The sequence below is a fragment of the Pinus tabuliformis genome, chromosome 3_2 (genome assembly GCF_031772625.1).
Source record: "Pinus tabuliformis cultivar Carrire ecotype Pingquan chromosome 3_2, CPIR1, whole genome shotgun sequence".
NCBI lineage: Eukaryota > Viridiplantae > Streptophyta > Pinopsida > Pinales > Pinaceae > Pinus > Pinus tabuliformis.
The window spans coordinates 719905316-719977404 of record NC_142302.1 but is presented as its reverse complement, the minus strand read 5'-3'; the positions used below and the strand labels follow the sequence as shown (position 1 = coordinate 719977404).

Genomic DNA, 72089 nt, shown 5'->3' with positions numbered 1-72089 from the left:
GGAAGATCAAGGTTCCTAGACCAAAGATCATCTTCATTTGATTCTCTCCATCATGCCAATTCCAACAATTGGTGGCACGTCACATAACTCCTCATGATTGAGGGGATATGTCTATTCAAAGTTTGTGCCCAAACAAACTGGTCAAATTTCCCAAATCAAGATGATAAAGGAAGATTGTGATGCATTTATTAATGGAATTTTTAATTTAATTATGTTGGGGTTATCCTAGAAAAATTGGAGAATATACTAAATAATATTTGAAATTCAAGTCAACCTCAAAGGGAAACTATTTTGTCTCCAAAATATTAAAATTTGAATTTCAAACTCAAATTTTTTTAAGGTCGACTTCCCTCCATTTTTTATCATGTTGGTCCCTTCCTAGAAGCCTCCATGACCTCTATAAAAGGGAGCTCATTTTCCATCCATTTGTAATGAACCCTCACGCATTATATCAATAATATATTTTTAGTAATTTGTGGCCTTGGGTATAACTAAAGGAGAGGTTTAGTTTGGAGTAAAAGTTTTGGATCATTTTTTTTCTTTTGGATCTAGTTTTTTTGGGCATCTTAATCAATTCGGTGGCATGTCCATCCATTCAATGGCTCACATATGAGGCAAAGTAATCTGATGTATTTCAACCCTTCTTGAAGGCTCATATCTGAGACTTATCTAAGGATTACATCTACGACCCTTTTGAGGCCTAAATTTTGCATTTTGGTTAAATATCCCAGGAAATTTTTCATCATTTTTGTGCATTTTTCTAAGGCTTATCTGAAATAATTTTTAAAGCATTTTTATGGATTTTTTTGGCTTTCTCTAAGGCACAAATTGGATCTTTGAGGCTTGCACAAGATTATTGTAATTAGGGAATTCAAACACCCTGTGGTTGTGCATTGAAACATATTCAGCCTTCCTTCTAACACACCTTTCTGAGACATAGAAATCTTTGGTGGCATCTTTGCTAGTTCTTGGTCTATTCAATGGAAATATTCATTATGATTTTTTAAGCAACCTTTTGTTGATACTTCACTGTGAATATTGCATATAATATTGGGCATATCCTGAAGTGATTTCTATTGTATTCTTGTCCATCTATTGCAGAGATGTATGACCTTTATTTTAGCCCTAAAAAAGTGACTTGTCCTAATTTGACATAGTATTCGTTGGGACCTAATGCGGCGTTTTGTGGGAAAATTCATTATTAATCTAAACCCTAATTTGAGCCCTAATAATAGGGATATTTTCACAAGGTTAACGCAAGTTCATTAGTAGTTTTTGGACGCTCCTTGTTGATGATCCCGAGGAAACGCTTGCTAGTAATTTGAAGCCCTAATACAAAGCTCCTATGAGGTCTACTCTTGAATCTTTGTCTCTTTTGTGAGATTTTTTCAAAGAACTTATGAGGCTAATTGTTGCAGTAACCAAAGATCAAACTCAAATCTACTCATTAGCATCCCTAAGGCATTTCGAGGTTAGAATAAATGGATATGTGTGGATATGTTCTGAGGTTGATACATGTAACACAGACAACATCAGATTAAATTTGAGGTGAGGATTTCATCAATATATTTTAAGGTTGCGTGGAGGTAAAACTTAGAGCTATATTTGTATGTCTAATTTACACTTTTGTAGTAGACTTTCATTGTTAAATTTCTGACCATTTCAAAGTGACTTCCAAAATTTTCCTTGGTCAAATTTACTATAATATTTGGGCCATTGTAGCCTTAAGAACCATTATCAACTTCATGCCATTTTTTAGAACATATAGGCCTTATCTATTCATCATTGAAAGACAAAAGGGATTCATCTATTGTAGTGGAAACTTTATATTAAAATCATGGTAAACCATCAAAGCAACATTAGTGTGTTGGATTCAAAGGCAAAACATTGACAATAAGATTTAACAAAGGTGAGATTAGTGGCAAACATCTTCAGGCATATCCTTGACATAAACTCAAAGGGCACATTCAAGTACAACAATGGAACTCTTTTCTTCAGCATACTTGATTGGAAAGTATTATATTGATAGTATACAAGAGGCAGTTATGTAGTTGGGTAGTTGATTGTACATATGAGAAATACATTAGCAGTCTTGAGTTTGGATTAGTATGATTAAGATTTTAAGTTTGGCATATCATTGCATATTTGAACATGTATCAATAGAAAATAAGCTTCATTGAATACCTTTGTAAGTGGTTCATTGTCCCTAGTACAAGATCCCACTGTTCATTTTTCTATCTTTATATTTTTAGGGTGGTTGGGTGGTGCAAGGAAAAAGAGTCAAGTATCCTTCAGGTTGAAGCTTGAAAATACTTCAGGGTGGCAAGGTGGTGCTAGGGCAAGTTGGAGCTTATAAAGCATTGGAGCATCCTATCAGTTGTAGTTCATAAAACTAGGGTGTTGGAGTGTCCTTCCAGTTGGAGTTAGTAAAACTAGGGTGTAGGAGCATCCTTTCGGGAGTTGGAGCTTCCTGATAAATTAAATGCTTTTTCTAGAGTATTAGGAAGTTTGAGCTTCGCTTTTAGTTGGAGTTAAAAAAAATTATGTACTCATAAATTATTATAAAAGTGTTCAATGGTTTTTCTCCAGGAAGGGTTTCCACCTAAAAATCTATTATGTATTGTGATGTTTTGTTCATTATTGTTCTATTGTTCATACTCTAAAATTTTATAATTAACTAATTGTAAGTGAAAAATTGATTCAATCCCCTCTCAGTATTTCCAATACTCTATCACTAGTATACGGGAGATGTATAGGGGTTAGATGTTAAATGTTAGACATTAGATGTAAACATTTTGTAAATTCAATTTTTTTATATTGTATTTTCGTTTTCAATAATAAAATTATGAAAAAAAAAATAGATAAAATAAAATCATAACATACATAAACAATAAAAATATAATATACAAAAAAATTTAACCATGAATATACCCCCGCTTTACCATGGATATTATTATACAATGGGCCAATACCATGACTTATCAATACCACATGCCCAAAAACCATAACTCATTTCAAAATCAAAATATTTTATAAATCTTTTATTTTTTTTAATTTTATAACTTTTTTTAAAACTAAATATAAAAACAAAAAGGCATGGAGGAAATGTTCTATTAGCGTAAATATTTGTAATCATTTACATATGGGCTCAATTAAAAAATAATAGAAAGGTAAAAGTAATATATAGCCCATCGGGGAGATGTTGTAGTGTTTATAAATGAGTGTAAACATTTAAATATTGGTTCAATTAAGAATAAAAGGTTAAAAATAATAAAATTCAATTGGTTATATTGTAATTTTCTTTTGATTAATAAAATTACTAATAATTTTTAATTATAGTTATAATTAATAATAAAACCATCCTATATCCATTTTAACTCTCGATCTACCAAGAGAGATCAAATTTCTTTCGGGTACAAACTTTATTTAAAGTGAATAGAGATTTAATCCCTCTCGCTATAGATCTGGATTTAAGATGAATCTAAATTGGTTATATTACAATGTAATATTATATATATATATATATATATATATATATATATATATATATATATATGAATTAATATTATAATTCAAAATTATATATAATATATAATTAGAAATATTAAATTATTATCTTTAAGATATATTTTTAAATTTTTTATTTTTATATTAATATAATATGTAAAATAAATAAATTAGTTAAATTAATATTACTTTATTAAAAAGAATCCAATTAATTATATCATCTATTATAGTTTGTGTAGATTGGATTCATAAATCAATTCATGACTTAGCAGAGCTCTCGCGCTGTGGCGACTAGATTTTGTCCCTAGCTAGCCTTCTCCTTGATCCTTCAGTGGTGCTGGTGTTCATGGTGTTTGGTTCTTAGCTTTGTTTTCCCTTGCTCTTCCAAAATGGGAAAATCCTCTCCCTGTCGTTCGACTATTTGTTCGCCCCTCACAATTGGATTCAAATCTTTGGACTCTTCGGTTCATTCTCTCTCAGCGAAGCACCCCGAACCGTCTGTTGTTTCATCTATCGGCGAGGGTCGGAGTTCTTTTGAGCCCTTAGTGATCATTCTGCAATCTACCTCTTTTGAGTCTAGGGCTTTTGGTTTCACTACTTTGTTGGGTTTTTTGGGTGCTAGTCAATCATTTGTGAATTCTTTCAATGACACAATTAAAGCTTATGTTGGATGTCCCCCTTCTAGTATCAAGATGATTCCCATCAGTGAGGCCTCCATAGTAAATATTTCTCTAGAGGATGAATCCCTTAGTGAAGATGAGTTTTTTTCGTAATCTGATCTTATTTGTAGGTTCATTGGGCTATGGTCAAAGTTGGTTGATTTGCATTCCTAGATCAATGATTATTGGAAGCCTCTACTATTTTCCAACCTAAACATCTAACATATGTCCATAGGTTTCTTCATTAGTGTTTTCAATCAAGCAGGATATCGTGCGAGGATTCTTGATTAGGGCCCTTGGTTTTGGGGTTCTGCCAGCTTTTTTTTGCAACCATCGTTCCCATTTTTGGATCCCTCTCAAAATAAATTTTGATTGACTGCCCCCTATAGGTAAGGCTCTCAAATCTTCCTCTGCATTTGTGGAATTTAGTATCATTAATTTCAATTGGCAATGTCTTGGGAAAATTTCATTGTCGCAGTGAAGATACTAGGCTTTATCGTAATCCCTCATATGCTAGAATTTGTGTGGAAATAGACTTTAGCAAAGGCTTCCCCACATAAATAAAACTCATTGGCCCAAATTTCTATAGGGTTCAACTGTGGATTCTGAAAATGACTCCTTTAGATGTAGAGGTTATTTATGAGACTAGTCACTCTTTAAAATATTGTCCCAAAGCAGGGAAATCTAAGGTTAAATTTTCTCGTAGGCCTAAATGGTGGGTTGGAGCCTCTTTTGACCATTTCTTTGTTTCTTCCGAGGCTCCCCTCTCATCTTCATGCAAGGAAAGTGAAGAACAAAAAGGTTTAAGTCCTCCCGTGTTTCCTCGCTTATTTATGGTTTGTAACAGAGCACAGCGTGTGAACCATTAAACAAACGGAAATCAGTGATGGTCTCAACAGGGCATGCATATCCAAAAGGAAATAATAGGAAATTGACTTCAAGGGTTTATCAAGTAGAGGTGGTCTCTCCTCTGGTTCTCTTGGTGGATTCTAACAGTGTAACCATGCTTATCATAGACAGGGGAATCTCTTCAGATCCAAGAGAAGATGGGGCGTGGACCTAAGTCAAAAAAATGTGTTGCAATTTCATCTGGATAGTAGGAATTTTATGGAAAGTTTGTAGTTTCACTCTTGTCTTGTGATTTTTTTGTCATGTTAGGCTCCTGCAAATTTTTCTTTCTATCAGTAACTTTTTGTAGAATCTATGGAGATCAACTTTTTTGTTTGAAGAGTGCCATTAGTAATAGAGATAGTAAACACCATGTTTACTCTTTTTAAGATCTCCCTTTTGTGGACGATTCTAGATGTAAGGGCTCTAATGTAAGAGTACTAGCCCAAAATCAAGACTTTTATTAATATAAAATCTCCTATCAGTTTCGTTTATATATATATATATATATATATATATATATATATATATATATATATATATAGTATTGGTAAAACACTCACTTTTAAATTGAATTTGCACAAAAAAAAATTAGTGTATACATTAAATATTCATTATCATTTTCTAAAAAAAAAATAGAATACAAGGTAACTTTAACTTATTAAATATCAATAAAAAAGTAAAATTAATTAATAGAATTTTTTACAAATCATTTTTTTACTAATATAATAAAAATAAACTTTTAAAAGAAAATGAAAGTTTTGATCACATAGGATTAAAAAAACCTGTCAATTTTACATATTTAATCACTAGGAAACCTGAGAAAATTTTAGGGGTGAACTTTTAAAAGAAAATGCTAGTTTTGATCATATATAATTAAAAAAACCTGTCGATTTTACATATTTTATCACTAGAAAGCCATGGAAAATTTTAGGGGTGAAATTTTGTTGATTGGCTATTTTTTTACATTATCTGAAGAAAACAAATATTTGCCCATTTTTTACAGGTATGATTAAATGGATGATATTCGCCCAAAAAATACCAATTATAATATTAAATTACATGTTTTTTTATTGAATATTCACCTACATTCTATATGTATGACTTTTCAAACCATAATAGTCTCCTATAATACTATAAATAGTCATCATATTTGAATCCTTAAAAAATGCCCTGTAGGAAACAATAAAAATAATGACCCATGTTCATATTTTCATCTTTGTGTGCAAGTGAAAAGCTTTAGTTGTGCCATCGGTGCACATTTATGTGGAATGGAGGAACCCAAAATAGCAACTTTGAATAGGGGAAGAAGTTAATATATGCACTAGTGTTAGGGTAGTTGAATTTTGGTCTAAGTGTTTATGGTAGAATTTGATGCAAGCATAGTCATTATCAAAATGGAAATGATTCTACATGAAGATAACATTTTTTAATAAGAAGATGAATATGGTGCAAAGGAAGTACCTAACGTATGACTTGGAATCATATGCAATAGGCATGCCTTGAAGTGTTTGAAACATTATTTGTTGTTGGAGTTCATTTTGTATAATGATCATTGTGCATGTAAAGTTTTACATAGGCACATCTAAGTCAATGATATGTCAAATGGGTAAAATTTATGAAAGTTGTATCTTCATGGTAAAGATTAAGGTAAGAAAATAAAACAAGGAAAATGAATTTTTTAGCAAGAGAGCTTTATTGTTGATAACAATGAAGAACAAGACAGGTTTGAGCATATTAAGGAGTTGTATAATTCTGACAAAAATCGTGTGTAAGTTGCATAGATAAGTAGAACAATATGCCTTACTTAACCTCATCATACTGCACCTTTCCCTCTTCCTGTCCTTAATTAATAACATTGACTATTAATAACGTATTATATATATATATATATATATATATATATATATATATAATAAACAACTTCATTAACATAACTTTAGACAATTAAAATAATTAAAATATTATATTATATAACTCTATTCCTTCATTAATATCATTAACAAATAATCCTTAATAATATCATTAACATTTAATATCTTAATAATAATTTTAATATCCCAACAATCTCAATGGAGATGAGGGATAGAGGTTAGCAGTTGTTGGATTCCTCTTCTCAAACAAAACCACATTCAAGAATATTCCTTGTAGATTCAAACTACATATTATAATATGCTAAAAAAATTGACTTGAATATACTCTACTCATCAGCAAAAACAATAAACGATTAATGAAATCACATAACACAATAATTTTCTAGAGAAAGCCACAGCTAAAAGCCCTTGTTTTCTGTATATTGCATTAATCAGAAAATATGAGAAGATTACAATGCTTTGCTACCCGAGCAATCTTTACACTATCTCTATCTATCTCATTGCTTCCTAGACAAGCTTAAGCCAATACTTAGCCAATTATGTTGATTGCCAAGCTTCTATTTCCTTGCACAGTTTCCTAGGGAATTAGCCCATATTTAATTAGGAAATTCCAAAAATATGAATTATGCAACCCTCATAGGAATTCCTTTGATTGCATGCACCACCTATACAATTCATATGATTATACAAGTGATAGTACATTATCCCTGAACTCCATTCTCAACTGGGTATTTATCTGATCTGACATGTATGAGTTAATTATGAGTGAATCTTCAGTTTATTGGTTGGTCAGCTGATATGCATGAGTTAATTATGAGTGAATCTTCAGTTTGTTGGTTGTCTAGTATAGGTTACACACCACTATTGGATCTCCTACTAATTCCTCCATCAGTTGGAACTATTTTAACTAACTTTAACTCAGTGAGACTAAATTAAATAATTACAACTCAAAAAAAGCTCAACTAGGGCTCCTAAAAAATAGGAGACACTCTACATGACTCTAGTTAGACTCTCAAATCGAATTAACTGAGCCAACTAAGTCAAATTAGCTTAGTTAACTATTACAAGTTGTCATGAGATTTGGAATTACAATTTAATTCAAGGACAAAATTAAATTAGGATTTTCTTGTTTCATTTTCAACACTCCCTCTCAACAAGAAATGGATTATCTGTTATCTCGATCTTGCCTCTGTGAAACTCGAATTTCCATCTTGATAATGCCTTGGTCAAAATATCTACATCCTAATCCTCTTTTGGAATGTACTCCAACAACATGATTCACCTTTGCATACAATCTCGTAGATGGTGATACCAGATGTTGATATTCTTGGATCGATCATGAAAAACTGGATTCTCATAGAGTTTGATACAACTTTGGTTATCACAGTAAATCATTGTAGGATCCATCTTCTAAATAAATAACCCAACAAGGATCTTCCTCATCCAGATAGCCTCACAAGTTGCTTGACTAGCAACCATGTACTATGTTTATGATGAACTGAGTGCAATTGATCTCTACTTCCTGCTATATCAATAAATTGTTATTGACCCAATACTAAAGATTCCCCCTTATGTGCTATTTCTTTTGGATGGACTCCCTGCACAATCTGCGTATGTGAAGCCTTAAATATTTAGTCCCTCTATCTGTCTATAGTAAAGACCAAACAAGTGGTGTCTTTGAGGTATCTCAACACATGTTTAGTTTCCTTCCAATAAATATTGGTTGCCTTAACCATGGCTTATCTAAGTTGGTTAACTGCAAAACACATGTTCGGTCATGTGTTCACCAAATACATAAGTGAACCCACAAGTTTTCTATAAATAGTGGCCTCCACTACTTCACCTGAAGTAGCATCTTCCTTCCTCCAATTACTTGCTAGAGGAGTCTCCATGGGTCTGATGCTCTCCATGGGGAAATTCTTCAGTATCTTGTTGGAATACTTTCCCTGAAAGACAAATAGTTCCTCATCTCCTTGTCATACTTCCACACCAAGAAAGTAATGAATGAGCCCCAAGTCCTTCATCTCGAATTCTCTTGCAAGATTTTATAAACTTCTCATCACCTGTTAGAATCAAATCATTCACATATAATATTGTAATCAACAATTTACTTTCAACCACAATATGGTAACGGTTCACATCTGCTTCACTTTTGGTGAAGCCCAAACCAGTGAAATAGTTGTCAATCCTGGTGTACCAAGCACGGGGTGCTTGTTTTAGTCCATACAGTTCTCCCTTGATTCTACACACATGCAACTCTCTGTTGAAGGTCTCAAAACCTTTTGGCTGCTCAATATACACCTTTTCCTCTATCATACCATTGAGGAATGTTGTCTTCACATCCATCTGATGTATCTTCCATCCCATCTGCTCTGACAGTGCTAGAATAGATCTGATTGAAGAGTACCTTACTACTGGAGAAAAGGTCTCATCGTAATCAATTCCCTCCACTTGAGAGAACCCTTTGGCCACAAACCTGAGCTTTTGTCTCCACACTCCCATCTACTTCTTGTTTTACGTTGTAAATCCATCTCGAACTCACCACCAACTTGTCTATTGGTCTTAGGACAACTTCCAAAACATTGTTTCTGATAATGGAGCCATACTTCTCAACCATGGAATTAACCTATAACGGTTGTTGCATTGTTTCCTCGAATGAGGATGACTCAACCTCTAAACTCTCACTCATCAGAGCCATGTACCCAATGCACCGATCTGGTGACCTCCTCTTCCTGCATTGTGATGTGGGTTCTCCCACATTCTCTCTAGCATCATGCATCAATCTGTCATCCTCTCTGATGCTCTTCCTTCCATATTTGGAAGTCTCTACATGAGTGGGTGATTCCACACTCTACTCCTCTACATGTGGTTGCTCCACATCATCCTAAGGTTCCTCCTTTGAAGCTAAAAGCTCCTCATTTGCATGTAACTGAAGCTCCCTCTCAAGGGAACATCTCATGGCCTTCTCTTCATCAAACTTCACATCTCTATGAACCATTGTCATCCTGTTGGATGACAGGTACAACCAATAGTTGTGAGGTGTATCAATGTACCCCACAAATATGCCCAACTTAGTTTTTGGCTCAATATTTTTCCGTGCATCCTTGATAACATGACAGTAGACTGATGAACCAAAGATCCTAAAGTGTGCCACATATGGTTTCTTACCTGAAAAGGATTCTTCTAGTGTACTCATCTTGAGAATTCGATGAGGGATTCTATTTTATAAATAAACAGATATGTTGCATGCTTCAGCCCACAAGTGCAAACGTAGGCTCTAATCATGTAACATCGCATGTGCCGCTCCCACAATACTTTTGTTCATCCTTTCAGCCACCCCATTCTGTTGTAGGTTATGAGGTGTTATTAACTCCTGTCGAATGTCTTTTGATGCACATAAGTTCTTGAATTGATTTGACACATATTCTCCACTGGTATCGCTTCTAAGAGCTTTAAATTCCCTTCCAGTATCTTTCTCGACAAGTGCTTTAAATTCACAAAATTTAGTGAAAGTTTGATCTTTCTTCTGCATGAAGAAAATTCAGTACTTACGAGAAAAATCATCAACAAATATTACATAATACTTGTGTTTGGCCATGGATGTTGTTGAGAACGGTCCACACACATCTTGCATTCGATCAAGGATGGCTTGCACTTGATTGTCTTTATCATGAAAGGAAGCTTTCATGTACTTCCTTAATGTACACCCTTTGCATGTGTCTCTTTGCTCTAGTGTACCCTTGGAAATTCCTATACAAATTTGATGCATGATCTTCAAAGCTTTGTGGTGCAAGTGACCCAATATTCTATGCCACAACTCACCGATGTCTCGGCTCTACACCTTATCTTCTTTAGTGCTCAAAGCAGCGCAGTATTCTACATCCAATTTGTAGAGGTTATTCACCCAAACCCCGATCCGCTTCACCTGTCCTGAGGCTATGTGATGAAGGAAATCCTTTCCTTGCTAAATATCACATCGTAGCCATGGTCCTCCAACATGGCAACTGAAACCAAATTCTTCTTCAAACCTAGAACATACATGACATCTTTTAATGTGAGAGGAGAACTAGACTCCCTCTGAAAGGTAACAGTATTGATGTCGATCGTGTTATACCTCCCATCATCTCCCATCTCAATGTGCATCTGGAGGTCCTTCTCCTCCAATTCACTAAAGAACTCTTTGTTTCTGGTCATATGGAATGAGGCTCCACTACCACACACTACCCATCACCGATGTCACCATGCAAGCAGTGAAGGTGAAATCCAATTCGCATTGTGAAGCAAGAGCTTCACCTGCCACTCCTCTTGAGGGCTTCTTGCTGGCCTTCTTGTGTGGACACTTTGTGGCATAGTGTCCCAGCTTGTGACAGTGAAAACATTTAATCTTCGACATGTCCTTATTATTTCCACCCTAATTGGAATCTGATTTGGAATGGGATAAATTTCCCTTCCCTTTCTTCATATTTCCAGCTAAGGCACATTTCTCCTCATCATCATGCTTGAATGAGGATCCATCTCTGGTGTTCCGTTGAATCTCTTCTTGTACCAAGTTGGACCACAATCGCTCCCACTATGGTAGCTTCTCCCTCTCATTAACTGAGTCATGGTAGTTGTGCCAACTCTTGGGAAGGCCTAGAATTTATAGTCTCACCAGATCATCTTCAACAACTATAAAACCAACACTTCCAAGCTCATCCTGACATTGGGTGAACTTGGTCAAGTACTTTGGTATTGTGTCTCCCTTCTCCATCTTGATTTTTTTGAGCTTGTCCTTCAGTACCAATTTCCTGTGGTCACTGTTGTTTTGAAACAGGTATGCCAAGGCCTTCCACATTGAAAATGGATTTTCCCTACCATGGAGGTTCGAGACTATTATCCCGAACTCCTTCTAGGATAATCCTTCTCGCCTTTTCCACATATTTTCTCCACTCTGCCTTCCTCTGATTGCATGCCATATCTTGAGCATTCGTTGGCTTAGGAATATCTTTGTCTATGAATTCCTTAAGCTTGTTGTCTTCCAACATTACCTCCATCATGTCCTTCCAAGCAATATAGTTCGAACTACCCGTAAGGGCATATTCGAGTCTCAATCTGTAGAACTACATCTTGTTGGCTCTGAAGTATCTTACTGCAAATTTGATTTCTCCTGCAAAAGATAAACTCGTATTCTCCTCTTCTACAGTGATTTTGAATCTTATATAATGTATAAATTCCTTATAGATTCAAACAAACGATTGTAATAGGTTAAAACAATTGACTTGAATCTACTCTACTCATCAGTGGAAACAATAAACAATCGATGAAATAACGATGCATAAAAGAGAAAGAATTCAATCACACAACCAAATAATTTTCTAGGGAAAGTCGCAGCTAAAAACCCCTGCTATTTGTATATTTCATTAATAAAAAAATATGAGAATATTAAAATGCTTTGCTCAGCCCGAGCAATCTGTGCACTATCTCTATGTATCTCATTGCTTCCTATACAAGCTCAATGTTGGAAATAATACTGAGAGGGGGGGTGAATCAGTATTATCAGATCAATCAATCTTTTCAACTTCATACTCAGAAACATATACGCTACTTCAATTAAGTGAACCCGCGTGTACACGCCACTGTGTCTAATGAAACTCGCGTATATCCAGAGATCTTATAATTCAGTTAGCTTAATCTTCAGTAAATGCATCAGATCATTATTAAGCATATTAACAGTAAACAGGTGCAGAATAACAGAACAGAACCTCACACAAGAGCCACACACATGAACACAAAGATATAAGGTGGAAACCCAATGTGGGTGAAAACCACCTGCTGCAAGTCATCTCAATCTTCTTCTTAATAAGAAAATCCTTTTACAATATTTGTACTGGTGCAGTCTTATACCAGTACGGGAGCTACAACCCCCTTTGCTCTTGTACTAGCCGATCCATTTACTAGTACGCAGGCTGCTACCTGCTACAATGCTCCAAAGATCTCCTTTAGCTTTTGTACTAGCTTAGATACTAGTACGTAGGTGCTTGCCTACAATCTTCTCACCTCCAGGTACCACGTTTCATCAATTTTCAGACTGGATACACTGAAGCACAACACATAATCTGAAAGGCCACTTTTCATCCAATTTTCATACTGGACCCATAACTATCATTGAAGCTCAAAACTATCATCAAACTCTGAATCACTGAAACCCTGTTAACAATAGTCACCAGAACACAGAGCAGACACAGAACTCTGTAATAACCATCAGATCCATCTGCAACTTCAAATATCAAGCTTTACAATGTATACGCTACTTCGATGAATCAAACCCGCGTGTATACGCGCTTTTGCCAAAGACAACCCGCGTACAGATCTAAAAATAATTTCTCATAACTTGCAGCTGTACCATACATCAGTCATACTCATAACATTTATAGAACAATACATGCGTCAGTATGTAGATCTAGAATAAGCATCATAAAGATAGTTCATTTCAAACCATTTGATCCCGATCTCTCCTTAGATCTAGTTCTCCATCAACCGATGAGATCTCTCCTTAGCTCAGATCAAGCAATGCATCATCAGACCATAACCCTGCATACTGGATCTGATGCTTCATCAGATATTCAAGACATTTCAGATACACTTGCCTAATGATTTCCTTCCCTTTATATAGCCTTAGGCCTTGTTCAATACCAAGAGCCAAAACCATAGAAATCCAATACCATCAACTTCAAAACTAGGGATCGACACGCCCGTCGAGACACAATGGTCCGAAACCATAGGCACAACTTCCAAGGACTAACCGCCATGGACCAAAGGTACTTTTCCACATACACGCGCTTTTGCTGAAACCAACCTGCGTGTACACGCGACTTGGGCTTAACGAACCTGCGTGTATGAACTTTCTCTTCTTCTTATAGTCTGATCATCAATTCCTTGCTGCTGACCTTCTGTACTATGATTTGTCATCAGTGAGGTTTGCCATCAAGGACAACACTTATCTCATAATGCCAACAATCTCCCCCTTTGGACTTGATGGCAAAGCTAACTTGTCATACTTAGAACTATCATCTGATTCCTTTGCGTTGTCCTCCATCAGTCACATCTGACATCTCTTCTGAAGATTCATCCAGTTATACATAAGTGAGATATTCTTCTATGAGAGGGTTGCCATCAAGTACAACACATGCATCATAATGCCAACAATCTCCCCCTTTGGACTTGATGGCAACAACACCAAATCACTCTCCCCCTTTGACATCAAGGGCAAAGGGTGGACCAAGATATTCTCTTCCTTTGCTGAATCATTCCACTGTCCATACTCCCCCTGAGTACCTGCTGAAATCTCTGAATAATCTCCCCCTTTGTATATGCCAAGGTGTAACAATCTGTCAATGCTCCCCCTGAGTACATGCCAAGTCTTTGTACTGCTGAAGTGTGTTGTTCATGCTCTTCCTGACTGTAGGCAAGATCTGCATAAGATGTTCTTCAAGAAGAACATGACTCTATACATCATAAAAGACCTTCCTATCACCAAAGACTCATACATACATCCATCTCTCAACTAAGTGAGGATATACAAAAATTGACTCATCCACCCAACCAAGTGGGGATACATCAAAAGTTTACATATGACAACCAATCATATTGCATCAATCATCCCAGGCATAGTGGGGAAACCAAAATAGGCCGTTACATGACCTTGACACCATAAATGAGATACATGACATAGCGACAATAGATCTAGACCAAGACTTATGAAAGTCACAAATAACTGATATCGCCAGCATCTTGTCAATCAGCATTCAGATCAGCAACCAAGAGATCCTTTTGTTCTTCCTCTGACTTTGATTCACCTGAAATCAACAACAACTTGTGAACTAGAACCAAAGGCTTCTAAGATAATGCCAACAATGCATCATTGGAAGATTATCTGCTCCCCCTGAACCTGTGCCAGATGATCTCTGTCAGACCTATATCAGACTTTCTGCAACCAACATCTGTCCCTGCTGATTTCCTTCAAATCTCCATATACGCGTTTGTATACACATAAACAAGCGTATATACGCAGATATACCTTACGCAACACGCGTACACCATATACGCGACTATCCCCTTGTAAAACGGCGTATGCACGCGGATATCCTTTAAACAATACGCGTACACAAATTTCCATATTATCAACCTGTAAATGTCCTGTAGAAAATAGGTCATCAACCTATAACAAGGTATGTCTGCATCAATTCATCCCTTTGAACAGAAATCAGAATCATTCACATTGTATCATGTGTGAAACCACCATAGCCATTTCATCAAGCTCTACATGATCCAAGTATCATTACTTGGGAACATCTGCATCAATTAACATATGTAAGGATCAACCTATCATCATATAGATAAGAACTCATCACCATGTCTTCAATAAAGCAACTTTGAGTAGTCATCCATGTATCAGTACTATGTATCTTGAGCTCAAATTCTTTTGACAAAGATTCTTGATATCATCATCAGCAACAATCCTTATCCGCATGAGTGCCTGCATCATAACTGTATGATATTTATGCATATGACAACAGCAGTATATAAGTGACTCATCATCAAGTGAGGAAGATGTGTATTCAAGCTTTGTACTTCTCCTTGTTCTTATGAAGATCACCATGTAAGCACCATATATGCATCATCAAAGAATCAACCATAAATCTGATCTGAACATCTTCTATGTAACTCCAAGAATCATATGAGAGTTTATCATAGACAACTCACAATAGCAAGATATATCATTTAGCCATATAAGAATCATCACCAAGGATTATTAACCATAATGCCAACATTGAATTGCTAAAGGCATATGCTCCCCCTCAACCTGTGCCATCTGTTAGATCTGATTATGTATATATCAGCAATAAGCATCAAAACATCATCATCCTCAAGTTAGGATCAAAAACACTTCTAGACATCATACAAGTAACAAAGCATTTCCACACATCCTCAGCAGACTGTAACCAATAGAGCAAATAATAGACTGAATCATATCAGATCCTTTTTCTGATCCTGTCCCCACTGCTTTTCCTCAGACTGACATATACGCGACTTTGCAGTGTCTAACTCGCGTATACACGCGACTTCCATTTAAGGAACTTGCGTATGAGATTCAGAACACTGAAGTTTTACACCTTCAGCTCCCCTTGAGTCTGATATGTCTGTGCTGTGCTGTGTCTCAGTACATTATGCTGACTGTACTTCCTTCTTCCTCCATATCTTCAAGTGTGATGAGGTTTTCTTCTTTTGGTGTGATGTCCATCCTTTGTTCCTGCATTCCTTTGCTATATGTCCAGGCTTGTTACATGTATAGCATCTTACATGTTTCATATTCCTCCTGTAGCAATCAGCAGCTTTGTGACCATACATATTGCACGCAAAACAATATCCATTAAAGTACCTTGATTGAGATGACCTGTCCGCATAATGGTCTTGAACTCTTCTTCTTCTACATCTAGCTGCAACATGTCCAAGATTATGACATACATAACATTCAACATTATTCATAGGAGGAGTAAAAGATTTTCTTTGAGGAGTCTCTTTCCTTGATTGTTGATGGGGTTGACCTTTCATCTCCTTGTTGATCATCTTAGATTTCTCTTTAGAGTTCCTTGCCTCACCTTGTGAACTAGATTCACCTTCAACAGATTCTTGAAAACCAAGACCAGTCTTGATAGCAGGAGACCTTTGACTACTAAGAATATCATCCAAGACTTTAGAACTATCTTGAAATCGTAAAAGCTTATCCTTTTCTTCTATTTTATCTTTCAAGATATTTACCTCAACTTGAAGTTGTTCCTCTTTTTCTAGACATTGCTTCTTCATGTCTTCTCCATCTTTCCTTCCTTCTTCCAACTGATGCCTTAATTTGAGAATCTCCTTTTCTTGTTCTTCATTCAGATCCTGCTGCATTTGACGAACTCGGAAGGCACATTCTAGTTGAGATTTTAAGCTGGTGACTTCGTTTTCTTGTTTTGCAATAGCTTGGAGTAGATCTGTATTCTGCTTCTTAGATTCTTCAAGATCTCCTTTTAGTGAGGGGATTGTAGCTTCAAGATTTTCATAGTAGCTGGATCTATCTTTGAGTTTCTTGATGGTTGTGCTTCTTTTGTTGACTTCTTTTCTTAATGATGTCACTTCATGCTGCAATTTTTGACATTGGTCTTCCTTGTCCTTGAGTAGCTTTCTTTCCTTGTTTCCTTCTTCTAGTTGGGCTTTTAGTTTGGTAACTTCTTCTTTGAAAGCACATTCCCTTTTGTTCAATAGATCTTGTTGATCTTTAACTTTGTCTGCAAGCCTTCTAAATACTGCCTCTATTTGACATTTTTCTTGCTCACCCATAAAAGCATGTTCAGTAGTTTCACTATCACTTCCATCACTTTCACAAGGAAATATAGCAGGAACATCAGAGGATAATACATTCATACCTGATAATGATTCTGAATCTAATTCTGAATCTGATTCTGAATCTGAAGAACTTCTTATACCTAATCCCCAATCGACTCTCCCACTGTCATAGATCTCTTGAGATGTCTTCTTCTTCTTATGAGCTTTCTTCTTAAGTTTCTTTCCCATTGATCCACGGATCTCCTTCAAGCGATCAAGCTTCTATCAAAGGACCTGCTCTGATACCAATTGTTGGAAATAATACTGAGAGGGGGGGTGAATCAGTATTATCAGATCAATCAATCTTTTCAATTTCATACTCAGAAACATATACGCTACTTCAATTAAGTGAACCCGCGTGTACACGCCACTGTGTCTAATGAAACTCGCGTATATCCAGAGATCTTATAATTCAGTTAGCTTAATCTTCAGTAAATGCATCAGATCATTATTAAGCATATTAACAGTAAACAGGTGCAGAATAACAGAACAGAACATCACACAAGAGCCACACACATGAACACAAAGATATAAGGTGGAAACCCAATGTGGGTGAAAACCACCTGCTGCAAGTCATCTCAATCTTCTTCTTAATAAGAAAATCCTTTTACAATATTTGTACTGGTGCAGTCTTATACCAGTACGGGAGCTACAACCCCCTTTGCTCTTGTACTAGCCGATCCATTTACTAGTACGCAGGCTGCTACCTGCTACAATGCTCCAAAGATCTCCTTTAGCTTTTGTACTAGCTTAGATACTAGTACGTAGGTGCTTGCCTACAATCTTCTCACCTCCAGGTACCACGTTTCATCAATTTTCAGACTGGATACACTGAAGCACAACACATAATCTGAAAGGCCACTTTTCATCCAATTTTCATACTGGACCCATAACTATCATTGAAGCTCAAAACTATCATCAAACTCTGAATCACTGAAAGCCTGTTAACAATAGTCACCAGAACACAGAGCAGACACAGAACTCTGTAATAACCATCAGATCCATCTGCAACTTCAAATATCAAGCTTTACAATGTATACACTACTTCGATGAATCAAACCCGCGTGTATACGCGCTTTTGCCAAAGACAACCCGCGTACAGATCTAAAAATAATTTCTCATAACTTGCAGCTGTACCATACATCAGTCATACTCATAACATTTATAGAACAATACATGCGTCAGTATGTAGATCTAGAATAAGCATCATAAAGATAGTTCATTTCAAACCATTTGATCCCGATCTCTCCTTAGATCTAGTTCTCCATCAACCGATGAGATCTCTCCTTAGCTCAGATCAAGCAATGCATCATCAGACCATAACCCTGCATACTGGATCTGATGCTTCATCAGATATTCAAGACATTTCAGATACACTTGCCTAATGATTTCCTTCCCTTTATATAGCCTTAGGCCTTGTTCAATACCAAGAGCCAAAACCATAGAAATCCAATACCATCAACTTCAAAACTAGGGATCGACACGCCCGTCGAGACACAATGGTCCGAAACCATAGGCACAACTTCCAAGGACTAACCGCCATGGACCAAAGGTACTTTTCCACATACACGCGCTTTTGCTGAAACCAACCTGCGTGTACACGCGACTTGGGCTTAACGAACCTGCGTGTATGAACTTTCTCTTCTTCTTATAGTCTGATCATCAATTCCTTGCTGCTGACCTTCTGTACTATGATTTGTCATCAGTGAGGTTTGCCATCAAGGACAACACTTATCTCATAATGCCAACAATCTCCCCCTTTGGACTTGATGGCAAAGCTAACTTGTCATACTTAGAACTATCATCTGATTCCTTTGCGCTGTCCTCCATCAGTCACATCTGACATCTCTTCTGAAGATTCATCCAGTTATACATAAGTGAGATATTCTTCTATGAGAGGGTTGCCATCAAGTACAACACATGCATCATAATGCCAACACTCAAGCCAATATTTAGACAATTATGTTGCCTTCCAAGGTCTTATTTCCTTGTGTAGTTTCCTAGGGAATTAGCCCATATTTAATTGGGAAATTCCACAAATATGAATTGCACAATCCTCATAGGCCTTCCTATGATTGCATGCACCACCTGTACAATTCAAATGATTATACAATTGATAGCACACTGTCCATGAACTCCAATATTGTTGAGAATTGGAAATAAGAAATTCCAGTTTAATTTGTCCTTGAATTAAACTGAGAATTAAAATCAAATTGTATTCTCATAGCAACTTGTAAATAGTTAATTAAGTTTAATTAACTTAATCAGCTTAGGAATTTCAAGTTGGAAGTCATTTTGTAGTCATGTATATGTTCTCCCTGAGTTTTAGGGGTCCAATATGAGTTTAAATTGAGTTGGAAATTAGATCACTCAGTGTACTGAGTTAAGTAAATTAGTTAAAATAGTTCCAAATTGTTTTTGAAACTAATAGAGAGTTAACAGTCAGTTGGTGCACTAGTGCATCCACAAGTGTCACTCTAGTTAACTGAAAATTCCCTCATCAGTTGGTGCACTAGTGCATCCACAAGTATCACTCTAGTTAACTGAAAAATCCATCATTAGAAACTCATGCATGTCGATTATGAGAAAGACCCAGTTGAGACTAGAGTACAAAGACAGTGTACTATCATTTGTGTGATTTACTAAGCCGTAAATATCATGCATGCAATCATAGAAATACCTATGTTTGGATTGCACAGTTTTGGAAGCATGAATTCCCTTTAAATATGGGTTATTCATCAAATTACGCAAGATATTAGGGTCTTGGAGAGTTGCAGGATTGGCTAAGTGTCGGCCAAGAGCTAGCTTGTGAGCTAAGAGAGTTGAGCATACTTGTGCGGAATTGTTCCAGCAAGAAAAAGCTTTGTATCTTCACTCATATTTCTTATATATGCAACACATATAGTGGAGTTTTGAGCTGTGGCTTTCCCCAGATACATCTTGTGTTATGTGCCATTGACTTATCATCTTCTTGTTCATATTGTTTTCATCGATCTATTGTCTTCCATTGGTTGAAAGTAGAAGTAGATTCTTGTCCTTTACTTTAGTAAATTGCATGAGATTTTGAATCTACAAGAAATCATACATGGTGTCGGAGCTGAGAAAAGTCTACTATAGGATATTTGTAAGTTTTGATTTTTGGTTTATAGGTGAAATTCGAATTTGCAATACACACTTCAGGATCGGTCGATGGCATTCTATGGTTTGCGGCTCAAGTACGCTTTGGAAAGCAGCTCGAATTTTATGGCCTAGAGGGACAGAATGGAGGTTGTGCTAGAGGATAATGGCTTGAAGGAATTCATTGATAAATAAATTCCTAAGCCAGTAGTATCAGATCCACAGAATTTAGCTGAATGTAATAAGTGTGTGGTGAAGGCGAGGTGGATAATCCTTGAGGGAGTTAGAGACCACATTGTCTCAAGTCTCCATGGCAAGGAAACTCCATATGTTATGTGGAAAACATTAACGAACTTGTATCAGAATAGTAGCGACAAAAAAAATGGCACTGAAGGACAAACTTCGAAAAATAAAAATGGAGAAATGCAAGACAATTCCAAAATACTTGACCAAGTTCACTGAGTGTCGTGATGAACTTGGAAGTGTTGGAATCACGATTTCCGAGGATGATATGGTGAGTCTTACTCTTCTAGGACTCCCAAATAGTTGGCATAGTTATCAGGACTCTGTAAATGGTCAGGAGAAGTTTTTAGATTGGAAAAGACTGTGGTCGCATTTGATGCAGGAGGAATCAGGAGGAACACCAAGGATAGCTCTTCATCAAAGATTAACGATGAAGAGAACTATGACTTAGCTGATTAAGGAGAAAAAGGGGAAAGGGAAAGCTTCACATTCCAAGCAGATTATTATCATGGAGGTAAGAAGAAAGACATGACGAAAGTTAAGTTCTTTCTTTGTCATGAGCTGGGCCATTTTGCTACAAATTTTCCACTTAAAAAGTCCAAGAATAATTCTTCAAAAGGAGCGGTGGGTGAGGCTTTGGCCTCTCAATTCGAATTGGAATTTTCCATCATTTCATACATGGTGTCATCAATGATGGGAAGTGTATGGTACTTAGACAGTGGAGATTCATTCCACGTGACTGGCGACAAAGATTTATTCAGTGACCGGGATGAGAAAGATCTTCATATGCATATCGAGATGGCTAACAACGGGAAGTATAGTGTTACTAGATTGGGCACGATTACTTTTCAGAGGGATCATGGGGCTCCACTCACCTTGAAGAATTTTATGTATGTTCCCATGCTGAAGAAGAACTTGGTATCCATTGCCATGCTTGAGGATAGAGGCTATGATGTGATCTTCTTGAAAGGAAAGGTGTTCCTCGACACACAACCACAGGTCAAGTAAATAAGATAGGGATTCGAGTGAAGAATCTTTATAAGCTGGAGGTAGAGGAGTGCGTTTCTTTGAGCACAAAATAAGAAAGGGTGCAAAGCCGATACGTTGGTGAGTTATGGCATTGATGATTGGGTCATTTACATCATGGGGCTTTGAAGATATTGTAGCAAATCTCTAGCGGTCTTCCCAAAGGTACGCTTGAGCAAGTTGATAGATGCAAGGGATGTACTTTGGGAAAATACACCAAGTATTCCTTTCATACAAAGATAGTCGAGCAGAGACTATTATTGTTATGCTCTTAACCTGCAAAAATGATACCCAATACAAAATATGCGAAGAAAAGATACCCAGAACACAGAATAGCAATGATTTTATTATTCAGAGAGTAATGTTCACTTGCTTCTTCGAGGGGGCAACCTCCAATAGAGCAGAGCTCGATTACAAAATAAGACACGATACTCCTCGCAGGGAGTCTCTATCCTTTATATATGACTCATACATGCAATACCATGGGCCAATATCGTGGGTTTTATTAATACCATCTATCTAATACTACGGCCCATTTGCAACTAACTGTGGTCCCGTCATTAATTGCGGGTTCACCACTTACAAATATTAATATGGGCTTTATTGACTCTTGACTATGACGTGATCCCATGACATAAATAAGGGGGTTAGGGTGGGACCCTAAAAATTATAGAGCGAGTCCATTCAGATTTGTGTGGACCATTCTCGACAGCATCCACGGCCAAACATAGGTATTATGTTATATTTTTTGATAACTTTTCTCGAAAATGTTGGATTTTTTCATCCAAAAAAAGGATCAAACCTTTACAAATTTTTGTGAGTTTAAATCATTGGTGGAGAAAGAGTCGAGCAAGAAGGTTAAATCTTTACAGAGTGATAACAGTGGTGAGTATGTCTCAAATGAGTTTAAGAACTTTTGTGCAACTGAAGGGATTAAACGGGAGTTGACAGCACCCCATAACCCTCAATAGAATGGTGTGGCCAAGAGGAAGAACAAAAGCATAGTAGGGCCAACAAGGGTGATGTTACATGATCAGGGCCTACCACTACACTTGTGGGTTGAGGCATGCAACATAGCGGTTTATGTTCAATACCGTAGCCCACATCATATACTTGAGACGAAGACACCGGAGAAGGCTTATTCCGGCAAGAGGCCAGTTGTTGGTCACTTCAGGATTTTTGGGTCATCGATATATTTCCATGTGACCAAAGATGCATGGAAGAAGCTTGAACCTACAACAGAGTTGGGGATATTTGTGGGGTACACTGATACACCTCACAACTATCGGGTGTACTTGTTGGCTAGCACGATGACAGCCGTTCCCAGGGATGTTAGATTCGATGGGGAGAAGGTCATGCGAGTTTCCATTGAGAGGGAGCTTGAGATACATGTGAATGAGGAGATTTTAGCTCCTAAGGTTGAAGAGCCTCAGATTTATGTGGAGTAGCCACATGCAGAGGATTCGGGAGTGGATACATCCACTCAGGCAGAGTCTTCCAGAGAGGGAAGAAAGTGCACCAGAGAGGCTAACAGTTTGTTGGATGATGCAAGTGAGAATGTGGGAGCACCCACTTCTCAGCATAGGCAGAGGAGCTCACCTGAGAGGTACACTGGATACATGGATCTTATGGGAAAATGTGTTGTGATAGAGCCATATTTCTTTAAGGAAGTAGAGCAACAGCCGATTTGGGTTGATGCCATGGTGGAGGAGTATGACTGCAAAGTTCTTAATAGTGTTTGGGATGTGGTCTTGAGACTGGAGGGAAATTCAGTGGTGATCTCCCATTAGCTTTACAAGGTAAATCGAGTTGGAGATGGTAATGTGGAGAATCATAAGCTATATTTGTGGCCCATGGCTTTTCACAGGTAGATGGGATTGACTATGATGAGCCCTTTGCTCTTGTTGCAAGGTACTCGTCAATCAGATCTATATTGGCACTATCATCATAGATGGGTTGTAAGATACATCAGATGGATGTGAATATAGCCTTCCTTAATGGCATTATTGAGGAAGAGGTGTACATAGAGAATCGTGAAGGTTTTGAGACCTTTGACCGTGAGTCGCATGTGTTCAGGCTCAAGAGAGCATTGTATGGTTTGAAGAAAACACCCCGTGCTTGGTACACCAGGATAGATAGCTACTTCATTGGGTTGGGCTTCACAAAGAGTGAATTGGATGTGAACTTGTACCACATAGTGGTGGAAGGTAAATTGTTGGTCATTGTACTTTATGTTGATGATCTCATACTGACCGGTGATGATCAACTGATCAAGCCTTGCAAGGAGGACCTTGCAAGAGAGTTTGAGATGAAGTACATGGGGCTCATGCATTATTTTCTTGGCATGGAGGTATGGTAGGGAGATGGGGAGTTGTTTGTGTCTCGGGTCAAATATGCCAATGAGATACTCAAGAGATTCTACATGGAGAGCAGTAAACCCATGGAAACTCCTCTAACAGGTAATTGGAGGAAGGAGGATGCTACTTCAGGGGAATTAGTGGAAGATATTGTTTATAGACAGCTTCTGGGTTCACTCATTTACTTTGTGAACACACAACCGGATATTTGTTATGCATTTAACCAGCTTAGTTAAGCGATGGTTAGGTTTACCAAGCCGTATTGGAAGGTAGCAAAGCATGTGTTGAGATACCTCAGGGGCACTTCTCAGTATGGATTATGGTACAAATGAATAGAGGGAGTGAAACTTCAAGGCTTCACCGATGCATATTGGGTAGGGAATCCATCTGACAAGAAGAGAACATTAGGAGGGATCTTCAATATTGGGTCAGTGGCAGTTTCTTGGTATAGTAGGAAACATATATTGGTTTCACTCAATTCGGCAGAGGCAGAGTACATGGTTGTGAGTTAGGAAGCATGTGAGGTGTTGGCTTGGGGGGGCCTAACCCAGGTTTAGAGTTAGTTAGCCAAATAAATCCTTGCACTATTGGCCCTTTCAGCATCAGCCCGCAAAGCGCGGATTGAATTCTCACTCAAAGTAGTATAGGGGGATGCTGGAACCAAGTTTTTGCACCCTTGAGATGTTTGTGATGTTGGTTTATTCCAACTATACCTGCCTTCATGCAAGTTTCTTATCCCTCTGCTCTACCCTTCAGTACCTTCACGAAATGGCACAATGGGCTTTCGCGCTGCCCTACCTAGAGGCTGGTATATTTTCTCGCTGCTAGGGCAGGGAACTGTGATATTTCCCTAACTACGCTAAGTTTCTTACTTATCTTATTAATAGATCTTAGTTAGATTCGCTATGTTCTTACTTGTGTTAACTTAACCAATACATTTACATACATTCGCGCATCATATAAGCACTATAAGCCAAATTCATACCCAATATAACATATGCATAAACAGGAAATAAAGACGCAGAAATTGTAGAATACTTCTCTTTATTGATAATTCTGAACAATTACAGACTCGACCGACCTTGCGCACTCAGCTGTAGGGGTCCCCGCACTCAGCTTCGGATTTCTAGGCCTCTGCGCACTCAACTGCAGAGCCTCTACCTACACTACGACCCAAACTTAGAATTATATTTCATAGTTATCTCTCATACATGTTCGATCTTCATTGATTCCATTATTCATTATGCCTCTAAATACTTAGAGCTTAGCTCTATTTATACAATCCATGGTCCACTGACCATGGGTAGATATTTTACAACCGACATTACATTTCCAAAATAAGGGCGGACAACCCTATGACTCTTTAACAACTATGCGCTCTGTGACCAAAAAATGCGGAGTCTTTACATTTGGATTACAAAATTGGAACAAAATATGGGCTTTAAGCCCCAAAACTGCCCTTGGGGGATCCCGTGCCTAACAGGCCCCTAACACAAACATCGTGACTCACCCTCGAGTCACTCTGTGGGTGCAAAGATCTTAGTGCGAATGCCTCCCAACTCCGTTTGGATCACTGCAACTTTGGCAGCGCACTAAGTGGTCGCCTGTTGGGCTTCTTCCATGAGTTGTTCGGTGAATGTTTCCCTGAATCTTCTACTGAGTTGTCTGCAGTTGCATGAGCTTTCCTTAAATGGAGGTTGTGATCGCATAAGCCTCATTTATACATGGTTGTAGGCGCGCTTTTAATACTTCTTCTTTATGCTGAGCGGCATCCATCTGTTCCTTGAGCGCCTTTGCCTGCTGCATCTGTGCAATCCATTACGTAAGGGAAACCGTCTACGCAGTTCCTTTTACCTCATCATACCTCTATTGTAGCTCACACGCCTCTGTCTCCAGGTGCTCTACATTCGGGTCCTCCTGTAGGGTGGTTAGGACCTCAAATGATTGTTCGAAAAGTTGCATGCAGTCTGCCACTGCACTGTCAACTACCTCTATTGTTGTTGTAACAGCGGTGGTACGTTGTTCCTTGACTTCTGGCAGAGTTGAAGGCTGCGCCTTCAACTACAATTCTACAATCTGCAGGTTCATCTCTAGCTGAACCCTGGCCATCTCTGCTCAAGCGTCGCACACCCCTGTGGCTAACTTATAGATGCACACATCCACCGGCTCTTCTACTTGAATGTATAACTCTGGGACCATCTGGTAGGCTTCCTCCACTACCTACATTATCTGCTTATTCTACTCTACTGCTTCATTGCACTACAGGCCCAACTGCTCGATGTTGATACATTGCTCGCTTATTACCTGTAGAGCGCGACTCTCCCTGGCCCGAAGTTTCGTGGTGACTCCATCCTGCAAGAGATAGAGCGTCTCTCGAGGGAGCGCGACTTCCTTGGGTGTCGACATCAGTCTAGTTAGAGGTCCTGCGTCTCATTCAAAATTGTTTCAAACACTGAACTTGCTCTAAAAGCCTCCAAGTTCATAAGGTCCATACACACTTAATAGCATAACAACTGAATTTTCAAAATGCCATGTGCTTTTCGCTGGATAGCCACTTGAAATTTATAGGGCTTTTTTAATTCAAATTCGACCATTCCCCCCATATTCGACCCATTAATGTTAGATTGGCAATAGATTTTCAAGAATCTAACCCATAAAGTTTGCCTTAAATGCCTGTCGACCGCTCCATTTAGCCTTAAACCAACCATCAAATCATGAACAGTGACTTTAACAGTCATTTTCTGGCAGACCTGCGGGCTAGCGCAGCTGTCTTCACGTAGTCACAGACCCTGTGACACTTCGCTATTGCGCGCAGTCCTGACATCGCGCAGCTCCCGGGTAGTGTAGTTTATAGTCCCGCACCTCCTTTCAACTGCCTGGAGCACTAAGACTATGCCACTTTCATATAGTGACATGGGCAGATCGTCGGTGTATGGCTTCAAGAGACTGCCATTCACCTTTCTTGGGAAAGGTTCTCCATTTAACTTGACCAACTTGAATGTGTGCAACTTGATGTGTCGATTGTGCCATGCTTTTTCACGTTGCTTTTGGACCTACTGGTGAAATCCAGCCAAGAATCGTTCTTCTTCGGGCTCATCCAGCTGCACGAGCCTCTCTTCCAGGGCTCCGCGATCCATCATACTTGTGAGCGCTCCTATGCGCAGACTAGGCACGATGTATCCCATAAGCATCATGGAACCCCATATATCAACCTAAAGGGTGTTTTTCCCGTCAGCTTTTTACATGTCGTTCGATAAGCGCATAACACTGCAGGTATGCATAGGTCCCAATCACTTCGCTGAGCATTGCATACCTTGATCAGCACGTTTTCAAGAACTTTGTTGAACGCCTCCACTGTCTCGTTAGCCTGTGGGTGATAAGGTGTGCTCTTTTGGTGATACACCTGAAATTCCTCCATTAGTGTGTTGATCATCTCATTCAGAAAGTGTGTACCATGATCGCTCATCAAGATCTTTGGACATCCAAATCGTGTCAGTACATGTTCAAATAGAAACTTCGCGGCAGTTGCACCCGTGCAATCCTTCACTGGCTGCGCTTCTGCCCAATGAGACAAGTAATTTGTCGCAATGATTTCTTCTCAAAGATCATCTTTCGCTTCTTCAAATTGATTACCCCATTCATATCAGTAGCCTAGTCAATTCTCAGGAGCACAGGGTAGGGATTGTTGTCATCAACAATCTCTATTACTTCAAAATCTGCCAGCATGCTCGGTCTCTCAATATCCACGGCCACTCCCTACAGCCGACCCATGGGTATGATTTTCTGCTGATTTTCTATCCTTAGCTAAATCAGAGACCATTGCAGTGCAGGTCACCCCATTTTCTCCCATGTCTGTTTCAGTAAAACATTTGCATCTGATCCCAAATCCAAAATGAATTGATCTATCTTGTATTCTCCAATCTGCACGGTCAATCTCATTTCAAGCCTCGTCCTTGTCTTATGCTTTCTGATCTTGCGAACTACGCATGGTTCACCTGGTGCAGTCCCAGCACATATATTGATAAGTTCCTATAACCCTTTCACAGCCTTATTGTTGCGCAGTAACTTCATACAAGTTTCCAAGAAAGTTGTGAGCATAGAAGGGTCCATCTCCGGCTTAGGATTATCTTTGCTTTCTGAAGTGGAGGCCTCAGCAAAGCTCTTCTTAGCTTCCATGAAGGTTTTGCGAGAGCACTCCAAATCAAACTCGACCTCTTTCATCGGGCTTTGCAAACCCAGGTATTGTCTTCTAGTTGTTTCCCCTGGTCATCTTTTGTCGCGATTGCACTTCAGAGCACTATATTTACGTTTGGATCTTCCTCACGTGGCTCAGACCTCATCATCTGCAGGTTCTGAGTCGAGGGAGGTGGTATCGCTCCTTTGTCACGTGTCATGTCTATCAGCGTAGGGAAATCTTTTGTTTCATGATCAAATTGCGTGAATTACTTGCACGACAGGCGCATTGGGTTAGTGAAATCACAGGCATAGTGTCTTGGCCCTCTGCAATTGTAGCAAATCAACTGTCCTCGACCTCTACCAGGTCCTCCTCTACCTCGGCCTCGTCTGCGCCCCTGAAATCTTGCCCGCGCCATCCCTGCATTCTGGTCAAGGGGCCGTGTTTCGGCCTGAACCCTATAGGTGGGAGTTCTATCCATCATTACTTCATAGCTCCTACAAGTATGCTTGACATGTCCCAGCAACAGAACCATTTGTTGGCTTGTGGGGGCCTGACCCAGGTTCAGCGTTAGTTAGCCAAACAAATCCCTACACTACTGGCCCTTTCGGCATCAGCCCACGGAGCGCGGACTGAAGTCTCACCTGAAGCAGTATGGGGGGATGATGGAACCAAGTTTCTGCACCCTTGAGATGGTTGTGATGTTGGTTTATTCCAACTATACCTGCCTTCACGCAAGTTGCTTATCCCTTTGCTCTACCCTTTAGTACCTTCGCGAAATGGCACAATGGGCTTTCGCGCAACCCTACCCAGGGGCTGGTATACTTTCGCACTGCTAGGGCAGCGAACTGTGATATTTCTCTAACTACGCTAAGTGTCTTACTTATCTTATTAACAGATCTTAGTTATCTTTGCATAAACGGATGTTCTTACTTGCGTTCACTTAACCATTTACAAACATTCGTGCATCATATAAGCATTATAACTCAAATTCATACCCAATATAACAAATGCGTAAACAGGAAATAAAGACACAAAAATTGTAGAAATCTTCTCTTTATTGATAATTCTAAACAATTACAGACTCGACCCGCCCTACGCACTCAGCTGCAGGGGTACGCTCATTCAATTGCGGACTTCTAGGCCTCTACGCACTCAACTGCAGAGGCTATACCTATGCTAAGACCCAAACTTAGACTTCTACTTCAGATCTATCTCTCATACATGTTCGATCTTCATTGATTCCATTATTCATTATGCCTCTAACTACTTAGAGCTTAGCTCTATTTATACAATCCATGGTCCATGGACCATGGGTAGATCTTTTACAGCCGACATTACATTTCCAAAATAAGGGCGAACAACCCTATGACTCTTCAACAACTACGCGCTCCGCAACCACAAAATGTGGAGTCTTTACATTTGGATTACAAAATTGGACCAAAATATGGGATTTAAGCCCCAAAACTACCCTTGGGGATTCCCACGCCCAATATGAGGCCATCTGGATGAGGAAGATCCGGGTTGGTTTGTTTGGTCAATAGATCGATCCAACTATGATTTACTGCAATAATCAAAGTTGTATCAAACTCTTTGAAAATCCAGTTTTTCATGATCGTACCAAGCACATTGATATCTAATATCATCATCTTAGAGATTGTGTATTGAGGCAGATTATGTTGTTAGAGTACATTCCCACGGAGGAGAAAGATGCTAACATTTTGACAAAGGTATTTTCAAGATGTAAATTCAAGTTTCACAAAGACAAGATTGGGGTAGCTCATAATCCCTTTCTTGTTGAGAGGAAGTGTTGAGAAATGGCAACAAGAAGTTCTAGTTTAATTTTTCCTTTAATTAAACTGAGAATTAAAATCGAATTATATTCTCATAGCAACTCATAAATAGTTAATTAAGTTTAATTAACTTAATTAGCTTATGAATTTTGAGTTGGAAGTCTTTTTGTATCATGTATATGATGTCCCTAAGTTTTAGGGGTCCAATATGAGTTTAAATCGAGTTGGAAATTAGATCACTTAGTTTACTGAGTTATGTTCAGTTAAATTAGTTCCAAATTGTTTGTGAAACTAATAGAGAGTTAACAATCAGCTGGTGCACTAGTGCATCCAAAAGTGTCACTCTAGTTAACTGAAGATTCCCTCATCATAAACTCAATGTCGATTCTGAGAAAGACCCAGTTGATACTAGAGTGCAGGGACAATGCACTATCAATTGTGTGATTTACTGAGTTGTAAATATCATGCATGCAATCAAAGAAGGACTTATGTTTGGATTGTGCAGTTTTGGAAGCATGAACTCCCTTTAAATACGGGTTATTCATCCTAGGAATTACACAAGATATTATGGACTTGGAGAGCTGCAGAATTGGCTAAGTGTTGGCCAAAAGTTATCTTGTGAGTTGAGAGAGTTGAGCATACTTGTGCGGAATTGTTCTAGTGAGAAAACGCTTTGTATCTTCACTCATATTGCTAATATATGCAATACAGATAGCAGGGTTTTGAGCAATGGATTCCCCATATACATCTTGTGTTATGTGCCATTGATTTATCTTCTTCTTGTTCATATCGTTTTCATTGATCTATTGGCTTCTGTTGGTTGGAAGTAGAAGTAGATTCTTGTCATGTTCTTTAGTAAATTGCATGAGCTTGTGAATCTACAAGAAATTCTGCAAATATCAACCGGTCTTTCTCTGGTCTGACATGCATGAGTTAATTATGAGTGAATCTTCATTTTATTGGTTGATCAGTGTTGGTTACACCCCACTACTGCAGGTTACACCCCACTACTGGATCTCCCACTAATTCCTCCATCAGTTGGAACAAGTTTAACTGACTTTAACGTAGTGAGACTAAATTAAATAATTACAACTCAAAATAAACTCAACCAGGGCTCCTAAAACGTAGGAGACACTCTACATGACTCTAGTTAGGCTCCCAACTCAAATTAACTGGCCAACTAAGTCAATTAACTTAATTAGCTATTACAAGTTGTCATGAGATGTGGAATAACAATTTAATTCAAAGACAAAATTAAATAAGGATTTTCTTGTTGCATTTTCATCATAGAAATATAAGACTAATCTGCCTTCTTTAACCTCATCATATTGCACTTTTCCCTCTGGATATCCTTAATTAATAACATTAACTATTAATACCTTATTCTAAAAAAAAATTAATGTAAATAAGAATAACAATAATGATAAACAAATTCATTAACATAACTTTAGATTAATAATTTTAATAAAACTAGTAATAACAAGCTACTTCATTAACATAACTTTAGAAAATTAAAAATAATTAAAACTTTATATTATATAAATCTATTCCTTCATTAACATCATTAACAAATAATTCTTAATAATATCATTAACATTTAATATCTTAATAAGAAATTTAATATCCCAACAATCTCAATAGAGACGGAGGGATAGAGGTTAGCAGGAGTTGGATCTCTCTTCTCACACAAAACCACATTCAACTAATTCGCCTAGATTCCCCTTCTCACACAAAACCATATTCAACCAATATTCCTTCCTTAACATCATCATATTGCACCTTGCCCTCTTCCTATCCTTAATTAATAACATCAATTATTAATAACTTATTCTATAAATATAAATATATATATATATATATATATATATGCGTGTGTGTGTATATATATATATATGTGTGTGTGTGTGTGTATATATATATATATATATATATATATATATATATATATATATATATATATATATAACTAATAATAATAAACAACTTCATTAACATAACTTTAAATTAAAAATAATAATAATAATAATAAAACTAATAATAACAATAATACTAATCTATTTCATTAACATAACTTTAGACAATTAAAAATAATTAAAATATTATATTATATAAATTTATTCATTCATTAATATCATTAACAAATAATCCTTAACAATATCATTAGCATTCAATATCTTAATACCCGAATGCGGGTGAAATCAATGTGTCATAAAGTTTCACAGGACAGATGGAGGCGCTTGGTACTGCCAGATGCAAACCCGCGCGATTCTCCAGAAGCTTATTTGGTTGATGTGTGTGATAGTCAAGCGGCTCACTCGGTTCTTGAGGGATCATTTGCAGAGCAAAAGATTTGGCACGCTCTCTGCATTTACTACTCGTTCCGTCCAAGGTATGGCTTTGGTTATTTTATCCATGGCGTTCAGGGAATTCATTACCACTGTAAGCGCCCTGCCTTCGTGTCTCTGGTTAAAGTCGGAAGTGGGTTTCGAGGGCTGCCTATTCTCTGCAAACAACGGTGAGTTTTCTTTGTGTATTTCGTTTCTTGTTCACCTTTGGCTTGGGAAGATGTGGCGTTTAGATAGTGGTCTAGTCTCTGGAAACTTTGGCAAGCTTTCAACTTCCCCTACTACTTTTCTTGAGTCACTCTCCTTGCATTTACAGTCCTGCCATCCGTGTCTTAAGTTGGTTTCTGTGTTGTGTAACCTCTCTTTGGGTTCTGCTTTCGGTTTTCTGGATTGTTTCATCACCCTCCGGTCTCGGCCTCTGCAGACTCTCCTCATCATGGTGCGCCACAGCATGAGGAGTCGTTTCGGGGGAAGTCGGGGAGGGCGTGGAAAACGGCTGGCTCCCAGCTCTATGGATCCTTCTCACAGTCCAATTCCGTATCATGGGTTCCAAACAACTCATTTCACTTTTCAGAGCAATTTGAATAGACCTGTAATCAATGCCAATATCACCATTCTCTTCTCTGAAGAAGAAGCTCTGCCTCCAATTCGGGTGCGCCTGATGTCTGAGCCTCCTCAGAAATCTTTCAAAAGAGCCAGCAGTCAAAGCAATAGACAGGTTGCTGCAGGGGAAAGTCTGGTGAAAGATCAGGGGGAGAGACTTGAAAGGAGCGAGGCTCCCAGTGCCTCTCGGCCTCCGGAAACTGCTGTCTCGAGGATTCGGGAAGAGATGGATAGTGACACGCGTCCCCTGATGAGGCACCCAAGCAATGAAGATGTTGGACATGAGGATGCATGGAAGGATAACGCCTGTCCGGTGGTGGAGGAACCTCAGCATGAGGACGCTGCATTTTGAGGCCATCTGGGCCCTTCCCTTTTTGGTTTTCCGGATGACTAACATGATCAAGCTCAAGCGGTTTTGGACGCAGCTCGGGTCGGAAATCTTCAGACAGGCGGTCTTAATTTTCTCTATGTTGCTTAGTAATGTAAAAATCTTCTGGAATTTTGAGCAATGTAATGGTCTCGTGCTCTGGTCATATGCTCTAGACAGACGGTTTTCACCTCCTCTTCATGTTTCCTTGGTTAATTCCTGGTGGCTATATCTGCTCTCTTGCTTATGTATCTGGTTCTTCCCTCACAAGGGATAGTTTATGTTGTTCTGAGTGCTCTCGGAGGATGATTCCCGAGGCTTCGCCCCCTTGTATTTTTACTTTGTTTTACAGTTAATATAATTAGCATTTTCCGAGAAAAAAAAAACATTTAATATCTTAATAATAATTTTAATATAAATTCTAAACTAATAACAGAGAATACAATATGAACCTATCTTTAGATATTTTATATCAATTATAATATACTATGTATATGTAAACTTGTATATACCTTCTCATATTTTTAATTTGATTTTAAGCTTAAATACTTGGCTAGTTTCTTGCATTGGACACTCTCTCTCTTATTTGTATGACCCGTTTCCTACTCTCTTTTACTCGCCTTTTGTCTTGACAATAGGTCTTGGTTTAGACTTGAACCGTTGACCATAAAATGTCTATTGTAGAGCAATTTCCTACATAACTACATCAAGTAGAACAATGGTTATGTGAGACAAAACAACACATGTAGACTACTTTATATAAGTTTGTTACTGGTTTATGGGAAGAAAGTTTTGTATCCGCAAAGAATCAATAAGAGAGAACTTGATCAAAAATATCCGTAGTGGAAAATTAATAGGCCATTTTGGGCATAATAAGATGCTTGCAATGTTTGAAGGGAGGTACTAATGCCCAAGTATGAAGAAAAAGGTGAGAAAGTTTGTGGAGTGGTGTAGGATATGGCAAATGAAAAAAAGGAAAAAAACAAAAAACACATGATTGCATACGTTGTTATTAGTATTGAATATGTAATGGGAGAATATGGAAATGGATTTTATGCATACACTACCAAATACAATGCAAATTCAATGAAATTTTTGTAGTGGTTGATAAGGTTTCGAAAATGACAAACTTTTCCCTTGAACTAAAGGAAAAGATGTGTGTTATTATGTTGAATTATTGTTTAGAGAGTGTGAAATTGATGCACTATTAAAGATAATCACCTCCAATAGGAGCACAAAATTTTTGAGTTAGATGATGTGGCAAAAGGTCAAAGGGAGACTAAAATTTTGTTCAATATATCTCTTTATACATGTTGGAAATAAAGGTGCTAAAATGGATTATGGAATATTGTAAGATGTTTTAGCTAAAAACAATTCAAAGTAATGGGATTAAAGTTACTGTGGGGATAATTTTCATAATACAATTTATCAAAAAAGGAAACAAGTTTTTCTACCATGATCTTCAAAAACTGCAACAGAGATGAGATTTTTCTTTAGGCTTGGAACGAACATGACATCCTTGAGTCTAAGAGGGGAGACCGACTCCCTCTAAAAGGTGATTGTACTAATCCCAGTCATGTTTTGCCTTCTATCTTCCCCCAGCTCGATGTGCATCTAGAAATCTTTCTTGTCCAAATCGCTAAAAAAGTTTCTACAACTTGTCATGTGGAACGATGCACCTGAGTCCAAGTACCACATGCTCCCCATCACTGTGTTGGCCATGCATGTGATAAGGGTGATGTCAAGCTCGAACTATGAAGTCAAAGTTTCACTTGCTACTCCTCTTGAAGTCTTCTTGCTTGATTTTTTGCGTGGACACTTCATGGCATAGTGCCTAATCTCATGACAATTGAAGCATTTAATTTTGGACAAATATTTCTTCTTGCACCCTTGGCTAGATTCTGGTGTGGTTTGAGATTTCTTCCCTTTTCCCTTATTTCCTTTTCCAACCAATGTAAATTTTTCTTCATCCTCGCCCTTGGATGAAATCCCATCTTTGGTATTCCGCCTTATTTCCTCTTGTAACAAATCGGACCATAAGCTTTCCCAATTCGGTAGTTTCTCCCTCTTGTTAACTGAATATTGGTAGCTATGCCAACTTTTGGGAAGTCCTAGAATGGCTAGGCTTACCAAGTCATCTTCTACAACATTAACACCAACCCCACCAAGTTCATCATGAACTTGTGTAAATCTGCTCAGATATTGCGGGATAGTGTCATTCTTTTGCATCTTGATATTTCGAAGTTTATCCTTGAGCGCTAGGTTCTTGTGGTCACTACTATTCTCAAACAATTATGTCAGTGCTTTCCACATTGCAAATGGAGTTTCTTTCCCATGGATATTTGAGACAATGTGATCTTGTACTCCCTCCAAGATTATTCTCCTCACCTTGGCTACATCTTTCTTCCATTGGGCTAGGTTTTGTGCATTAGATGTTTGTGGTTTGTAACATATGTCTTGATGTATTCTAGCAATTCGTTGTCATCCAACACCGCCTCCATGCGATCCTTCCATGCAATGAAATTAGAGTTGCCTTCCAAGGCATACTCTAGTCTCAGCTCATTGAAGGTGATCTTCCCAACTCTAAAGAGATCCTACTAGACTGAACTATAAATTTGAACCTCTTGAGAAACAACTTTGAAATTCTTGTTCTAATGTGAATCCTGCACTGATACCATGTAGAAATTATGTGTATATTTGCAATTGCTCATGAAGTTTTATTCAAAATCACAAGACACAAACCTACTCTATTGTTTTGCGGAATTAAATTCACAATTTAGAACATCAATCACAAACATGCAATGATAAATAACACACATGCACAGTATTTTTAACAGGGTAAAGCAATCTACTAAACCCCTTTTCCTACTTGCATTAATCTGATGAATAGAGATGTATTACAATTTCTAGCTCAATCTGAGCTCAACCTACAAGTGAATAACCTCTCTCTCTACTCACCGAGAATTTTTGACCCATACTTAGTCAATTTCTGCCTCTTCTTGAGCCCCTATTTCCTTGCGCAATTCTTGAGGAAATTAGGCCCCTAATATTTAATAATTTTCTCCAAAATGATTGCGCAATTCTCAAGGTTGATCATATGACTGCACGCAACACCTGTACACTCAAGACTAGCCTACAACTAATGTTACACTACCTTGGAATCTCCACCAAAACTGGGGAACTCAAATTCTCTACATGCACTAGCTATTTGGGTTGATTGATCAGTCAACTCGATGGTCATTGAGTTAGACTAAAGTCCCACTACGCAACTGACCTTCCACTAGTTCCTCCAACAGCTAGAACTAGTTTAACTCAAAAAAAAATTGAAATAATTGACCTTGATTGGCACAAATTAGTAAGCACACATGCTTAACTGAATTCTAACTCCTCTAACTTGAATTTATTAAGTAAACTAAGTGACACAAACCATGTCACACAAGTTAATTGCATCCAAGTTGTTTGTTGATATGGAAATTCTAATTTTCTCAATTTGACTAAGGCAAAATCAAATTGAGACTTTCTTGTTGCACTTTTCAACACTTCGGAGACTCCCCTCTCAGGTTCATGCAAGAAAAGTGAACAAAAAGGTCTAAAATTTTCAAAGCCTTCGAATATCAAGCTCAATGATCTACCCACCTCTTTTGAAATCAAATCGAAGGACTCCATGATTGAGGCAGTAGTGGGCGTCCTTACTAAGTCCTCCCATGTTTCCTTGCATGTTTCTGGTTTGCAACAAAGTACAATGCACAAAAAATTAGAAAAATGGAAAGCAATTCCGGTCTCAACAGGGCACGCATCTCCAAAAGGAAATAATAGGAAAGTGATTTCGTGGGCTAATTTCTCCTCCTCCAATTCTTTTGGTAGATTCTAACAATGTAACCACCCTTATCATAGGCATGGGAGTCTCTTCAAATCTAGGAGAAGATGGGGTGTGGACCCAAGTCAAAAGAAAGTCAAAAAACAGTTCTCGAGGAAAGGCGAAAACTTGTTCAAAAAATTATAAGTAGAAAAGTGTTGCAATTTCATCCAGATAATGGGAATTTTATGGAAAGTTCACAGTTTTGTTTTTGTTTTGTATTCTTTTGTCATGTTAGCTTGCAAATTCTGCATTTTGTAAATAAATTTTTATAGAAACTATGGAGATCATCTTTTTTGTTTGAAGAGTGTTGTTAATAATAGAGATAGTAAACATTGTGTTTACTCTTTCGAAGATATCCCTTTTGTGGATGATTCTAGATGTAAGGGTTCTAATATAAGGATACTAGCCTAGAATTGAGACTTTTATTAATATAAAATCTCCTATCTGATTCGTTTAAAAAAAATTATAGTTTGTGTAGATTGCATTGGTAAAGCACTCACTTTTAAATTGAATTTTCGCACACAAAAAAATTTGGTGCACACATTAAATATTCATTATCATTTTCTAAAAAAAATAGAATACAAGGTAAATTTAACTTATTAAATATCAATAAAAAAATAAAATAAGTTAATAATTAATAGAATTTTTTACAAATCATTTTTTACTATATAATAAACTTTTAAAAGCAAATGCTAGTTTTGATCACACAGAATTAAAAATCCAGTAAATTTACATCTTTTATCACTAGGATACTAGGGAAAATTTTAGGGGCGGAATTTAGCTAATTGGCTATTTTTTGACATTTTCTATAATAATAAAATATTCACCCATTTCATTACAAATTTACCAATTTTTTACATATATATGATTAAATTGATGATATTAGCCAAAATAATTACCAATTCTAATATTAAATTAGATGTTTTTTTATTGAATATTCACCTACATTCTATATGTATGACTTTTCAAACTAGAATAATCGTCTATAATACTATAAATAGGCACAATATTTCAATCCTTAAAAAATACCTTGTAGGAAACAATAAAAATAATGACCCATGTTCATATTTTCATCTCTGAGTGCAAGTGAAAAGCTTTAGTTGTGCCATCCCTTTCCCACAATAAGTGCATCAATCACAATTTGCATGAAAAGGTGCACATTTATATGGAATGGAAGAACCCAAAATAGCAACTTTGAATAGGGGAACAAGATAACGCTTAATAGGATCTTGTGTAAGTTACATAGATAAGTAGAACAATAGTTATGTGAGACAAAACAACACATGTAGACTATTTTATATAAGTTGGTTATTGGTTTATGGGAAGAAAGTTGTGGATCCTCAAAAAATCAATAAGGGAGAACTCGATAAAAAAAAATATCTGTAGTGGCAAATTAAGAGGCCATTTCAGGGACAATAAGATGCTTGCAATGTTGGATGGGGGGAACTAATGGCCAAGTATGAAGAAAAAGGTGAGCGAGTTTGTGGAGTGATGGCCAAGTATGAAGAAAAAGGTGAGCAAGTTTGTGGAATGGTGCAGGATATACCAAATGGAAAAAACGACAAAAACAAAAAACACAACTGCATACGTTGTTATTAGTATTGACGATGTAATGGGAGAATATGTCAATGGATTTTATGCTACACTATCAAATACAATGCAAATTCGATGCAATTTGTGTAGTGGTTGATAAGATTTCAAAAATGACAAACTTTTCCCTTGAACAAAATGCAAAGATGTGTGCTATTATGTGGAATTATTGTTTAGAGAGTGTGAACCGATGCATTATTAAAGATAATCACCTCAAATAGGAGCACAAAATTTTTGAGTTAGATGATGTGGAAAAAGGTCAAATGGGGACTAAAATTTTGTTCAATATATTTGATTATACAGTTGGAAATAGAGGTGGTGAAATGGATTATGGAATCTTATAAGATGTTTTTAGCTAAAAACAAGTCAAAGTAATGGGATTAAGGTTAGTGCAGGGATAATTTTCATACAACAATCTAGCAAAAAAGGCAACAAGTTTTTCTACCTTCAAGATATTGTTAAAATTACTATATTTCTTTGTGAATGTGAAGAACATCGATGATATAGTGTTTTTTGAAAAACAAATGGAGCAGATAGATGTGGCGGTCCAAACAAGGTTGGAGGAGAATAGAGTGATGTGCATGGATAACATTGATGTGAGCAAGTGATTTAAGCCACTTGACATTGGAAACTAAGTAATGTTGTATTTGAGAAAAGATTGTTATCCCAGTGGCACATATAGCAAGCTCAAATTAAGGAAGATTAGACCAAGTAAAATTGGAGAAAGTCTAGCAACAATCTATCATGCATCTAAGGTGGAATTTCTAGAGTTTGGCAATTCATCAAAATTCAACTTGGCTAGGCTTGTATGAATACAAAGGAAAAATTATTGCATATGATGATGATGAGGAATTGTTGAAATGGATTGGAGGAAGCATGAGTTGAGAAAGAAGCCAAAAGAGATTGAGTGAATTTTGGTAGTGAAAACATTTAGGACAAGGGATATTATGTACTAGCAAAGATAAGTTGATGCAAGGGCATCTATAATTATTTTAGTGTGAGCACAAGAAGTGGTCACAAGGATAAGTTAAACCAAGGCAAGAAGAAAGCAGGGAGAGATGCCAAATCTCAATAAAGGATGCGCACTTCAAGTTGATTTAAATGATGAAAGCACAAGGAAGACAATAACATGTGAACAACACACATTAGACAAGGAACATAGATCATTAGTAAAGCATATGGTCAAAAATCCCACTATATTATAGAGTTCATTGAGTGGTAGGCTAGCTAAAATTCAAAATAGCATCACTAGTTCCAAGGGTCGATGAGATGTGTACATTGAGAAAGAAGTGAAATTAGCCCAACTCTTTCACATTGATTGGCTTTGAATGTGTGAAGTAATAGTTGTTTATATAAAAATATTTGTGTTGTTAGTTAGCACAAGTGCTCGCGAGAATAAGTCAAACTGGAGACAAGATAAAGAAAAACAATGCATGCATTATATCATTGTATGTGCAAACGCGATGTAGTGAAGAGCGCAATGTGAGAAATATGCACAATTTTGAAGGAAGAACAACTGAAATGCACAAGGCACATTGAGGAGATGACAAATCTCAATAAAATAAGAGCGCTTGGAGTTGAAATAGATGGTGCAAGCACAAGATAGACAACAATGTGTAAAAACGACACAGATTAGAAAAGGGTTTTAGTGCAAGGAACAACAAGTGTCGAACAAATGACTCAATGTGGATAAAAGATGGCGCATCAGAAGGATAAAAAAGGGGAGCGAGAAGGTTGAATAATGAAATGCAAGGAATGAGGAGGCAAAAGAACACAAAGAAATAAAATGTAAAGAGACATAAGTGTAACTTATTAGTAAAGCACATAACCAAAAATTCCATTACACGCTATAGAGTCCATTAAGTGATGGGTTAGCCAAAAGCCAAAAAGAGTGTCAATGGCTCCAAGGGCCAATGAAATGTGTACCTTGGGAAACTAATTGATTAGAAATGAAAATGTCCCAACACTTTCACATGGTTGGTTGTGAATGTGTGAAATAATAGTTGTTTGTATACAAATATTTATGTTGTTGTTAGTTTGCATTAACACTATTATAATGTAATTGTGAATATCTCTAATGTGTACCTTGGGAAACTAATTGATTAGAAATGAAATTGTTCCAACACTTTCACATGGTTGGTTGTGAATGTGTGAAATAATAGTTGTTTGTATACAAATATTTATGTTGTTGTTTGCATTAACACTATCATAATGTAATTGTGAATATCTCTAGCACTATCATTATCATTGTGTCATTGTTAACCTCTTTAGCACTATCATTATTTCATTATTAACCTCTCAATCATCTTGTAGAATAAGAGTCGGTGGAAAAAACCTTAGCTAGATCAAATTTGCTCCTCTCAAAACCCTTCATTCACTTTCAAAGTCAAGAGTGAAAGTTACTATTTCTCTCAAAGTCCTTCATTTCCTTTCCAAATTCCAAATTGAAAATTACTATTTCTCTACTTTAATGATATTGGCAATATTTCTACATGACTCATGGATTGCATTCCAATAATCTTTCAAGGATACCATTAAACAAATCAAGAACCATAGGTTATAGTAGATAGCTCACTAATGATTATTAAATTGTACTTTTTGTTTTGATACTTTTCCTTTCAAATCAATTTTGTGACTGATGTGATTTAGGAGTTTGAAATCAATTTTCAAATTTATGTACTCCGAGGAGTTGGAAATCAATTTTTAAATTTATATACTCCCAGGTAAAACAACCATTTAAAAGAGGCGTTAAAAAGTAAAACATGAGATGAAATGTCTTATACGTTACTTGAATCAACTACAAATCTAATCAACCAATCAATATGGATGTTACATGCTCCATTAACATGTTAATGGATGTGTCAATGGTAATTACCATCTATAGTTAGTGCATAAGATTATTAAGAGGCAAAATCTAGACATAGCTAAGAGGTAGTAAACGTTGAAGACGTCTCTTCGTACATACACTGAGGAGATTAATACAATTTTCCACGTCATTAGTATGAATGGTTGAGTGTCTTCTCACTAGTTTATTCTAGATGCACATAGATAACAAAAGATTTAAAATCCAATAGTATTTTATTATGTAGCAAGGATATCTATAAGAAGCCTATGAATCCAAATAAGTCAGCTTCTAGAATTTCAAGACCTGAGTTAGTAAATAAACAAAGATTTGATCTCGAATAAGGTACTTAAATAATCTTCCTTTAGTTTCGAAGTAAAGAGAGTTCCCAGTAATCTAGTTTACTGAGGTCTTCTCCAAGGCCAATAATCCCATGAATCTAGAAATTAGACCTAATGTTCTTGTCAGAGATCTCTCAATCTTCCCAGCTTTCAGTTTTCTTTAACCTGGTTTACTGAGGTCTTCTCCAAGGGCTAAAATCCCATGAATCTAGAAATTAGACACGATGTTCTTGTATGCAAGATATCCTCTTCCATCGTATTGGATAGATAATGATGTTAGGATTGACAGTGCTTTGTCTACACATCTCTTCAAGCGTTGTGGATGATTATCTCTCTTCGTTTCCGATTGCTGCGGATTGATGGATGAACTTACTTTGGTCCCGTTCCTTGCAGGATTCTAACAGTGTAGTAGCCTATAAAAGGGACTACAAATTTGAGGATAAAATTTATAAACTATTTTGAAAACAAGTACACGTTGGGGTTTAACACGAGCCAAGTTGTCAGTGATACTTCCTTACTACTCAGTAAACTACAATTTTCTCCGTGGGAGATTTTAAACAGCTGGTAAATTAATGAAACTAAAAGCCTGGGCATCTACCACAACCACTTTAACAGACTAAAATGTATCGAATGTGTACCCAAGGGATCTAATTCTATCTAGATAAACACAATATCTTGATTTGGGTAAAATATAAAATGATTCCAAATTGACAAACAGATATGGGGACCAATATATTTCAACCTCAAACTTTGAAATCAACAATTTACCCCAAAATAGTGACCTCTACGAACTTCAGAGTGGAGTGTTACTACCTTAGCCAACTATAGTGATTCTAGTAAATGCCTAACGGCAATAACAATTAGACCCTATTAAAATATTACTATGTTAATGAGGAGTTGCGGTTCACAACTCCCCATAGATCAAACATAAGTAAAATTATCACAAAAAAGGGCCCCTGCTAAACAATCTTGAAAACCTCAATGCCAGGAATTTGATTAACCTTCCTTTGAATTTTAATCCAGAATTGAAACATGCATAAATGGTTTTAACTGAAACCTCATGTAGACAGTAGCATATGCCATATATGGGAGGATTTAAAAATTGAAGCGAAAATGAACCTTGTCGACCTTCCTTTGCAGTCTACTACATACACGATTGAAACATGCATACGGGTGTTTAACTCAAATCTCGCATTATTGGTTTAAATAATTTTGAACGTTATCACTTCATTTGATCTACAATGTCGTTAGAACAAGAGTTCATTTACATAAGTGATCTCAATCTGACTCAAATTTCATCTATTTATTTGTAATGAAAATATACCTAAATGATAAAATTTGAAACATCAGATACTTAAAGTAATGTCTGCATGAGCCAAATACATTGTTGAAAAACAAACTCTTGGTAATATATCTTTTTGAATCCGTTCTTATAGTCCCATATCAGCCTCTCGAAAGCTAGTTCTCAATCGTAAATGTATAGAATTCAAAAGAATAAAAATTGGGGACTTTTAGCAATAAGGATCAAAATTAACTGAAATAGTTGTTCATGGAAACAATTTAAATATAATGCTCTTTTAATTTGTAAAGATGGATCATAGAGAATATTCAATTCAAGTTTGATCTCAACTTTAGGTCATTGTTGAACAAGTATGCCTCTTCTCTTTACCCTCTTCAATAGTCACAAAACATACATCAGGAAGCAGTCTGTTCAGAAGCTGCTACAGCCGCATATTTTTGAAGAGGCACTGGTACTGCATATTGTTGGGGTGTCTGTCCTGGACTCCGACTTACAGAAACCGAATTTGCACCTGTTAGTGTCAATCCTGCATTAGAAAGAATTTGTCAAAAATTAAAATATTGTATAAAAAGTTAACATCATTTTCATCTGCTAAAAAACCCACTGGTTTGAATTTTTTTTTAACATTTGACATAAAACTGGGAGTATAATATACCCGAAGACTGACCAGGGTTTTGTGCTGATGCCACACCCCCATACTGTGATGAAGCATTTGTTGTTGCTACCAATCCTGCACTGCTATACTGAACAATATGTGGACCCTGCATATATCCCGGTGAAGCAGGATAGCCAGATGTACCTTGTGTTACTTGTGCATGAGGATACATTGTTGCTGCTGGACCAGCATATAGTTGTGGAAACTGGGGTGCTGCATACGGATTATAATATCCCTGCAACAAAGCAAGTAGACATAGACATATAAGACACGAACAAGTGAATTGAGACAAGGCAACAAGTGAATTGAGACAAGGCATCTTCTCTCCCACCCCTTATTACAACCTAAAAGTTGGCATATAAATACATGGCTTTTAGTAGTATCTCTGCTTGAATGAAAAGGGAACAATGACCTCTAAAATATACAAAATCTAAAATGAACTCATCGGTACTGCACGCGGAATATAAACCAAAACCATAAATAATAAAAGACAAAAGAACAGTCACAAAAACACGGTGGTTTTTATTATTGATAATACCTGTGCAAAATTGAAATCTGGAGGATATGCTGGAAACCTGCAAATACACGGTAATTAACTATTTAGAGAAATATATATAAAATCACGTTAGGTAAGAAACTAATCTCATCGAAAGTGTTTATGAGGATTGTCATTCCACAAGCTATCATATCCAAAAACCATATAACATGATTACGAAAATTGTGCCTCAACCTTTCTAATGCACAAGATCAAAGTCCTCGAAAGACAAAATTAGAATTGCATGTTTAGGCTCACCCAAATGGAGAATATGGATAGCCTTGTTGATAAGGGTAGGGACCAGGTTGTGGAAATGCCAAGCCACCATTATAAGCAGGTACTCCAGCTTGAGAGCCTCCATGAAAGTGAGCACTTGGTCTGAAACGGTTGCCTACATGAACCAGCAAGGAAGTAAGAAGACAACAAGGTGTTATTAGTATGAAAAATATAAAATAATCTGACATAGAAGGATGTGATACTTCTTATTGGTTGAGTGACAGCTACATACCCCAACACAAACCACAACCCACGCAACACTACCTGGTCATACTTTTCAAACTCCAAATTCAATATGATACAATCTGACATAAAGGGATTTGTTGCTTCTGACTGGTAAGGCAACAGCTACATACCTAACACAAACCAGAATCAAAACATCCGAGGCATCCCTACCTAGTGATATTTGTCAACTCCCAATACATCCATATATTTTTTTCCCTCCTAGAAGTTACAAATATTCCATGGGCAATGAAGCACATTCCATTGCTTATGAATACTGACATCTGTTAGCTGTAACACTGCAGAATAAGCAATCTATACTTCTAAAACCCAAACTCAGATGTCATGAAGAACAGGTTGGATAAACCATAGATGGTCTTTCAGGACAGACAAGGTCCTAATGTTGTGTTTCAGCTCAGAAGTTGGCATTTCAGTTTACCTGTAGAAACAAGTACTGCAACAGCAGTCTCTCCAGCCGAGGGCTAATTGGCAACTGCCACCTGATTCAGCCAACATAAGTTAGCACGCAAACTCGTGCTGAATAACAGGCGACTGTATAACCTTGAACTCGTATAAATCTCTATTTATAACACCTTCAAGCTATCTCTTCAATGACCCAATGTAAAGTGCCCTGTACATAACTTTCAAGTACCCAAACTACACAAAGATAAATGAATAATACAACTATCTTTTTCCATATAAACTTCCCAATATCAATCCACAAGCAGCTAACATTAATAGTATAAGTAACTCCAGGACTAATTTTTCTGCATCAGAAAGCACATTTGTTCTTTTGAAAGCAATAAACAAAGTTCAAAAAATCTCATTTGATCTGATTAGAATTAATTCAAATCAAGATTTTCAATGAATGTTATATGTGGTTACCAGCCACTATTGCAGCTGGCAGTCAATACTGCCCTCCATCCAGAAAACTGGGTAAAGTTGGGAATCCACAGGGTGCTGGCAAGGTACCCACTTTTTCATTCTGAATGAAAAAGTGCCTAAGTGCAAGGAGTGAGGGAAATTTATTTTTCCAGAATTTATAAAAAAAATTCAATTCTAATCGAGATTTGTGTTTTTTAGCAAAACGGCAAGAGGGCCTTCCAAGAAAGACAATCTTTGCTTGTAAATTTGAATGTGGGGGGATGTCTTTCACTGTAATAGGGAAAGGAAAAAATATCAATCCCCATGGATACACATCACAAAGAGCATCCATCAATTTATCGTATTTCATGACCACAGATTCAAAGATCTGAATCTGAGATTTGCAATCGAAACCTCATGTCACTAATCATCAAATTTTAACAATGGACCAGACATCCATTGTCACTAACAAAACACACAGTTGCCTGACATCCAATATCTATGACCCATCTATGCATAAATCCCATGTTCCATCTATCTGTACCATCTAGCATTTGTGTGTAAACCTAGCTTGTTTGCCCAATGGATAAGGTCCTAGTTTCTATTATCTGGTATGTGACTTTGTGAGTTATGCTTCATATGGATGTTAAGGATGTCAAAACAACATTGTAATGTAACTTATCACCATCCATGATCATTAGTCCTTTCAGCCAGTAATAAAACCAATCTTGCAAAAACCAAAACAAAAGAAGGGCTAAATAAATGAAAGGCCTACTGTGCTGAGGAGGAGAAGGCCGACTCCTGCTGGCACCCAATGAAGCAAGATTGCAATTAGCCCGTCTGCCATCGATCACCGGCGATGGATCTGCGCATGCCCTCTTTGCAGCCTCCCGGTCCCGGAATGTCACCTGCAGAGATGCATGTAATCAGAAAAGCAAATCCCCAACACAAAAGAAAAGCCAGCACAGAAGCCATAAATTTAACACCAACCCTACATATCATGACCTAAAAAATCACTCACATACATACATATAAATATATATGTATGTACATATATGTGCATACTGTGTGTTAAAAGTGCATATACACAAAGATATATACAGACACATAGAGACAGACGTGTATCTATTAATGCATATACAAACAAGATCATCCAAAAAAAAAGGGGTAAGCAGAGAATAGAAAGACTTACAAAACCATAGCCCTTAGACCTCCCTGTATTCTTGTCCATGATGACCACAGCCTCCTGTATTTCCCCAAACTGTTCAAAGTATTTCTTCATGGTCTCCCTCTTAGTCTCCCATGCAAGCCCACCCACAAAGATCTTGGTATAAGTTGTATCCCCCTGCTGCTGCTGCTGGTTCTGATTAACCACAGCGGTATTGTTACTGTTGGTGGTGGCGGCGGTGGCGGCGGCAGTCTTACCTCCACCACCCAAGCCAACAGGCTGAGCAGACTGTTGCTGCTGCTGCGCCATGGCCCTGGATTGATTTCTTGATTCCCGGCCTTCCTCCCCCCTCCACAAACTAAATCTGAACGAATCCGAAACGCGGCCCACTCTCAAAAACACGCCAGACCACCGGATGCCCCCGTGATTCTTCTTCCAGCGATGCCCTTCTTGGCTCTCATTCGCCTCATTCTCGGTTCGATTCCCCTTAGCACCACCCCAACTGAAAAATATAAAATATATCTACCTGATCACTAATGCAACCACAATCAATGGAACAAGAACCAGAATCTCCCGGGCTTCTCCCCGCGATTCGATTCGCGGGCTCCTTGCTCTCCTATTGCCTGCGATCAACGCAGAGCTCATATAAATCAATCCCCTCGAAACATATACACACACATATATCAATCCCCTCGAAACATATACTCACATATATATATCAATCCCCTCGAAACATATACACACACTCAGACAGACACACACACACACACAGACTTCTTTCACCACAAACACATACACACAACACGACACCTCCCCCCACCCACAACTCTATTCCTCCGACCCAAAATACAAAATAAATAAACTCCCTGCAGAATTACCGTAGCCAAAGGCCACACAGTACGCTAACTTCTCCCTCTGCTCCCCCTGATCGCACGGCTACGCCCTGCCCCTAGATTTCCGGCGCCATGCACAGCCGTGGGATCGACGAAAACCGCGTGGGGGCTTTCCGCGTGGGGACGCCTCCGTGCTGGTTCCAGGCCACCCAGGCCCATTCTAATATTTAAATATTACTAATAATTATTATATTCATGTTCTTAGGCTCGGGAACATGCGCCCCCCCTCTCGTTCCCCCACTTCGGTTGTTAAGCGTTGAATCGCAGATGAAAACAGCAAAGCAAAAGAAAGAAAGAAAAAGGTCAAAGAAAACCAACTCTGCATACCGTTGCTTTGGGCGATGGAGGAATACGAGGAGCAGAACCGTGTCCAGATGGATAACTATAACTATAGATGGATATACGATATATACAATGTGTATATGCTTTTCATTGTTCCGGCATGCACTGCGCAGCAGACCAAAGTCGTCACAGACTCCAGTCGTCGCGAACAAATACACAGAAAAAGAGGCAGCAGAAGCAGGAAATTCACCACCATGCATGCAATAAATAAAGAAGACCAAAGGAAATTACTCACTCACATTTATTTTTGTAATAATAGCATTTATTTTAATATCATTAATTCTAAAACCATATATGTATTGTGTTCTGTTAATTGGTTTTTGTTGAGAGTAGTTTTTCATTTTTATATTTTTTCACAAATTTCAAATTGATTTTTTTATTTTTTTATTTCTTGGAATTTTAATAATTTGATTTTTTTTAAATAATTTGAGATGTTTATGGTCAAAATTTTAATTGATAAAATGGGATTATAATTTTTAATAAAATTTATATTAAATTTATCATGTGAAATATATAATAGTTTGTGAGTGATAGGGTGTTATGTTAGGAAGTTTGTGAGTGATAGGGTGTTATGTTAGGGTTTTTTTTTTTTTTTTTTTTGTCTAAAAGTTATTGATATAAAAGTTATTTTTTCAAATGGTGTGGATACAAAAAATTCACCAGTGATTTTTATAACTTAAGCAAGCTTACGTCATGTTTAAAGATTTTATATATACGTCATAGTTTCTTAAAATATCCTTGATATTCAACTTAAACACCCTTGTGTCACATTTAAACATCATCCATCCATGCTCAAGGCCACATTTTTTTTTAGAGATTTTATATATGCTCATGTCACAGTTTTTTTTTTTTTTTTTTTAGAGATTTTATATATGCTCATGTCACAGTTTCTTAAAATATCCTTGATATCCAACTTAAACACACTTGTCTCACATTTAAACATCATCCATGCATGCCCAAGGCCACATTTTTTTTAGAAGATCATTGATACCCCTGGATTACAAAGTCTTAACCAAAACATATTTACTCATGTTAAGAGTTAGTGTGTTGTGAGATTTTCGGAATAGCACGTGTTGTTAGAGATTTCCTGAATAGCATTGTGTAATGTGTAGTATGAGTTATGCAAGTTTCAATGGTAATTTCAATCACTCAAAGTTAATGTGTTTTTTATAACTTATATATCTTTAAGTCAAAATTAATGTGTTTTTTATAACTTATATATTTTTAAGTCATAATTAAAAATTGGCAAAAAAAAAAAAAACACATATATCTTTATTCATGTTAAAAGTTTATATGTTTTTTATAACTTATACATAGTTGAGTCATATTTAAAAATTATCCATCCATACCCCAATATCACAATTTCTTAAAAGATCTTTGATACCCAACTAAAACACCTTTGCATTAGGTTTAAAGATAATCCATACATGCCTAGTCACAATGTCTTAAAAAAATCTTTGATACCCCTCGGTTAGAGTAGATTAGCCAAAAGTACAAATCACAAACTAGTATACACTAATTAATATATCTATCTATCTATATATATAAATATTATTAAACCAGTATACTTAAAATATATATATAATATTGTTTTTCTATGTTATGGATATAGATGAGAAGCGATTGATTTTGAAAGCAGTTGTCTATAACGCGACTTTTTGAAAGTCTTTCTGGCGGGTTTTTCCGGTCGAAATCCGACAGGAATTTATTGGAATCGCAAGTTTGATAGCTAGTTTCCGCACAATGAAAGCGTCCAAGGGGTTTTTCAAGGTGCTGAATCCAAATATGCAGTTAAAAAACCATTTTAACTGCAACAAATCAAGATTTAACCTCAATTTCTTCCGCCGGATTCCGTCACCGGAATCTCCAAAAAGTTGCATTATAGACAACTCTATTTTGAAATCCTTTGCAATTAATATACATTTAATTATTTTATTTTTATTTTTATTTTATATAATGTAAATAATGTAGATTTAATCATTTATTTTAATTTAATTTTTATTTTATTTTATATAATATAAATATTTATTTTATAATATGATATTAAATGGTAATATTTAATGTTTGTTTATACTTCATTAGGTATAGAGTAGATGTTGTTTTGTTAAGGTATTCGGTGATGTGTGTTTCGTTATGTAAATGTCGCTAGTTCAAAATTTTGTGGGCAAAAAATCTAGTGATGCTAAGAGCCAATGTGATCCTCAAGTGATTTTGAGAGCTTAGATACCTCGAAATCACAACTACTTAAACCACAAGTTAAGGGTATCACTCATCTCATACTTAAATAACCTAGTAAACAAACAAAAAATTGTGTATACACATTTTTTAATGTTAATATTTAATATTTGTTTATATGTTAATATTTAATATTTAATATTTGTGTACCCAAATGCGGGTGTTAATCAGAACATTAATGGGGATTAGACTGGTAGGCGGCGAGAGGACGAGCCCTCTGGCCATAAGCACTCCCTCCCAAGCCAGCCTGAGCCGAATTCATGGCCGCCTGCAAGCGGCATTTAATGGATGCTCGGGCCGAGAGCTGCTCATTATTTGCGCAGATATGGACTCCTCTCCTCCCCTGCTCCATTGCAATTGTCCGCCCCAAGCTGTTGAACCCTGTTCACGCACAGTAACTGGGAGTCGTTGCTGGTTAGTGAGTTGTGTTGACCTTGGCAATGGGCATCACTACTCTCATTCCAGACTTTGCAATTTGACCTCCGCCCAACCTTCCCCTATTCACCCTCTGCTCAATTCCTCAACCATCTCCTCCACTGAAAACTCAACCTGGCATTCTGCCATGGCTCATATCCATCATCGTATGAGAAGTCGAAGAGGTGGAAGTCGGGGTGGTAGCGTCCGCCCTCCGGAGGCGCCGAGCCCTGATTCCATCTCCCCTTCCCCTTCCCCTGAAATTCCTCACCCTCATAGCTCGGTCTTAGGCAGGTACCTTGATACCCGCAGTGGTCGGGGTCGTGCACAGTTTCCAAGAATTTTCCGAAGAGATGTCGTGGTCCACACTGCCAATTTCCCTTTGCCCCCTCACCCAGCTCCCCTCTCAACCCAATTCCGCTTCTGCAGCTCCCTAAATAGACCGATCATTACTGCCACCATTACCATTATTTTCTCTGAAGAAACTGAGCCACAGGATGCCCCGTCGGGAAGCACTGGAGTGCAGCATCAGGAGGCACGCAGGCTCAGGAATGAACGTGATTTTGGTAAGCAAGCTATGGACAAGGAAATGGATCCTCTGCATGGCAAGGCCCTGGGTGGCGGTCTGCATACAGCAGGCGGAAGTTCTGGAGACACGCGTCCCCCAGGTGGTAGCACGGTCGCCGCGTCAGGTTTGCATGCAACTGCTGGTAGCTCTGGTGGCGTTCAAGCTGCTCGTGGGCCACACAGCGACATGTCGGAGGAGGAAGATGACTGGTACCGGTATGCATGCCGCATCGAAGAGGAGCCCGCCCCGGACGAGCTCAAATGACGACACGTCGCAGCCAGGTGCCACTCATATGCTACTTGAGGTCTCCTTTGCTAACTGGCTCTTTTATGTTATGACTGTTGTGTTGGAACTTCTCTGGGTTTATGATTATTCTGCTGGAATCTCTCTTGTTTTGTTATTTCATGTTTTAAAGACAGATATCCCACATCTGAGTATTTTTTACTTTGCGCACTAGTTTCCCCATCAATGAGGCAGTCAAGTTTTTTTCTGATAGACAATGTTCACTATTGTTGAGGCCTGTGCCTCCTTGTAATATTATTTTGTTACATATTAATAGATTAACTTTACTTAGGAAAAAAAAAAAAAATATATATATATATATAGATATAATATTTAATATTTGTGTATATGTATTAAGCCACATCCATTTTTAAAAGTGAATTTTTAAATTATTTAATTTTATGTTATGCATTTTTTTAATTAAATGATTAAAAATTTACATCTTAAATGGATTTAAATAAATATATGTTAAATTATTTTCAGATGTTATTATACATATATCAAAGTAATTATTTATTTATTTATTGTAATCTAATATCACTTGAGATCACCCTTATACCTAGTTATAAAGCAATGATTTGTTTATTGTTCTCTAATATCACTTGCGATCTCCCTCATACCTGGTTAGAAAGCATCTTAGTGCTCTCACCACAATAAAGTGAATTAATAAAGGAATAATTCATTTTAGTTATAAATATATATTTTGCTAAATAAAAAATTATTTTAATTTAATTATTTTAAATTTTCACAATTTAAATTATCTTAAAATATTTAAAATTTCATTAAATCAATGTTTTGGATCAAATTCTTGTCCGTAATTATACATTATACATTTTAATTAAAAAATAAAATAAAATTTCCACCCAATAAAAAAAAATATATATATATAAACTACTTGAAGTAGAATTACAATTATATGTATATATACACAATGTTTAAGTATACTTAAATATTAAAGTTAATATATCTATCATTATTCAGATATTTGATGATGGTGGTTATGATTAATAATTAAAATTCATAATATATATATATATATATATAATAAATATAGTTATTATATTAAGAAAAATCAGTAATAAATATAGTTATTATATTAAGAAAAATCAGTATATTATATTTTATAGTATATAGATGAGTTAGTTAGATTTATCTTAGTTTGTTAAGAGAAATCATTATTATCCTTCTCAACTAAATTTAATTCTAATCAATAACATGTTAAGTTGATATTAGCTATATTGTTTTAATAATTTAGAACTTTGTTTTAAGAACTATATTAGCTATATTGTTTTAATAATTTAGAACATTATATTAGAATTGGTGTATAAATATCATTTTTATGATAACATTAAATTGGTGTTTACTTCCTAAAATTATAAAGATGTATATATTTTATTTTTCAAATTGATTTATATTAAAAATAATTTATTTTAAATTTTAAACTTACAACTTGAAATTTTTAATAATAGTTTGTGTGACAACATTAAATTGGTGTTTCTTTCTTAAAATTTGTAAATATGTACATATTCTATCCTTCAAACCTGTATAAAAAATAATTATTTTATATTTTAAATTTACAATTAGACATTTTTAAGAATTTTTAATAGATATTAATTTAATAATTAAAAACACACATCCGCTTTTGCTCTTTACCCATAATGTTTTTTTACATAATTATACTTTGTTAGCTAACATATGTTTTTTTTTGTAAGCTTAGTAGGACCTTTCATTCATTCATTTGCAAAAGCAGGTTACATCCATGAAAGACATTTTGTGGCCTCAACCTGCCTAGTGGGAAGCTAGGTCTATTGGCTATCGGAACACGTTATAAGCCATCAAAAATCTGAGGTTTTTAAGTCTATCATACTCAGCCTTATAGGCATGAATGTCTATAAACCAGTTCACCCTTAACATGCTAAGATAAGTATTACTAATTGGCATATACATCATCAAAATTAACAAAAAGGAAATTTCTTGTTACTAGTCATCAGAGGATTCTTTCGGGGTTGGGTCCTTAGCATTGGCACCTAGTAATTCTGGTTGAGGAAGGTACGAATGTGCTTCTCAATAAGCCCAAAACAGACATTCTGCTGCTGAATTTGAAATTGGATAAGTTGGAATTCTTTCTGAATTTCCTGAAACCTGGGATCAAATTTAATGGAACTAGTAGATTGCATAATAGCTCGAGCTACTATGCTCTTCATCAGCCAATAAAGATGTATTATCTGCTTATATTGAGTAAGCTTGCCGTGAGTGTGACCTGGGTCAGGGACCATCAAACGTCAATCCTCCATCTACACCTTCTGCTCAATCCGTTGATTGAGATCAGCCTCCTAAGCTGCAATCATCTGCCTCACTTACTCAAGAGTGCCAATGGTTATGCTTAAGCAACTGCATTGATATGTTGGACATCTGATTTTCAACCACTCTGCCTCAGCAACTACAATGAGGAGGCTCCTCGTCTGCCCCGGGACCCAATCTTTCTACTGCGCCCCCAACCCCCATTGCTCGAGGAACTTGCTCCCGAAGATGGCCGAGCCATTTCTGTCAACCTCTTCTTTACTCCAATATACTCGCCACCCAAACCAACCAAATCCCCAGTTGAACAGAGACCCACGATGCGTAGACGGAGCGGTCTCCCAAGTTGATTGAACTTGTTTACTAACGTCATGAGGTCGACATTGTTATCCTCCCACAACGGAGCCTCCCTGCCAAGCTTGTCACCAGAAGGAAACCCAGATGCCTCCGCTCAGCTCTTGAAACCACGCTATACCACAATGTAAAAGCATGGAATGAGATGCATGCATTCACCACCTGGAGGTTTAACATGTGGCGACGATTAACTCCCACCTTAAACTCTCCCACGCCACCTCCCATCTCGTCAACCTAATCACACATACCATGTACCTGTCGAAGCCACCCTTTTGCATAACCTCCCATTCTGTCACATTTAACGAAAGTCCCAAGTTGGATGATGAATTAGCATGCACCTCGATTAGGGATGTTAGCTAACATATGTTAAGTTGAATTTTAAAAATAAATAAATTTAATACACAATGAAAAAATGAGATGGTTTTTTAAAAAATAGATAGATTATAAGAGAGGAAGTGGTTTTCCATATCGTATATGTAGGGGTGGTGAATGAGGATAAAAACATTCAAAAAGAGATAAAATAGATAGGTTGATGGTGATTTTTCAATATAGTATAAGAGGATTTTTAGATATAGTATACAAAATTAAGGTTATTTGTTTTATCTCCTAGATGGGGTGAGATGATATGTGTTAGGGTATAAGGAGCATGAAATCCATTCCTCTGTGTATAGGCAAGGATGTGCCATGATGCCCTCCTTGGAGTATTATGAGGGACTTGAATGCGGGGCATGCTTCACCATGGGCTTTAATGGATCTATGTCGTCACATCACCTTGGATACCTTTGTAATCACTACGAAATGATGAGTGAAATAATGGCAAGGATTGTGGTTTTAATGGTTGATGGCATTCAATTTTGGGAGAGGTCTACAGGCATCACCAATGTCAACCTCTCCAGGTATGGTAATGATGGAATTAAGCAGTTGATTAATCGCACTAGCTTCTATCATGTTCTAGGGGATTATGTTGATATGACTAGGCACTAAGTAAGAAGTGACACTTGTTTGCATTAATATTCTCCTACTTTCCATTTTCAATGTAGAGAGACATAATAGAGGTTTAGGAGTGTTGTTGAAAATAGAAACAAGAAATGCTAAAAATAGAACTGTTATAAATAACATTTCGGGATACATTCTAATTTTAGTTAGTCCCTGAACTAAAATTGAGAATTAAAATTCGAATTTGATCGTAGCAATTGTTTGTAAAATAATTAATGAATTCATCTTGAGTTAATTAGTTGTAGAAAATCAAACATGAAGTCTATGTGAAGACATGCGACAATTTCCCCTTTGATTGAGGAATTTATCCCTTGATTAAGGAGATCATGATGAGTTGTACTTTGAGTTGTAATTAGTTAGCTCAGTTAATTGAGTTAAGTCCAATTAGATTAGTTCCAACAGTTTGTGGAACTGATTATGAGTTTAGTTAGTTAATGCATGCATGCATGTAACTACTGCACTTCAGATAACTGAATATTCTTTCATAAATAACTCATGCATGTAAGTTCAGTCAGAGACCCAGTTGAGATCAGATGATGGGACAATGTACTATCAGTTGTAGGAATATTCCATTGAGGATAACTCTTGCAGGTAGAAGGAATTCATTCCTTGGAGATTACGTAGTTACTTCTGAGCTTGGTGAGTTTTGTGAGAGGTCAATTCACACAAGTGGCAGCCAGAGGACCCAGGAGAAACTGCGCAAGGAAATAGGAGGCTTGGAGGACTGAGGGGGCATATGTTGTGTTTATTCAGTCTATGAACAGCATTGAGGGATTGTACTGAGAGTTGGTGTTAGGCCCCTATACTACTAGTGTAACCCCTTATTGTTATTAGTACAACCCCCTTATTATATTGTTGTACCCATGTAGTCCCCATATTGTTACTATTGTGCCCCATAGAAGCCCACTATTGTTATTATTGTGCCCTTACATTATTATTGTTATGTTGACTCTGATTATATTATGACCCCTTAGAGTCCTATATACAGAAAGGAGGTCTTTTCATTTGTATCATCCAAGAATTGTTCATTTGTGTAATGTAAAGGAGGTTGCCCCCTCGAAGAGGCTGAATTTTAAGGCGTTGATCTATCTTTTCTATCTTTTTGTGAACTGGTTTTATAACATTTGGTATCAGAGCTTTAAATTCTAGCGTTTCGTTGCTCCAAACAAGTCATCGTGGCATTTGCGCTATAACTTTTTTTCTACGATGTTTCAGATGCTAAAAAAAAACCCATTTGGGCCGAAATCGTTGTAAACTGCAGGTCTAAACGTTAGAGCTTTTCGCGCTATATTTGTGGAGATATGATCTGAGGAAGTTGGAATTTTTGCAGACTCCCGAATTACATTCCAAACAGGTGACCTGGGGAAAATAGTCATAACTTTTGTTTTGAGCATCAGATTGAAATTTCATAAGAATTTACAGAAAGAAGACAGATTGTAGTTTCCTATATATAATTTTCAGATCCTAAGGTCGAAACAATGACACATGGCATTTCCTACAAGTTCGCTCTTCTGAAAAGGTCTATAATCAGGTCATCTTGGGAGATTGTGCATAACTTTGTCTTGGAGGATCTAAATTCAATCAAACTGGTGGCATTGAAAAGAGGACATAGAGGGCTACTGCATATCGTAATTTCAAAACTGGAAGATCCGAAATTACAGAGTTATAGTTGTTTCAAGATCGCGCTCCTAAAATCAAGAAAAAGCGAGATGAGGAAGTTTGATGGCAAGGATCCAGTAGATTGGATACTACAGATGAAGAAATATTTTGATCTACAAGGTGTACCACTGTTACAAAAGGTATGTATTGCATCTTCATATTTAGAACCGGATCAATTTTTATGGTATAAAGGGCTTTGTTCTCGTAAACAACTTGTTACGTGGTCAATTTTCACGGAGGAAATGATAGCACATTATAAGGATACAAAGAGAAACACCTTCTTTAGCCAATTGATAAATCTCAAACAAAATAATTCAATGGCATAGCACATTGAGGACTTCCAAAAATTAAATATAAGGGTAAATGATATTCCAGAGAAGCAAAGGATTGATGTCTTCAACATGAGGTTCGTCTTTGGGAACCTGATTCATTAGAGAAGGCATTCAAGTGGGAAAGATAAATTGAAAGTGAAATTATGGAAACAAGGAATCCCACCACTCACAACTATAATTATGAAAGTGTTTCTTCTCCTAGCCTTCCAAAACCTACAAGGATTACACCACAACAATTGGAAGAAAAAATAGAAAAGGGGCTTTGTTACAATTGTGATAGCAAATCAACTAAAGGTCATAAGTGTGCTATGAAGAAATTATTTTACATAGAGTATAAAGAGGAGGAAGAAAAGGATCAAGAAACATCAAAAGAAGAGGATATACACCAGGAACCAACCCCAGAGAAAGAAGAAATGAATCTGACCATATCTTGTAAAGCATTGGCAAGAATTACCACTCAAACTCTCAAGATAGAAGGACATATCAAGAAGAAAAAGGTTCAAGAAGTGAAAGATCACATCGAGAAAGAAGAAATGAATCCAACCATATCTTGTAATGCATTGGCCGGAATTACCACTCCTCAAACTATCAAGATAGAATGACATATAAAGAAGAAAAATGCTCAAGAAGTGAAAGATCACATCGAGCATCAAGAAATGGATCCGACCATATATTGTAAAGCATTGGAAGAAATTACCACTCTTCAAACTCTAAAGAAAGAAGGACATATCAAGAAGAAAAAGGTTCAAGCAGTGAAAGATCACATCGAGCATCAACAACAAGTTCTCCAACTTTAAAAGGATAATGCCACTTTGGTGTAGAATCAAATGAAAAAACAGGTAGATCAACATCGTAGTGAAAAATGTTTTGATGTAGGTGATTGGGTATTTTTACGGCTACATCTCAAGAAAGCTATTTATGAGAAGGAAATGTTGGCAATACTACATGCACTTAAGAAATGGTGACCTTACCCAATGGGAAGACATATCAAGGTAAAAATGGATCATGATAGTCTTAAATACTTTTTAGAACAAATATTATCTTTAGAAGAACAAAAAAAATGGGTCACAAATATGTTGGGTTATGACTTTGACATCATCGATAGAAAAGGGAAGAAAAATTTTGTTGCAAATGCACTCTCAAGAAAGGATGAGGATGTGGAAGCATTGTTTTGTGATATTTCTATTATCCAACCAAATTAGATAAACGAAGCAAGGGATGAATGGAAGAAGGACGAGGAATTATGGCCACTCATTCAAAAGTTGCAGAAGATCCCAGTTCGAACAATATTGCCAGAACTTGAAGAGGAAGGAAAATTCATATTGGAACCTGGAGCAGGCACAGAAGAAAGAACCCGATAACTACGAAATCGATCAATTTCAGAGTATCTCATCAAGTGGAAGAACTTACCCGCTGAAGATTCCACATGGGAGGACAAGAATTTTATACAGAAGCATCAAGAGCTACTTCAGCGTTGAGGACAACACTTTTTGAAGGAGAGGGGCATGTTAGGCCCCTATACTACTAGTGTAACCCCTTATTGTTATAATTACAACCCCCTTATTATATTGTTGTACCCATGTAGTCCCCATATTGTTACTATTGTGCCCCATAGAAGCCCACTATTGTTATTATTGTGCCCTTACATTATTATTGTTAAGTTGGCTCTAATTATATTATGACCCCTTAGACTTCTATATATAGAAAGGAGGTCTTTTCATTTGCATCATCCAAGAATTGTTCATTTGTGTAATGTAAAGGAGGTTGCCCCCTTGAAGAGGATGAATTCTAAGGCGTTGATCTATCTTTTCTATATTTTTGTGAGATGGTTTCATAACAGCTGGATAGCTTGTGAGCTAAATCTTTGTGTAATCCAAACATATTTCCACTTGTATGATAATACAGAGATCGGGGTTTTTAGCTGAGGCTTTCCCCAGAGTATTCTTCTATGTTCATGTGTGATTGATTTCTCATTCTCTATTATATGTGTTCTATTTGATCTTGCTCAAAATCGATTAAGCTTCCGCAAGTTTGTTTGTAGAAGTAGATCAAGTATTTTGCTTTAGTATATTGCATTATTAGGTGATCTACAGTGAGAAATTCTACATGGTATCAGAGAAAAGGTGATCAAAGCAAAGAAAAATATACAAAGAAGGGAGAAGTTTGAAGTTTGAAGTTCCTGATTATAGAATTCGAATTCTTATCACAACTCAAATTTCACCAATGGAGTTCAACAGTTTGAGACTCAAGTATGCCCTTGATGGCAGCTTGAATTATATAGCCTGGAAGGATCGTATGGAAGTGGTATTAGAGGACAACGGTTTGAAAAACTTCATTGATCAAGAAGTCCCCAAGCTAGCAACTGCTAATGCCCAAGAATTGGTGAAATGGAAGAAATGTGTGGCTAGAGCAAGGAGAATCCTTCTAGAGGGGGTTCAAGACCACATAGTCTCGAGTCTCCATGGGAAGGAGATACCATTTTTAATGTGGAAAACATTGAAGGATCCATATCTGAACAACAACGATCAGAGGAAGCTGGCACTGAAAGGCAAGCTTCGGAAAATCAAATGTGAAAAGTGTGACACGATCTCTACATGTTTATGAGAAATTCTTCGGCGTAAATCACAGGATAAATCATTTGTCGACGTGTTTCGAACCAACAAGTGTGGTTCATCGTCAGGAAAAGATACCTGAACAAGCTCACCACCTGCAGGGATGAGCTTGGAAGTGTAGGCATCACGGCAGCCGATGATGACATGGTGAGTCTTGCTCTCCTCGGTCTTCCTAAGAGCTGGCATAGCTACCAAGACTCGGTAAATGGAAGAGAGAAACTGCCAGATTGGGAACGAATTTGGTCGGATCTGATGCAGGAGGAGATAAGAAGAAGCACCAAAGATGGATATTCATCAAAGCAAGATGATGACGAAAATCTAGCCTTAGCGAGTAAGGCGAGGAAGGGAAAGGGAAGGTGTCCCATTCCAAATCCAGTTCTTCCCATGGTGGGAAGAAGATTGACAAATCGAAAGTGCGATGCTTTCATTGTCATGAGGTGGGCCATTATGCTACGAATTGTCCACAGAAGAAATCCAAGAAGGGATCCTTGAAGGGATCAGATGGTGAGGCACTGACCTCACAGTTTGAATTGGATTTCACCCTCATCACATGTATGGTTTCATCGATGGTGGGGTGTGTTTGGTACCTGGACAGTGGAGCTTCATTCCACATGACCGGCGATAAGAATCTTTTCAGTACCTTGGAGGAGAAGGACCTCCAGATGAGAATCGAGATGGGTGATGATGGAAATTACCGTGTTTCAAGTGAAGGTATGGTTGTGTTTCAAAGGGAGCATGGAGCTCCTCTCACCCTGACTGATGTAAAGTATGTGCCAGGTCTGAAGAAGAATCTTGTGTTCGTTGATATGCTAGAAGACAAAGGCTATGATGTAGTCTCTAGTAAAGGAAAGGCATTTCTGAGGCATATCGGCACTGGACAGACCAAGAGGATTGGGATTTGAGTAAAGAATATATACAAGCTGGAGGTAGACGACTATGCTGCATTGAGTTCCAAAGCAGAGTTGGTGCAGAGCCAAGATGTTGGCGAGCTATGGCATAGAAGATTGGGCCACTTACACCATGGGGCCTTGAAGATCATGTAGCCGATTTCTATCGGAGTTCCCAAGGGAAAATTGAAGCAAATGGATACATGCAAAGGTTGTACCTTGGGTAAGTATGTGGTTTCTTCCTTTCAGGATCGAAACAATAGAGCTGGAGAAATCCTGGAGCAAGTTCATACAGATGTTTGTGGACCATTCTCTACAACCTCCACCGCTAAACAAAGGTACTATGTTATTTTTATTGATGATTTTTCTCGTAGATGTTGGATCTACTTTACGCAAAATAAGGATCAAACCTTCTCAAGGTTTTGTGAGTTCAAATCCTTGGCATAGAAAGAATCTAGAAAGAAAATAAGGGCCTTGTGTAGCAACAATGGTGGAGAATATGTCTCCCAATAGTTTAAGCACTTATGTGCAGCAGAAGGAATTAAACGGGAGTTTATGACACCCCATAACCCACTGCAGAATGGGGTGGCCGAAAGGAAGAACATATCGATTGTGGGAGCAGCTTGAGCAATGTTGCATGACCAAGCCTACCACTTCATTTGTGGGCTGAGGCATGCAATACAACAATATACTTGCAAAACATAATCCCACATCGTATACTGGGAATGAAGACACCTATGGAGGTTTTTTCCAGGAAGAGACCAAATGTGAGTCACTTCAGGATATTTGGATCATCGGTTTATTGCCATGTGACCAAAGATGCCCGGAAGAAGCTAGATCCAACAACTGAGTTGGGGATACTTGTGGGGTACATTGATACACCCCACAACTATCGGGTGTTCTTGCCTACCAGTTAGAGGACAGTGGTACGCAGAGATCTGAAGTTCGACGAGCAAAAAGCCATGCGAGTATCACTTGAGAGGGAGCTCAAGTTGCATGCAGAGGAGGAACCTCAGACTGATGCAAAGCAGCCGCATGCAGAGGATCCGGGAGTGGAGACATCCACTCATGTAGAGTCTTCCAGAGATGAGAAAAAACGCTCAAGGGAAGCTGACAAGTTGATACTAGATGCGAGAGAGAATGTGGGACAGCCATCTTCCTAGTGCAGACAGAGCAGGTCACCCGAGTGGTACACTGGTTACATGGCCCTGGTTAGGGAGTGCGTAGAGACTGAACCTTCTTCTTTTGAGGAAGCAGTGCAATAACCAGTCTGGGTTGATGCAATGGTGGAGGAGTACAACTCCATCGTTTGGAACAACGTTTGGGATGTTGTTCTAAGCCTAGTGGACAAGTCAGTAGTGAGTTTCTGATGGCTTTACAAGGTAAAGCAAGCAGTTGATGGCAGTGTTGAGAAACATAAGGCAAGGTTTGTTGCCCATGGTTTCTCACAGGTCGAGGGGATCGACTAAAATGAGACTTTTTCTCCTGTAGTAAGGTACTCATCTATCAAATCGATGTTGGCACTATCAGCTCAGATGGGTTGGAAGATCCATCAGATGGATGTGAAGATTGTGTTCCTCAATGGGAAGATTGAGGAAGAGGTGTACATTGAGTAGGCGGAAGGTTTTGAGACCTTCGATTGTGAGTCGCATGTGTGTTGAATCAAGAGGGTTTTGTACAGGCTGAAGCAAGCACCTCGTGCTTGGTACACCAGGATCGACAACTATTTCACTGGGTTGGGCTTCACCAAGAGTGAAGCAGATGCGAACCTTTACCACATCATGGTAGAAGGTAAGCCATTGATCATTGTTCTTTATGTTGATGATATGATATTGACAGGTGATGATCAGTTGATCAAATCTTGCAAGGAGGACCTTGCAAGAGAGTTCGAGATGAAAGACATGGGTCTTATGCACTACTTTCTAGGCATGGAAGTGTGGCAGAAGGATGGGGAAGTGTTTGTGTCTCAAGGCAAGTATGCCAATGAGATACTCAGACGATTCCACATGGAGAAGTGCAAGCCCATGTAGACTCCTCTAGCTGGTAACTAGAGGAAGGAGGATGCTACTTCAGGTGAGGTAGTAGCTGCTACTGTTTATCGGCAACTTGTGGGTTCATTGATGTATCTAGTGAACACACGACTAGATTTGTGCTTTGTGGTGAACCATCTGATTCAAGCTATGGTTCAACTTACCAAGCTGTTTTGGAAGGTAGTGAAGCATGTGTTGAGATACCTCAGAGGCACATCTCAGTATGGATTGTGGTACAGATGGACAGAGGGAGTGAAGCTTCAGGGCTTCACAGATTCAGATTGGGCAGGGAGTCCATCAGACCGAAAGAGCACTTTAGGAGGAATCTTCAACCTTGATTTAGCTGCAATTTCTTGGTACAATAGGAAACAGAGGTCAGTTACACTTAGCCCAGCAGAGGCTGAATACATGGCTGCCAATCAGCATGTGAGGCCATTTGGATGTGGAAGATTCTAGTTGGATTGTTTGGTCAGAGGATGGATCCAACTGTGATCTATTGCGATAATCAGAGTTGTATCAAACTCTCTGAGAATCCAGTATTTCATGATAGGTCCAAGCACATCGATATCCGGTATCATCATCTTCGAGACTGTGTGGTGAAGAGGATCATGTTGTTGTTGTATGTTTCGACCGAGGAACAGGATGCAAATATTTTGACTAAGGCATTGTCAAAATGCAAGTTCGAGTTCCATAGAGACAGGATTGGGGTGACAAATAATCCCTTTCTTGTTGAGAGGGAGTGTTGAAAATAGCAACAAGAAATGATAGAAATAGCACTGTTATAAATAGCATTTCGGAAAAACATTCCAATTTTAGTTAGTCCTTGAACTAAAATTGAGAATTAAAATTCGAATTTGATCTTAGCAGCTATTTGTAAAATAATTAATTAATTCATCTTGAGTTAATTAGTTGTAGAAAATCAAACATGAAGTCTATGTGAAGACATGCAACAGTTTCCCCTTTGATTGAGGAGGTTATCCCTTGATTAAGGAGATCAGGATGAGTTGTACTTTGAGTTGTAATTAGTTAGCTCATTTAACTGAATTAAGTCTAGTTAGATTAGTCCAACAGTTTGTGGAACTGATTGTGAGTTTAGTTAGTTAATGCATGCATGCATGTAACTACTGCACTTCAGATAAGTGAATATTCTCTCATAAATAACTCATGCATGTCAGTTCAGTCAGAGACCCATTTGAGATCAGATGATGGGACAATGTACTATCAGTTGCAGGAATATTCCATTGAGGATATCTCTTGCCGGTAGAAGGAATTCATTCCTTGGAGATTGCGTAGTTACTTCTAAGTTTGGTGAATTGTGTGAGAGGTCAATTCACATAGGTGGCAGCCAGAGGACCCAGGAGAAACTGCACAAGGAAATAGGAGGCTTGGAGGATTGAGGGAAGGCATATGTTGTGTCTATTAAGTCTATGAGCAGCATTGAGGGGTTGTACTGAGAGCTGGATAGCTTGTGAGCTAAATCTTTGTGTAATCTTGACATATTTCCACTTGTATGATAATACAAAGATCGGGGGTTTTAGCTGAGGCTTTCCCCAGAGTATTCTTCTATGTTCATGTGTGCTTGATTTCTCATTCTCTGTTATATGTGTTTTATTTGATCTTGCTCAAAATCGATTAAGCTTCTGCAAGTTTGTTTGTAGAAGTAGATCAAGTATTTTTCTTTAGCATAATGCATTATCAGGCGATCTACAGTGAGAAATTCTACAAGTGCCTCTAAGAACTTGTTCATAGTTTGGAGGCTTTTCTTTGTTGTTTTTTCCCTCATCTCTAAGCAAGATGGCCATCAAATCTTTGGATTAGATCCTTGACATTCCTTACTTTGCCCTCCTCCATTATCAGTGGGGTTTTCTAGTTGCTTAAATTAAAGCAGCTTACTGCGATCTTTCTTTTTGGTCTTAATCTCACTCTTAGAGTCTCAAGCTTAATTCTTGTCACATATAGGGGTTCAATGCTCTTGAGTTATAAAGGTACTACAATATCATAGCAACAAAAATGTTTCCAACTAGGGATGACATATTTTGGAAATTGAGGTGGAGCTTTTTCTCATCAATGAGTGGAATCCTCTGTGTGTCATTATCATGAGAAAACTCCACAACACATATAGGAGGAACTCAATGAAGCAAAACAAGACATCACAAGCAAGTGTGGGTGCCTATCTCACATGGGCATTAGAGAAAAAGTGGACTCCTGGTTACCAGATATGGGTCACAATAGGGGTAGGGACAACCAAGACTTGAGCTGGCACATGAAGAATCTATTGGCACAGGTTCTATTAGACATGAATGAAGTAAAGGAGGAAATTTTGTTAATGTTGGACAAGTTCCAACTTTATATGAAGTATATAGATCATCACTTGCAGAGAATCAAAGACCATTTGGGCCTCCCATTTGACCTAGGAAGTTCCGACAAGCATGTCAAAGAGCTAATTGAGGTGGATCCTTCATACTCATCCTTGTCTTATGCTACATTACCATTGGTTTAGTTTTTGCTTTTGGTTTCGTTATTTTTAGTTTACTAGGGATGGTTAGAAAAAATCCAATTATGGATTAAAAAAATTTCAGTTTTGGAATTGTGTTTTGATTACCAAACTCAAATAGTTAAAAGTTTAAGTTTCTGCCACTAGCCTAGTTTCCCAAGTGGCTAACCAAGGCAAGCCAAGACCATAAAGCTTGTAATTTTCTGATAGACCACTAGAATTTTAATTTTACACATAGAAGAAAATGTTATTTGTTTTATATATATAAAATGATTATCTATAAGAAGTATTTATTAATTTATAAAAATTGGAATATATAACATATATATGTAAAATATGAAAATTATCTTCTTTGTTTTTTTTTTCCTTTCCTAATTTTAGTTTAACATATTCCCAATTTTTATTATTAGTAGTAATTGCTTTGCCATGTTCAATAGAGGCATAAGAATTGGGTCCCCTCCATGGTTCATACATTCTTATTCATACCTCATCTTCCCCTTCTATAAAAAATCACCATGTAATGGGACCACTAAAAGGGGAAGTGCATTGAGGGCCACGATCATATATATGTCTTTTCACGCCAATTTATAGAGAGTAGTAGCATATTTTAGAGTTGCAATTATAAATTTCTCTTAGGTCTCGCTTGGTTTTTGCCATTGAAAAATCGTGTTTAAATATTTCCTTGAGAATGATTCATATTATTCCATTTAATAATTGTTAAAACTTTGTCATTAGACATGAAGTCCACATATATCCATAATCATAACAAAATTTACATCAAAATATAATATTTTCCTAATTTATAAATTGTATCCAATTTTAATCACTACTCTTTAACATTATTAAATTTTCTTTAAATACCAATATATATATATATATATCTGAGTGAAAATATTATAAACCTTATCATTCAATTTTTAAATCAAAATTTTACAATCAAAATAGTAAACTTTTCTAAAACATTACTAATCACCTATAAAAACTAATAACCCCTATTCTAATGAAATATTAAATACTCTAACCTAAAGCAAAGCCTCAAACAAATATTCTCTATACAAGTGCCAAATGCTTTATAAGAGAGGCCTTATTCTCATGATATGTGTTAATAAACCCTCCCCTCCTCAGCGAAACAATAAAAAGAAGAGGGAGAAAAGTTAAAGTGCATTCATTATAATCAGAAACCACTCCGGTAGAGGAAAGAAAACTCAATACAAATTACACACTAAGAATGCACAAATACAAAAATAAAACAAAAGGTACAGATAACACTTTTTTTGTTGTTGTTATTTTTAATCTCTATCAATTATATAAACACTAATAATAATGACCAAATTTAATAAATATTAAAAACAAAAATATATTTATAATAAATTATAATTTGTATTACATACTTATCCTAAAATGCAAGCTTATAAGATCACTATTTTAGTAGAAAATGAATTAACTGATTAGAACACGGCAATAACTCAATGCAGCTCAAATTAAAACTTAATGCATCTAATAAATTGATTTAGAAAATTTCAAAATAAGTATTTATATTTATTTATTATGTAATCATAAAATTAATTTAAAATATATATATATCTTTAAAAAATTAAAAGATATCACTGTTATAGTTCTAACCTATAAAAAAGTGTATAATTTTTCATGAATCAATATTTGGGCAATTGAATTTTTTCATAAATTAATATTTGGGCAATTCAATTGACTTAAAAGTTATAAAGTTTTAAGTTATTTTTAATTGTAAAAAAATATATCAAAAAATATATTTTTTCAAAGATACTTTTACAAACCCCGATCAGGTTGTGTGCTGGAGGATGACATTGTTTGCGGATAGTAATGACGATTAAAGGAGCGGTACGCCACACTGCTCCCCACACGCTCAAAGCGATGAGTGCGGTGGCACTTGGCATGAGTACATGCAAGGGTGGTGGGAAAGGTGGTAGGGATGGCAAGGACGAGGTGAGAGGAAGAGTAATTAAGGTAAGACAAGTGCGTAAGAATTGTAATATGGTCTGTGGAGTAAGGAGCTGGAGTAGCAGAGAAGGAAGGCAACGACATCAACAACAACAACCTTGGAGCGAAAACATGTATGTATCTTGGCTCTTCGCCTCCCTTACAATGACGACTGGGCTTGATTCTTGCTGGGGGGAAAGGGAGATACCTGGGAAGGGAAATTGGGGGAAACGTAGGGGAAATTGGCAGAGGCATCAGGCTATATTAGTCTGGCTTTGCATCTTTATCTTGAGCCTGTCGAGAATTGATTTGGCCAGTGGCTGTGAGGTACTTACTGTGGGTAGCATTGGGACCTCGGGCTTCACATGTTGTAGACTGAGAGAGACTAGGTGCTAGGGATGGGTAGGTAGCAACTGGGCGATGGAGGTTGAGGGTAGCAAAGAGAAACTAACATGTTGGGTTGGCAGTTGGACCAACGGTTGCAACCATGGCAATCTATGGGGAGCTGGGAGTAGTAACTGCGCAAAGAAACCAGCTAGGATCCCGGTGGGGGAGGATGGGTATGACAAGGGAAGAGGAATGGCTTTGGTTTACTGGGCAGAGGGGAACAGAATGACATACCATGACAGAAGATTGGTTGAGCTAAAGCTATGGATATTTGCATGGCCTCGGCAGGGGCATGTCGACCTTACTGGGTATGTGAGGCAACAGAGAGGGAGAAGTGAAAAGATTGAAGGGATGTGGAGACCGGCCACATCTCAAGACTGGCCCACCGCCCACCCTGCCCCCTGTTTGGTGCATAATTCAGACAAGATAAAGAGTGGGGAGAATTTCGACACTGAAAATTCCAGTTAAGACAATAAAATGCTCCAATTCTTGCGAATAACACCTCTTTCTTGTGAACATGTATCAAATGGTGCGGAGATGGCTCGACTAGCAAGAGGATGGGGTTGTGGAAGACGAGGTCGGGAGCCTGGAAAGGCTAAGGACCCGAGCACATCGGAACCCCGCAGAGGGGGAAATCAGTCGAGCATCTTATTAGTAAAGCAGTTGCGGCATACCAGGAAGGAACAGATGAAGGCATTCAAAATTTGTTAGAAGAATGGGAAGAAGAAATCAAGCAAAGCAGTGAGATAGAGGAGGAGATGGAGAATTGGAGGACATTAGTCTCGGACCCTAGGAATACCAGAGGAAGGATAACCCAATTCAAGCAGACTTTGTACCTCTATTGGCTAATGAAGAGCACGTTGGGGAAGGCCATGGAACATATCTCGGTGGGGATGGCTCTCTCTCTCCAACACATGCCAAACTACAAACAAGATTTGCAGAGAATCCAATTCCAACTACATAAGCAGGACATTCGATTGGATAGAATTCAAAGGCACATCCCATGCATCATAGAATTGACTGAGATGCCTGGAGAAACTATCAAGGATCCGGCACCGGTGGAATCGACATCGGAAGAGCAGAAGGGATAGTCAGTTTACCTAGTTTCTTTTTGTTTTTATATGCGCTTAGCATTTACTTTACGTCATGCATGCTTAAGGACATATAGAGTCTTGTCATGAAATATAGACATATTAGTTTGGTTAGAAAGATTTAAACTTTATTGTTTTTGGATGGCTTACAATGATGATAGGTGGCCAACAGACTTGGTTTCCCACTGGGCAAGTTGAGGCCACCTAGCCAACCTATGTGGTGTAAATCTTCCGATTATAAATAGAAAATGAAGGGTCCTGCCAAGATTAACAAACAAAAAAAGGATACTTTTACAAATTTAATAGATGCATATATTACAGAAGTATATATTTGAATAACATGATGACTCCCTACCTACAACTAAGGTTTGATTTTATGTTTTTTGATTCTTTGTGTGTCTGTAAAACGTTGTTGAGTAAGTTCATTTTAAGTTTTTTTTTTGTACGCTTGGTAAGACTACATCTTCATCATGTCCAATATATCACCTCGATCGGGGCGGAGAATTGAACCAGTGACTTCACATCAAGGAGTGTCTTAACAAAGCACCTAATCACTATCTATCCAAGATCCTGTGTACAAGTTCATTTTTAAGTTTAAATGTATTTACAATTTCTAAAAAACTATTATTGTGTTTTATGTTAATTTATTGTAATTTTTAAGAATAATTTTTGTTTTCATTTATTTAATGAATTTATAATAGTTGATGGAAGTTAAAATGATTTTAGACATCTTCTTTCTTCTAAATTAGATAAAGATATTGTTTCCATTTATGATGATTATTCATCACCTCGAAAGGGCTTCAACTTACCACATTCATTATTTGATAAAAAGAGAGAAACGTGGGATCTATTACCACATCACAATCCTTAGAGGGGGTTGGGCATCATTTCTTTTTTCTTTTAATTGGAATGCAAATTTATGGAGAATCGGTAACTTCGAAAGATCAATTGCTCCCACAAATGAGCTAGAAACATGGAATCTATTTTCGCATCACAATCCTTGCCGGGGGGGTGTTGGCATCATTTATTTATGCAAATTTGTGGAGAACCGGTTACAACATGTCCCTGGAGACTTCAACCCATGTAGTTGGGGAATCTAATTGTTCACCAAACCAACACATGCAGTTGAGGATTCTAATTGTTCACCAAACCAACCCATGCAGTTGGGGAATCTAATTGTTCATCAAACTACATGGAACCATTTAATATGGTTTCTTTTGGTGCAACCACACATTTGACCACCGCCTCAAGGTTCCCCCGTGGCTGCAGAGAAGCCCTCATGGGAATTGAACCTTTTCCAATGGTGAAAACTCCTCGCTTTCCACCAGATCACTGCCTCAAGGTTCCCCGTGGCTGTAGAGAAGCCCTCATGGGAATTGAACCCTTCCCAATGGTGAAAACTCCTCGCTTTCCACCATTGGATACAACCCTTTTGGGCTTTTGAAAGGACATGGGGGTGGGCTTTAATCCACTTATGTGAGAGGTTTAGGCATCTTTGCCAATACATTATGTTTCAATTTTTATATTAATTTTTTAAAACTCCCTCCAAATATTTCTTCTTTATCAATCACCATCATTTAAGTTTAGATTGATGGACAAAGATCATTCAAATAACATGTTTATCCATAAATTAATTCTAAAGTTTTTAGCACTTATTTTTCTACCCAAATCTAATGAAATTGTCTTTGGTTTTTGTTAAAAAAGTGGAGCATTATAATAGTAAATATCATACATAACTCTAAAATAATGATCCAAATCAAAATGTTATAATATCAAATGTTAGTATCCCGATCAATAAATATATATATATATATATATATATATATAGAAGTAGAATTACAATTATATGTATAGAAATGTGTATGTACACAATATTTAAGTATACTTAAATATTAAACTTAATATATCTACAATAAGATATTTGACGATGATTATGATTAATAATTAAAATCCATATAATATATAATAAATACAGTTATTATATTAAGAAAAATTAGTATATTATATTTTATGATATGTAGATGAGTTATTTGGATTTATCTTGGTTTAGATAAATCACTATTATCCTCTCTAATTATATTCAATTCCAATCAATAACATGTTAAGTTCATATTAGCTATATTGTTCTAATAAATTAAAACCTTGTTTTAAGAACTATATTAACTATATTGTTTTAATAATTTAGAACATTAGTTTTAAGAATTGAGGATTGGTGTATAAAGCTCATTTGTGTGACAACATTAAATTGGTGTTTACCTCCTAAAATTTATGAAAATTTACATATTCTATCCTACAAATTTTATTTTTTTTCCGAAGAAAAAGCGAACTTTTTGTTAAGAAAATAAAAAGTTACATTGCATATGCTGTGAGCATTTCAGTTGCTTCTATTTGACTGCTCATGCAATCAAAAAAGTGACAACCTTTCTGCCATTTGGATCAGACTGTCCTCAAAAAATTCAGCTGTAAAATAATATCATAAACAGCTGATATATATTGTTCAGATTTGTTCATCTTAAGACCATCCTCTCCTACAAGAGAGCATCCAAATAAAAACCAAAAAAAGTATAGTGGGTCTCCTCAGTGTAGAGAGGAAAACAACCCATTACAATACGTATATGATCATAGTGTCCAAGAGAAAATAAGAGAGCATAGTTTTTAAAAAAACTTTTTGTTGCTGATATAGAGTCCGTAAAATAAAACTGTAGCTGAACGAAAAAGAGTAAACATAAAACAGTCATTGATGAAATGCATAGGGTGGCTGATCAGATGATTGAATCTGTCCCTGACGGTCTTCTACTATTTTCCAGACTCCCATAATCTGCTGCAAACCTTCCTTAGAAAGCTGGTCCGCTGAAGCATTACTGTCCCTGAATATATGACATATGGAGAGGCTGTTAAAAGATGTTTTTAATTCCTGCAATTCTTCCAGTAAAGGCTTCAGAATTTGATTTTTTCATAAACTTTTTCCATTAACCCAATTTATAACATTAAGGGAATCTCCAAAGATCTGAATTGTGAAGATGTTTCTTTGTAGAAGCCAGCAGAGGATAAGTCTCAATGCCGACAACTCAGCAAAATTATTTGATCCTGTCCCTAGGCCTACAGAGGTTTTGAGAATGTGATTTACATTTAAGTGAATAACAATAACAGCTCCTGCCCTGTTGTTTTGAGAAGCTCCGTCAAAAAAGGCCCAGGGGATGCCTTCTTTAATGATTACAGTCTTGTTTTGGGCTTGGGATTTTTTAGTTTC

At 37.2% G+C, this 72089-nt stretch overlaps 1 protein-coding gene across 3 annotated transcripts; it reads right to left on the bottom strand.

Annotated features, from left to right (window-relative positions):
* Positions 1 to 43371: 43371 nt before the first annotated feature.
* LOC149182650 (uncharacterized) lies at positions 43372 to 48399 on the bottom strand. 3 transcript variants are annotated; one of them, XM_089416919.1, is made up of 7 exons: positions 48230 to 48399; positions 47034 to 47632; positions 46617 to 46749; positions 44738 to 44870; positions 44483 to 44519; positions 43945 to 44179; positions 43372 to 43815 (listed from the first exon to the last, which is right to left on the bottom strand). In XM_089416919.1, the coding sequence occupies exons 2-7, from the start codon at positions 47316 to 47318 to the stop codon at positions 43685 to 43687; spliced, it is 954 nt and encodes a 317-aa protein (XP_089273045.1). In that variant the 5' UTR covers positions 47319 to 47632; positions 48230 to 48399; the 3' UTR covers positions 43372 to 43684. The 3 variants fall into 3 exon arrangements, with proteins under 3 accessions (XP_089273045.1, XP_089273046.1, XP_089273047.1); XM_089416920.1 differs by lacking the exon at positions 48230 to 48399 and adding an exon at positions 47888 to 48040; XM_089416921.1 differs by lacking the exon at positions 48230 to 48399 and having other exon boundaries at positions 43957 to 44179; positions 47034 to 47836.
* Positions 48400 to 72089: the final 23690 nt, after the last annotated feature.

Coding starts and splice junctions, on each gene's coding strand:
- LOC149182650 (XM_089416919.1), bottom strand. CDS start 47,318: ATGGCGCAGCAGCAGCAACAGTCTGCTCAGCCTGTTGGCTTGGGTGGT. Junction 46,750..47,033: donor GGTCTAAGGGCTATGGTTTT/GTAAGTCTTTCT, acceptor GCATCTCTGCAG/GTGACATTCCGGGACCGGGA. Junction 44,871..46,616: donor GCCTTCTCCTCCTCAGCACA/GTAGGCCTTTCA, acceptor TGGTTCATGTAG/GCAACCGTTTCAGACCAAGT.